At 37.1% G+C, this 66,085-nt stretch overlaps 2 protein-coding genes across 2 annotated transcripts in view; one reads left to right on the top strand and one right to left on the bottom strand.

The window, feature by feature from the left end:
- Nucleotides 1-7,856: 7,856 nt before the first annotated feature.
- LOC144972972 (eukaryotic translation initiation factor 4E-binding protein 1-like) lies at nt 7,857-32,733 on the top strand. The gene is made up of 3 exons (XM_078914863.1): nt 7,857-8,144; nt 19,484-19,660; nt 30,380-32,733. The coding sequence occupies exons 1-3, from the start codon at nt 8,009-8,011 to the stop codon at nt 30,427-30,429; spliced, it is 363 nt and encodes a 120-aa protein (XP_078770989.1). The 5' UTR covers nt 7,857-8,008; the 3' UTR covers nt 30,430-32,733.
- Nucleotides 32,734-54,502: 21,769 nt separating this feature from the next.
- LOC144972971 (uncharacterized) overlaps nt 54,503-66,085 on the bottom strand; it is a 31,454-nt gene continuing 19,871 nt past the window's right edge. Inside the window, exons 2-4 of the mRNA XM_078914862.1 lie at nt 63,156-63,380; nt 58,381-58,596; nt 54,503-55,884 (exon numbers count right to left, since the gene is read on the bottom strand). Coding sequence (XP_078770988.1) covers nt 54,508-55,884; nt 58,381-58,596; nt 63,156-63,353 — 1,791 coding nt within the window. The 5' untranslated portion in view covers nt 63,354-63,380 and the 3' untranslated portion in view covers nt 54,503-54,507. The remainder of the gene's footprint in view (nt 55,885-58,380; nt 58,597-63,155; nt 63,381-66,085) is intronic.

The raw sequence follows: 66,085 nt of genomic DNA, 5'->3' as shown, positions 1-66,085 counted from the left end.
AGCTGTGATTGGGTACCAAAAACCCAAAATTGAAAAATCCGACTTAATACCGTTTCGAGGCGGAGGGTCACAATTGAGAGTGGTTCATTTGATTGCCTAAAAGTGATTTTATCATTTATGGTTCCTTTCACCAATCTCAAAGTATGCTTTGCCATAGTCATGTAGTAAATATCAGGTTTAGACATGTGTTGGGATAATTTTGTTACAGTAAATGAAATATCAGGTCTAGTGCAAGTCATTAGGTAAATTAAACATCCAACAATTTGTCTGTATAGTTTTGCATTATTTTCATCAAGCAAAGTTTCATCAAGAACATTGGATCTGACCTCACATGGGGTATATCTCGGTTTACAATCCTCCATACCAAAGTTTTGTAAAAGTTTTGTTGCATATTAATTATATTATTATTATCCATATCAACATTAAATTCAATACCAAGGAATAAAGAGATTTGACCCAAGTCTTTCATTTCAAACTTTTCTGTGAATATCCTTTTGACAGATTCAATATTATTTGGTTTACTGGTAATAAGTAAATCATCAACCCATATTAAAATGAAAGTATTTTTGTTGAAATACAGGCATGGTTCATTCTTTGATCTTTTAAAGTAATTTTCAATAAGATAAGCATGAATAGTATTGTTCGAGTTTCTACCCCGGATGGATTGTTTTAGTCTATATAGGGATTTATTCAATTTCAACACTAATCCCTCTCCCCCCCCCCCCCTCATCATTTGAGTCTATTTCAAAACCTTCAGGTTGTTCGACGTAAATGTCGCAGTCAATTGGTGCGTTCAAGTAAGCAGATTTAAAATCCATGTGGTGTAAATCAAGATTGTTTTGGCAGGCAATTTGAGTAATCATTCTGATCGAGTTTATTCGAACTGTTGGTGAGAAGGTTTTGTGATAATCAATTCCTTCCACTTGCGAATATCCCTTTGCTACATATCGTGCTTTGTAAATAACATTATTTTCTCTATCAGATTTGATTGCGTAAACCCATCTTCTACCCACTACTTTTCTGCCTTTAAGAAGGGGTACAATATTATAGGTTTTATTTTCATCTAGGGCTTTCATTTAATTTTTCATAGCATTGTCCCATTGTTGGGCAAATGGACTTGACATAGCTTCATGATATTATGATTTTGGAACATCAATATTAACATTGTAACAGTAATGTATCATTGCATGGACATTTTCATCAACTTCATCACAATAATAGTCATCCAAGTATTTAGGTCTTTGCCTAGTTCTTGTGCTACGCCCATCAAGAGAGGAGGGTGCTGATGCAGGTTGTGAAAGTAAAGGGGTATTTGAATTAGAACTTCCCGCACAATTTGGCGAAGCGATTTCTGTCTCAGCATCATCCTCACAAGATGGGGGCGTCAATACATTTGGGAAAGCATGTTTAAAGTTATTATTCTTCTGATTAACAAAGGTCATGTCATTTTCATAATTGTTCTTGATATCTGAAGTTAGTACAAGAACTTGTTTCGAATTTGAATCATCATTGGCATTAAGGAAATTTATGCATCTGACTCGTTTTACACTTTCTTTGTCAGGGAAATAGATCAAGTTTGCAGGGCTTTCAGTGTCATAGCCGACAAATATACCCTTTTCTGTCCTTGGTTCAAGCTTTTTGGGATTATCAATTAAAGCAAAACATGTTTGACCAAATGTCTGCATATTGGAAATATTTGATCTTTTATTTGTCATTGCTTCAATTGGTTTTTTAGCTAACCTTCTGTTGAAGCACCTGTTTCGGATGTAAGACGACGCCTTAACAGCATAGGTCCAAAGGGATTTTGGGAGATTAGCATTAATCAACAGACATCTTGCCATTTCAAAAAGCGTTCGCAATTCCATTCTGGTGCGGGCTGTGGGGAGCGCTTTTTTTCGTGGCGAATAAGATTATCAATCAAAACAGTCTTGAAATCATTAGAAATAAATTCACCGCCATTATCAGATCTGACTCATTTAACTTGGCCATAGGGGCCCACATCTGCAAGAAACCTCTTGAATGCCTTAGTAGTGTCTGATTTGTGCTTAAAAAAATAAACTGCTGTTATATTGGAATAGTCATCCACACAGATTAAAGAGTATTTAAATCCATTGAGTGATGCAGGTTCTATTGGACCGGACAGGTCAAGGTGCACTAGTTCTAGGGGTTTTTCCGCCCTAGTATCAGGCTGTCGATTCCTTAGATTGACCATCTTTCCTAAAACATATATTTCACAGTTTATTTCTTGGTTTCTGTTGGTTATTTTCATACCTTCAACATGTTTTTCTAAACTTAAAATATCTTGCACATTGCAGTGGCCCAGGGTGTTATGCCATTCAGATAGGGACTTCCTTTGAATATTTGATTTGCGGGCCGAGTTCAAATAATACAAGTTTCTTGATTTTTGCACTTCAAAAGTGTATCCATTTATAATTATCGATCCCGAGTTTTCAGCGAAACTTACTGTTACCCCATCTTTAGTGGCAGCCGGACCGAGAATATATCCTGATCAAAAAACGGGATAAACAGCACATTCCTCAAGTTGATGCTTCGAGATTGTAGCGTTGCCTATTCCTTGAATTATGTTCTTCGGTTTTGATCCATCAGCTAACTGTACAACGTGTGACTGAGGATCAAATGATGTGTCGAAAGAATCAATTTTTTTTTATTAGTTAGAATGTGTGTGGTTGCACCACTGTCAATAAGGAAAGAATTGACGAAATCAATTTGGTTGGACTTTGTACAAGAACTAGAAGCAATGTGAAATGTGAAGTGGTGGTGTTTTGAATCTTCTGTTGTTAAATACCTTGGTGATTATGATTGTTGCCGTGGCCTTTTTAATCGTCTGCAGTGTTTTGTGTCATGCGAATTATTTTTGCAGACATTGCAATATCTTGAAGTGGTAAGCGATCGATGATGTTGATAATTTGAATCCGATTTGGCGTTTAAATTCGACGTTGATGGTTGCGGCTTCTTGTAGCATTGCATTGTGTTGTGTGTTTTGGTTTTACAAAATGAACACCATGTTGATGAAGACTTATGTTGATGAGAATCAATTGACATAATGGTAGATGATAAATCGCTTTTGTGAACTTTTTCCTGATCTTCATAATTACGGAGTAATATTTTGAATTCCGTGAATGTCAGTTTGTCTTCTTTTTGATTAATCACAGCGGTGAAGGCTTTGAATCCACTGTGCAATGCTTTTATTATCAATGCAATGAGCAGGCTGTCACTAATAATTTCTTTCGCATCTCGTAATTGAGAAGCGATTGTCTCGGCTCTGATAATGAAGTCTGTAATGGACTGCGCTCCTAGCTTCAAGCTAGTCAGTTCCATATATAGGGGCTTTCCTTTTGGTAAGTAATGTTCCCTTAGGATTTTAAGAGCGCTTTTGTCATCGTCTCTGGCGTCTCGCATGATTAGAGATAACGACCGGTCGTCCAGGCATTGGATTAGTTCTGCAAATGCTTCTGCGTTTTTGTCAGTATCGATTTCAGTTCCTTCCTTAAATATGAGCTGGAGGCCTTTGATCCTCATGAGACCTAAAAATTTCATCTCCCACATCTCATAGTTTCTTTCATCACCAGTAAATAGTGGAATTTTATAGGACGCCATTGTTGATCTATTTATTCACAATTCGAAGTTTATTTATTCACTTTTACTTTTATTAGGTTTATTTACCTTTAGTACATGAAATATCCTCATTGAGGTGTGATAAAATGATATAAAAATTTAAAACATCGGCTGATAAATAAAAGTTTCTAAAAAAAAAAAGCTAAAACAAACAAATGCATTTCTAAAAAAAAAATCAAATTTATTCGTAAAACAGTTGGTTTTCAACCGATTTTTCTGAAATAAAGACCAATGTTCTTATTTTTTCAAGCTGATTTCAGCAATGTGACTTTCAAATTCCTCACAATTATATTTTTTTTAACTTTTAGATTTTAGCTGTTAGGTCTACTCAAAAAGGTGTTAATTGTTTGCATAACAGAAGCGTAATACACTGAAAGGTAAACCGAGTAGAGAGCCTGTGATTGGTCAAAGACTTTGGGACTCTTGACTCACTATTTTATTCGAATAGATGGTTCCGGTAGATCAAAGCGGGTAACATTTTTATTTACCAAACATTTTTCTCGGTGCCAAATAATACAAAGTAATAATTTCGCATCATAAAAAATATCCCTGAAGTTCCTATCTCTCTATTACAATAACATTGATACCACGAATGACAAAATCGGCCCACAAATAAGGGAGTTATACCTTATTCATAATAATTTTTTAAGTTTACAATAATTGTCATCAAAGTCATTTTTCATCACCCAAGATGTAAATTTTGGCCAATTTTTACCAAACAGTGCAATGTTTTACACCCGCGAATAAAAATGATCAAATCGCTATTTCTACAACACATTTTATTTGTGTCGCAAATCGATACAAATCAAAACACAATTATTCCTAACCGTTTTCATCTTCCATCGTGAAAGGCAGGCTCCATCTTTGTTCTGAATTGTTGTGACGAGAGAACGGGAAAGAGAATTTGATCACGTGATCGTTCATCTCACCTGACGAGTGCAATCGTTGACATGGTATTGACTCTGAAACAAAGTCCAACTTTTCCATTTCAGTATAGTTTTTTTTTTTTTTAAAGGCCTGGCTGGTGCCTAGAGATTGCTTTACCAGCTATTTATAGCGCTGTTTGTTGTGGCGCCGTTCGCAAATTATGTGCATTTATGTCAGTAGGTTATCTTCAGCGTTCTTTCTTTATAACACCAATTACTAGAAATCACTACTATGTCCTCTGGGAAAAGAAACTACATGCAGTATGGATATGTATATTAGATATAAACGATATCTATTTATTTGATAAGTCTTATGCGCTTGTGAATAAATAGCGACAGATCATTGTATTGTTAGTTTGGTTCGGTTATGCCTATGTGTGTCTGTGTATGTGTGTGTGTGTGTGTGTGTGTGTGAGAGAGAGAGAGAGAGAGAGAGAGAGAGAGAGAGAGAGAGAGAGAGAGAGAGAGAGAGAGAGAGAGAGGGGAGGGGGGGGGGGGGGGGGAGAAAGAGGATGAAACATTTTTCTTTTTTACAGTTCATTTTCTTATTGATGCTATGCGTTTAGGTAAAATGCTCACAACATTTTCCCGCCAGATGAATCATACGGTCGCACAAAACTTTAAATAAATGTATAATATAGTCTGAATATTTTAGTGAGAACTATCACCCAAATAAAGAGCCGAATGACGTCATCGTTATTCATTCTGTAGCTAGTGTAAGTTGGGTTTTTTTTTAAAGCTCTGATCGTGGCCCACCATATACAGTGATGACGTCACGCCGCTGCGAACAAATATAAAACAGAGCAGTGGAATTTATAAATCAAAACAACAAAGATAAAAAACATGAAACTGATTTAAATCTGGAACCACCACAACAGAGAAGAAAGTGTGACAAAGTTACAATATTTTGCAAAGGACTAAACGATCAAGTTAAATTACCCCTCGGTGAAATTAAACAAAATGAGAGGAAGTCATCCAAGTTTATGGTTACCCACCCAAGAGTGGATGCTCACTTGTACTCGTTCATACCATCGACATTAAGACAGTGAATAGTCTCACATCTCCAATGAAAGAAAAATACTGTGGTCTGTGGAATATTCAAAATCTGAAGTTACAGACTTAAAAGGAAGAAGAAGAAGAAGAAGAAGGGAAAAAGAAGAAGAAGAAGAAAGAAGAAGAAGAAGAGAGAAGAGAAGAAGAAAGAAGAAGAAGAAGAGAGAAGAAAGAAGAAGAAGAAGAAGAAGAAGAAAGAAGAAGAAGAAGAAGAAGAAGAAGAAGAAAGAAGAAGAAAAGAAGAAGAAGAAGAAGAAGAAGAAGAAAGAAGAAGAAGAAAAAGAAGAAGAAGAAGAAGAAGAAGAAGAAGAAGAAAGAAGAAGAAGAAGAAGAAGAAGAAAAAGAAGAAGAGAGAAGAAGAAGAAGAAGAAGAAGAAGAAGAAAGAAGAAGAAGAAAGAAGAAGAAGAAGAAGAGAAGAAGAAGAAGAAGAAGAAGAAGAAGAGAAGAAGAAGAAGAAGAAGAAGAAGAAGAAGAAGAAGAAGAAGAAGAAGAAGAAGAAGAAGAAGAAGAAAGAAGAAGAAGAAGAAGAAGAAGAAGAAGAAGAAGAAGAAGAAGAAGAAGAAGAAGAAGAAGAAGAGAGAAGAAGAAGAAGAAGAGAAGAAGAAGAAGAAGAAGAAGAAGAAGAAGAAGAAGAAGAAGAAGAAGAAGAAGAAGAAGAAGAAGAAGAAGAAAAGAAGAAGAGAAGAAGAAGAAGAAGAAGAAGAAAGAAGAAGAAGAAGAAGAAGAAGAAGAAGAAGAAGAAGAAGAAAGAAGAAGAAGAAGAAGAAGAAGAAGAAGAAGAAGAAGAAGAAGAAGAAGAAGAAGAAAGAAGAAGAGAGAAGAAGAAGAAGAAGAAGAAGAAGAAGAAGAAGAAGAAGAAGAAGAAGAAGAAGAAGAAGAGAAGAAGAAGAAGAAGAAGAAGAGAAGAAGAAGAAAGAAGAAGAAAAGAAGAAGAAGAAGAAGAAGAAGAAGAAGAGAAGAAGAAGAAGAAGAGAAAAGAAGAAGAAAAGAAGAAGAAGAAGAAGAAGAAGAAGAAGAAGAAGAAAGAAGAAGAAGAAGAAGAGAAAGAAGAAGAAGAAAAGAAGAGAGAAGAAGAAAAGAAGAAGAAAGAAGAAGAAGAAGAAGAAGAAGAAGAAGAAGAAGAAGAAGAAGAAGAAGAAGAAGAAGAAGAAGAAGAAGAAGAAGAAGAATTCCCTGTAGATATGATAAAAGCCACCAAAATGCCCTATACGTTTGCTTTAAAAATAAAACTCTAAGCGGTTGGTAATGATATAAACCCACTGCGTTGGATAATTCACTCTTTTAATGGTGGAACGCAAGAGGCTGTTGTGAGTAGCGACAAATCCAGCATTGATCATGTGATATAGAAGCCAAGTATCAATGCTATATACCCTCAAAAAGATCTATCACAACTGAATATAAAGTTGACCTTCCATAAACCATTAAGCTCTCCAGACAGACGCGTGTACCATGTACTGAATGACATAGTGTATTTCCACGTCAAAATCAAACTCTTACATCGTGCTTTCATTCTCTGTTAGACTGTGCAATCGTCCACTCATCTGACAGACCCAATCCTTTCCATTGTTTAATATCAGTTTGTACCCAATAACATCTGCGAGCACTAAATCTCATTATATCATAATATAATCAACATCCGTCATGAAATTTATCATTTATCTTCAACTACTTTTAAAATCAAACACACATCTGTCCTATAAGTTCTAATTTCTACATAACGATGACGGCAAATAATAATAATAATAATAATAATAATAATAATAATAATAATAATAATAATAATAATAATAATAATAATAATAATAATAATGATGATGATGATGATGACGATGATGCTGATAATAATAATAATAATAAGAAGAAGACGAAGAGAGAGAGAGAGAGAGAGAGAGAGAGAGAGAGAGAGAGAGAGAGAGAGAGAGAGAGAGAGAGAGAGAGAGTGTGTTCAAAGTTTTCGAAATATCAAACCTCAAAATAGATCATATTGTTCAGTGTTATCCACGGGTATATTTACAACATTCATAAATAAAGCAGCGTGTTTATTTACATTTATTAACGACAATCGTTAGACGGCAACAAGTCATGTGATCGATGTCTTGGTTGGACGAAAATCTGAAATATTATTAGATCGCTGCGATTGATTTCCGCTGTACGAAATCCACACAGTGTGTATTTTCTACACTGGTGCAGGGTATGCACACCTCCAACCTCCAATTCATATTTTTGTTTTGCTTGCTGATTGAGGACTGGAAGGCGAGCAGCGAGTGCGAGGACAAGTAGACTTGAGTTGAGGAAAACCAACAAGGTGTTATTTGCACAAAAAGCAAATATCCAACAATTTTTATCATTTTTTCCCAAATTCTTGGTAATTTATCAGTCATTTTCATCAGTCATGTCCGGGGATAGCCTGTCACCGAAAGGGAGAGAGATTCCAGCCGTCAGACGTGTTATTTTGAACGATGTGTCTCAATTACCCACGGACTACAGCACGACTCCGGGTGGAACTATGTTCTCCACAACTCCGAACGGTATGGGGATCATATACTGTGCATCTTCCATCAATATGGTTTAGTTTTTCTCTTGTTGTTTCACATCACAATCTTGGTAACGCGTAAAGCTCTTTTTATATTTACTTGTACTTGTGATGTGAGCATAATAATAGAACAAACATGGCGGAGATTAGAACAATAACAACACCATGTGACATTCGTGACTGATGGCTACATTTGATTTGATTATAATTATATTGCATGACTTCCACTCCCAAATGTCCTCTCTCTTGGTCAGTTTATTCGACCTATGCCTCCACTGATAATTGCACATGTTTTTTACCAACGGTTACCTAGTTACTGGCCCTGAGTACTGAATTGTACGTGCTTGCTCTCTTATATACTCTATCTCAATCTCGAGTGCTCTTCTAGAAGTAAGAAGAGCGATTAGTCTTGCTTTACTCTTACCTCTTACTGTAAGTAAGGTCGTGCTAGGTATCGCTCAGAAATTTTCGTCAGTTATCTGTTGTAACCTCTTATATATTGGTTATTTGGCATTGGTAAAGGAGTCCTAGGCTAATTTCGGGAGGCCTTCCGAAAGCTCCTACATCCCCAGTATACTTGTTTTTTTATAATGTTCTAGCAGGGGGTTTGGGAGGGGGGGGGGAACTTTTTTTTTTTTAGTCTCCCCCCTCCCAAACCCCCTACTAGAATATTATATAAAAAAAGTTTCCCCACTCCAAAACCCCTTACTAACTAGCTACTAGAACAAGAATACTGGGGGTGTAGGAGCTTTCGGAAGGCCTCCGCTAATTTCAGTTCACAGAACAAGTTTTCTCAATGTGTCTTGTCTGTGCAACCCCCCCCCCCCCCCAAACAAAATAAAACATTAGGTACTCGGTCATGTCTCATTCCCAGATGGTTAAACCTCGGGAGAAGGCACTCCTTCATCGCCAATCATGGCAGGTAAAAGACCCCACACCATATTCTTCAATGCCAATGGTTAAAAGGCAGAAAACACACCGTTATTATGGTGAGGCATCTCACTCATATGTGCCAAGGTCAAAACTCAACAACCAAATAATATTGGTCAAGCCCAAGCCAGTCAAGCATCAAACTTTATTCAGTGAGATATATAGACAATCAAAATAAAACATTACTGACCCTCCAGGGAAATGCCATTTTCTACCCAAATTATGCCACCAATTATTTCATTAATGGCAAGTTATGTCCGTTCCCCCCCCCCCCCCCCCCCCCAACTAGACTTCTCCAAAGCGTTTGATACTGTGCCACACAAACAATTACTGTTAAAACTTGAGCAAAGTGGAATTTGGAATATTGGGGGTACTGAAACAAATCAGTCAGAGAATCTCATACCGAAAATTTTCAGACTTAATAATAATATGATCATAATATATAATATAATAATAATAATAATAATAATAATAATAATAACAATAATAATAATAATAACAGTAAATATAATAATAATAATAATTATAATTATAATCATAATAATAATCATAATCATAATAATAATAATAATGTAGGATAAATGATATATTGAACACAGTAGTTACTCAGAGTTCGTGTTGTTTATTTTCGAGTGAAAGTGGAAGTGAGTCAGACAAAGAGAGATACATTACAACGTTGCGTAATTCACATATAAAAGAGTTCATCAGTGTATGTCGATGCGATGATCGCCACACAACTCCCCCCAGCACAGACATACACACTGTCGTCCAGGTATTTGGGACGTCTCGTGCAATGTCCAGCCCGCGTAGTTGTTGTATCTGGTATTGGTCGGTTTGGGGCTTGAAAAACTTCTGGTTCATTCTCACTGGTTGGGTTTTGAGGTCGTCCACGCCTACGGTGGTCTGAAACAGGCACTGGTGTTGTCAGGTCAACATAAGCAGGTTTCAGACGATCGATAGATACATGCTCATGTCGTCCACCCACATTGATGAGAAATGTCTTTGAGTTTTTTTCGATGACCTGAAAGCGTCCCGTGTAAGGACGATCGAGTGGTCCACTGTGGGCGTCGTTCCGTAGAAACAAATATTTGGCCTTGGTTAGACAATGAGGTACAAACGAGCTGGATTTGCCGTGTTGAGATGCTGGGTGATTGTATGGAGCTTTATTGAAGGTTTCTGTTCTCTTTTGTGTCACGAATGTGTGCGCCGACCACGGGGAGGTGGTTTCCGAGACAAATTCCCCGGGAACGGTGAGTGGTTCACCATAAACGAGCTCTGCAACTGACACGCCAATGTCTTCTTTGGGAGCCGTTCGGAGACCAAGCAAAACCCTTGGCAGTTCGTCTAGCCAGTTTGGGTTTGTAAGGCGAGCTTTCAGGGATGTTTTCAATCATCCCATTGGATTGTGGATGATATACTGTCGTTCTATGGATGCGAGCGCCAAGGTGGAGTGATACTTCTGCCCAAAGATCGGAAGTAAATTGTGGTCCACAGTCTGATGTGATGTCTGGAGGTGTTCCAAACCTGGAGATCCAACCATGGACTAGAGTGGTACTCTGTAAAGGTACAATTTCGGGCCAACGGGTGTTCCGATCTATAATTGTGAAAAGATGAGTATACCCGTCGGATGGAGGCAAAGGGCCGACTAAATCGACATGAATGTGGCTAAAACGTTTAGCGGGAACTTCACATGTCTCAAGTGGGGCTTTGACATGTGTTTGCACCTTTGATTTCTGGCAAGGTAAACACTCGCTTGTCCATTTATTTATCTGTCTTCTCATGTCGGGCCATACAAATTTGTCGGCTATCAGCCTCCTGGTTGTGTTCCTTCCGGGATGATAAAGGTTATGTATGATGTCAAAAACAGATCTTCTGAAATTTTCGGGAACAATTGGCAGGGTTTTCCTGTCGCTGTATTGCATTTAAGTATAGGTCCGTCTTCTGTGATTCGGGGCTGAAAATCTTCCGCCTAAAGGCAGATTTCCTACTAAATGGTAGTTTATCTCCGCCCATCCCCATCACAATTCCTCCTTTTTCAAATTTTTTTTTTTTGATAAATAGTGATTTGGAGAATTTCTCAGAAATTTTCCACTGATTTTGCCATGTCAAGCATTTTCCTCAAAACCACAAAAATCACCATTATGTCTTATGTCATATTTTGACATCTTTGCTCAGTCTTGTGAAATTTGGTGACGGTCCCGTTTTTATGAAGTCGGGCCAGACAGAATGGCACCAGATGTCACAATTGACACAGAAGACCAGTGGTGTTCTTTGATTAGCTGGTTGATGGTTGAAGGGGAAGGGAGGGACAAATGGGTTGGATTTTTTTTCTCCGTTGCAGGTACCTATTGCCTTTTTAATATCCTCTCTTTCTCTCTCTCTCTCTCTCTCTCTCTCTCTCTCTCTCTCACACCCCCCCCCCCCCCTCCCCCCTCCTGGTTATACAGATAATATATTATTAGAATAAAGCAATGGTAATTGGCTTAGTTTAATTTGAGATTCTTGGTTTGTATTTAAGCTGAATAACCACTATGTTTAGGTAACAAAGATATTGAAGCCTGCTTTCTAAAGTAAAAATCAAAACAAAACAACACTTTCTGGCCTTTTATTTGAATAGCATTGTAGGCCTTTAACATGTGGAAAGGACAATTCATTAAATGTTTACAAAAAGTAAATTTATGTCTAATAATAAGAATGGATTTATACGACTTATTTTAATATATTAAATAATAATAATACTAATACAAATTTATGTTCCTGTTATTTTTACACTTTGCTTGTGTTTGATCGATAGACAGAGACTTTTTCCTCCTTTTTGACAAATTATCATCACTGAATAAAAAACACTCACCAAAACCACTACATCAACATCTCTACCACCACTACTATTACAACCACCACCACATCATCATCCCTACCACCACTACTACTACAAATAACACCACATCATCCCTACCACCACTACTACTACAACTACCACCACATCATCATTCCTACAACTACTACAACCACCACCACACAATAATCTCTAAGACCACAACTACTACAACCACCACCACATCAACCCTACTACAACCACCACCACAAACCATCCCTACCACCACTACTACTACAACCACCATCACATCATCATCTCTAAGACCACTAATACTACAATCACCACCACATCATCATCCCTACCACCACTACCACATCATCCCTACCACCACTCCTCCTACAACCACCACCACACCATCATCACTAGCACCACTACTACTACAAATAACACCACATCATCATTCCTACCACAACTACTACAACCACCACCACACAATAATCGCTAAGACCACAACTACTACAACCACCACCACATCATCAACCCTACTACATCCACCACCACAGCATCATCCCTAACACCACTACTACTACAACCACCATTACATCATCATCTCTAATACCACTACTACTACTACAATCACCACCACATCATCATCCCTACCACCACTCCTACTACAACCACCACCACACCATCATCACTAGCACCACTACTACTACAAATAACACCACATCATCCCTACCACCACTACTACTACAAATAACACCACATCATCCCTACCACCGCTACTACTACAACCACCACCACCACATCATCAACCCCACTACCACTTCTACAACCACCACAACATTATCCCTACCACCACTATTACTACAACTACCTCACATCATCATTCCTACCACAGCTACTACAACTACCACCACACAATCATACATTCGACCACTACGACCACAATCACGACCACCACATCATCCCTATCACCACTACTACTACAACCACCACATCATCATCCCTACTACAACCACCAAATGTTGAAATTACACTTTCAACTTTTGAAATTGCACCGAGTCGTATCAGAAATTGCTGCGAGACAAATTTTGGATCGCATCTCAGTAAATTTTAGTGAAATTCAAATTTATAGGTTATGGTCAAATGGATGGGTCATGATCTTCACGATGAAAAATTTCCTCCTTTTTTGTGACCAGTCATTCTCACCCCTGGTGATTGGCATAGGGACTATGTTGAGGCTTGGGTAGGCGGTATGGTGTGGAGTTTGGTTTTCCTCGCCCATTTGGTCCTTTGCCATGGCAGCGTAGTCTATTCCGAGGGTAATGCTACTGATCCCAGCTCTAGACAGACAATCAGCTACTGTATTCGACTTTCCGGATATGTGGCGAATGTCCGTGGTGAATTGAGAGATGAAAGCAAGCTGTCCTTGTTGTCGGGCTGTCCAAGGATCAGTTGCCTTTGCCATTGCATCGGCGAGTGGTTTGTGATCGGTATAGGCAGTGAACTTTCTGCATTCAAGGAGGAAACGGAAATGTCGGATGGCTAAATGTAAGGCAAGGAGTTCTCTGTCTTACATACTATATTTTTGCTCTGGTGGTCTTAGTTGGCGGCTGAAAAAACCTAGCGGTTGCCATTTACCGTCCACAAATTGTTGAAAAACTGCCCTCACAGCCAGGTTCGAGGCATCTGTTGACAGGGCAATAGGTGCTTCTACTTCGGGATGAGCCAAACATGGTGATTTGAGCGAGTGCTGTTTTGCTGTCTTCGAAGGCTTTTGTCATTTCTTCAGTCCAAACCAGTTTATGATTTCATGGCCTTCATCGATTGGTCGATGGGGTGTAATAATTCTGCCGCGTGGGGTACGAACCGGTGATAGAAATTTATCATTCTTAGAAATTCTTGCAGGCCTTTTATAGTTGTAGGTTTTTGGAAATTGGTAATTGCATCCACTTTGTCTGGATGGGGGATTGTTCCAGATTTCGTAACCTGATGTCCAGAAAATCTATGGTGGTTACACCAAAGGCACATTTCTCCAGGCGTATTACAAGGCCGAAATCGCTGAGTCATTTAAAAACTTCTTTGAGATGAAGTTTGTGTTCTTTTTCATTTTGGCTGGCTACAAGGATGTCGTCTAAATAGGCAAACGTGCAGCTCATATCCTGGAAGAGTGTATCCATCAGGCATTGAAAGGCTTGTTCTGAATTCTTTAACCCGAAAGGCATCCTTAGGAATTCAAAAAGACCGAAAGGGGTAATGACAGCAGTTTTGGGCACCGGACAAGATCGATCTTTGAAAAAATAGATTTTCCTGCCAATTGGGCGGTGAAATCGTGAATGTCGGGTATTGGGTAGCGATCTGGGGTTGGTTTTTCGTTGAGGTGACGGTAGTCTCCGCAGTGGCGCCAACTGCCATTTGATTTGGGTACCATGTGTAGTGGTGATGCCCTCGGGCTGCTTGATTTCCGAACAATGCCCATCTTTTCCATTTCACTAGATTCTTCTTTGGCTAGGAGTAGATTCTCTGGTGTAAGTCGTCGGGCTCTGGCAAGGACAGGAGCGCCAGTGGTTGGGATATGATGGCGTATGCCATGTTTGACTTATTCCGTGGAGAATGTTGGTTGTAGCTGCTCTGGAAATTCGTTCAGAATTCTTTGAAATGGATTAGACGTTGTTTCAATCATGGCTAATTCCTGTGTTTCAATCGTTTGGACTGAACATGGTGATGAAACATAAAAGTCTGCTTCGATGAGACAGCCCCGGCGTAAATCCACCAACAAGTTATGAGCACATAAGGAGTCGGCACAGGATGTTTAACTTCTGCAATGATCAAGCGCGCTTGGTACACACGATCGTTGATATTTAATGACACGTTGCACAAGCCATTTGTTTTAATAGTTGTTTCATTCGCTGCTTGAAGCAGTGGGTGTGGAGGGCAGGAATTTTTGTCACGCCAGGTCGCTGGGACGACGGACACTTGTGCACCGGTGTCAACAAGGAATTGTGAACCTGAATGTTTATCTGTCATGAAAAGTTGCTTGTTACTACCAGGGCCAATGCTCGTGACGTTTAAAGTTGTTGACCCTGTTGATCGTTTCCCTGTTCTTTATTGAGGCCAAATTTTTTACAAGGGGGCAAGCATTTCTTCGCATCTTTTCCATATTTCCTATGATACCAACAGAGTGCAGATTGGGGTTCTGTTGGGGTTTTCTTTGTATATTTATGTCTGATCTGGTGTACAAAATGTGTTGATATGGAGACAAAAAGCTGATCTGCCTCTTGGGCCAAAAGTCTAGGATTTGTTTTAGAACTTGAGTTTGCAAGAGGTGCGCGGATGTAGTCAGGGAGCTGTTTAAAAAAAAATCTGAGGAAATAGGACACAAGGTTCCTGGTTACCCAGGAAAGCAAGCATTTTTTCCATCAGCACCGACGGTTTGTTGTCACCTAGCCCTTGTTAATTAAAAAGGGGTGCTGCAAATTAAAAAGGGGTGTCGAGTGCCGCAACAACATGATAATACTTTGTTTCATCTGCGAGTATTCTGTGCCTCGGTTTGCACGAACCATGCTGCTGGGCTTGTTGGCCAGAAAGTGGGTAGTTTAACAGCTACTGCCGCTAATTCCATATTTAACTTGTTTGAAGTTAACAAATTATGGTTTGTGTGGAGGTGAAAAATACGTCTCACCTGTCGGGGTCACCAATGTAGCGGGTAAATGATAAATTGAACACAGTAGTTACTCAGAGTTCGTGTTGTTTATTTTCGAGTGAAAGTGGAAATGGAAGTGAGTCAGACAAAGAGAAAGATACATTACAACGTTACGTAATTCACATATAAAAGAGTTCATCAGTGTATGTCGATGCGATGATCGCCACAATAATAATGATCATAATAATGATAATAATAATAATAATAATAATAATAATAATAATAATAATAATAATAATAATAATAATAATAATAATAATAATAATAATAATAACAGTAAATAAAATATTAAGGTAAATTAATGAGATAATAACAATAATAGTAATAATAATAACAATAACAACAACAACAGTATTAAAATATGGTAAGTCTACTGATGATAATGACAATTGAAAGAAGGAAAAGAGAATAAAATATCTATTAAAAAGTTGCCCCCATTGGGATTTGAACCTGGGGCTGTCCAGTCGAGAGTCAAACAACTTAACAACTAATCTACAGAATCACCTGACTTGTGAATTTAATCATGTTTATTTATAAGAAATTTCTAGCTGTTTGGATGCCACTTTTTTTTTTCTTATTCTAAATGTCGGTTGCACATTTTCAAAAAAAAAGACAAACAGGTGTTTTCCTTTCTTATAGCATAATGGGGCTATTTTCGTGATTATTAAATTACTGGAAGCGATATATAGTCACTTCCCTCAATTTTGTATATGTAATGTAATGGGGGAGGGTAAAAATGTGAAGAACAATCCATGGATCACTGTGTCACAGTCAGTGGAGTTTGAGAGATAAACTTTATCATTAACAAAGGTAGCATAGACAAGTCAATATGTTGTGCGGTCAGAGTCGATGCACTGTTAACTCTCACAAAGTCAGCAAATGAGATGGAGCCTTTGTACACTTGTGGCTTGTGATGTTTCATCTAGTGTATTCAATATCCCTTGTCCAGTCAAAGTATTGAAAAATTCCAACTTGATTTGGACGCACCGTAAAAAAGGGTTATTTCCTTCCTAAAGTGGTCTGTCTCTAGCCGGCTAATTTTTCATTTTTACCCATTTTTAGACAGCAATAACACTGATCCATCTATAACTTAGAGCACTTTACACAGTTTGGATACAGAAACTCTTATGGAAACAATTCTTTTCAAATATTTTACATTTTGTTGAAAAGTGCTTATCGCAATATTGTTCAATAAAACATGCATTCGCCACCGGAGCTTGGTTTAAAAATCATTGTAGCTTTGTCATACTTTTACGAAACATCTTTATCTTTGGACAGAATACAGGGAAATGATTGCTGACACTTTTGGATGAATCTATTACAATGTAGCCATTCACTTTGTAGATACTTACAAACAAAATGTATCGGAAATTTACTCTTTATTATGCTATGGCCGAAATTTCTTCAGCTCTTATTAGACTGGCATCTTTCAGTTGGTTCGTAAAGAAGTGTATCAGATTCCCACCCCATTAATTTACTATACTATATGAATGACCCTCAAGCAAGTCGCAGGTGGGGATTTCTATATTTCACACAGTTTGATACGAGGGGAGTGAGAAATAAACAAAGACAAACCGTATAACATGTATACACACATATAAACATACACACACACATGGACAGAGAGAGAGAGAGCTGAAACAAAATACAGTAGAATTACTTTAAACCAAAATTTTTGGGACCCTCTAAACCATTTAGGTTTAAAGACATTTTGGTTTAAAGCAAGGTCCTGTTTTGCGATGTTTTTCAAGGAAGGTAATTATTTAAGGAATTTGCTCATTTAATCATATCATGGGTTGTTTCCCCTTAAATAAAGTTGTTGAATAAATGCAGTCTTGTTAACCATTGAGTAATATTTTGTTGTTGTTGATTTTGTTTTTATTTTGGTGTGTTTTAATAATATTTTGGGGGTTTTGTTTTTTACATATCTCCGTCTTGCTCAACATTTTTTCATCGACTTCACATAGTATTTTGATTTTAAACTCCAACGTGTAATCACAGTGCTTTCTTTCTTTCAGACATCTTTTAGTAAAATGTAAAAGAACATCTTTCCTGCGTGATTCTATACCCCCACCTCCCCCTCTTTTCTCCCTTTTCACCTGCCAATCACCCGTTGTCTTCCTTTTTCAGTCTGTGCGATTGTGGTGTTGGCCAAGCCCAAGTGCAGTGATTGAAGTGCCTACCCCTCACCCCCACCCCACCCCATCCTTCATCCTCATCTTATACTTACGCTCTTTGTTTAATATCGCCAGACATTATTACGTGTGGCCACCTTCCCGAATTTTTGAAGAAAAATAGAGAGAAAAAGGGGAGATGTTCTCAAGTTGTTTCGGTTTAAAGAAAGTCCTGCTTAGAAGTATTTTGGTTCATTGTAAGAATTAGTATAAAGATAATGAAGAAACTCGTACATTTATTAAAGGCTTAAAATCTTTGCGGTTCATGGTATTTTTCGGTTTAGCTTATTTCGGTTTAAAGTAATTTTAATGTAATGAAAAAAAGTGAACTGGTTTCACTCTTATTTTGGGCTGATTCTATGAATCTTTCAAGGAGATTTCCATGGGTGGACAGGCATTGCACAACTCGCTGTCTAGAGAATGGAATGGACAGCTATTTTAATGTCGCTATATCCTCTGTTTGTATTTAGGCATCACATTTGTTGACAGAACAGAGGACTTGGGCACTGATACCAAAACTCTGGTTTCACCAGAAAAAAACCTGGTTTGGACCAAAAAATTCCACGTTATTGCCCCCCCCCCCCCCCCCAATACCTCTATCACCACATCATCATCACTGCCACTACTACAACCATCCACATCATCATCACTACCACTACTATTACAACCACTACAATCACATCATCATCACTACCACATCTACTACAACCACCACAACCATATCACCATTACGAACACGACTACAACAACCATCACCACTGCTACAGCAACAACCACTCAACTACATCATCGCTACCTATTCAACAGTAACCAGTACCAGCACCACGTCATCACTACCACTACTACAACAACCACAATCACATCATCACTACCACTACTACAACAACAACAAGCACCACCACGACCACATCATCACTACCACTACTACTACAATCACCACCACCATATCATCACTACAACAGTAACAAGCACCACCATCACCACCACCACATCATCACTACCACTACTACTACAACCACCACCACCACCACATCATCACTACCACTAGTTTTCAAGTTTGGCAGTTACGTCTGTCCCAGCCAATTGCATCTTTCAGACCAACAACTGTTTTCTACCTGCTTATCTGGTAGGATGAGCCTCCTTAGCCTTTAGTCATACAAAACTTGTTCTTGTACTCAGTGAGGTTTTATTTCAGAGTTTCCTTATTCCTGTCTAGCTGTGGTCTTTATTCCGTGTCCTCTGAGATTGATTTCAGTCCCCTGTTGACAAGCTCGATCTAACCAAAGAATGGCGTAGGTTGGGAACTTTGGATGGTGTCATCCAAAATTGACCTGGTGGAGTCTGCCCCTATTATCTCCACCCACGTCATGAGCTGAAGCACATGCCTAAGTATGTGCTTATGGATACTGACCATGTAGATGTCTAATCTTTTGCCCCATCCTAAGTACATAAGTAGATCAAATTTATCTATCCTTTAACCTGTCTGGCATGTCTGACCTTGCGAGGAGATAAACCTCCTGCCAGCATAGTTCGCCAGATCATTGAGGTCCTGCATCAAAGGAGAGATTTTTGTTCCCAAACTTCCTTTCAACCAATATGCCAGATTGGCAGCTAATATATCTCTTGAATTATTTAAAAAGGGAGGGTTATCATTTGCATGGCATGTTTTTACAGAATGTATTTTTTAAACATATCTTCTTTTTCAGGAACCCGAATTGTCTATGACAGATCGAGACTGCTTCAACTGAGGAGTTCCCCCTTGGCAAGATCTCCTCCCCCAAATATGGCCAAGATTCCGGGCATCACAGAATTTGAATCAAAAGAGGCTGCAACGTCTCCCACTAAAGACAAGGAGAATGGGGAGATAGGGAAAACGGAAACTGGTAAATTCAGTGAACTTTTTGTGCTCTTGTATTTAATGTACTTAACTATTTTTGATGTTGTGAATTTCCATATTGAATATGGAGATAAATGAAGTATATTATCATGTACACACAAACAATGGAAATCACAGGGATCCGGGATTTGCTCATTGATTTATGGAGAAAAATGAATCTAATTCCGTTTGTTTCTTCTTCATGCTTAGGTCGAGAAAAATTTCTTCCACATTAACCAATATGCTATTCTTGTCTTTGCTCATAGCATAGTGTCATATTGTATTTATTGACTCAAGAACTTTCTTTGAAGATGGCTCTATAAATGACTCTTCTTCCTCCTCGTCATCATCGTTTTGATCCTCTCACCATTTGCCTCTTCACATCCTGAATTAAATCAAAGTCTGTTGGCATTTCTGATGTCTGTAAGTCTTGGTCGGAGGGGTGTCACCCAGTTGTTGACAGCGGATTGAGGGATGGAGGGTAGCAATGAACAAATAGATGACGGATTGAGAGAAGGCTAGCTGTGAGATGGGGGCAAGAGGGTGGGGTGCTTCATTGGCTCATGTTAGATAATCATTGCAGATTGGGAGGAGCAGACAATAGGACAACGTTGTTGACAGTGGATTAGGACTTCTGGGTGGAGAATTGTGATAAAACAAAGGCATGCTTGAATGTTGCTGTGTCAACCAACAGAAGTCGGGAGAGGGAGGGGAGGGGTCTCTTTTCTTTATATCAAACACAGCTGACAACATTGTGAAATTGTTTGGCAGTTGTAGGAGATTGAACATTTTTTTAAAAACAATGTGACTTTGTCAGAGCAGGCACTTAGACAGAATCCGTTTTCAGAAGCGGGCATTTAGTTGTGTTTTACAGAGCAAAAATTCTGTTTTGTTGAGAAAGCGGGGAAATAGGCAATACAGGCATTAAGATAGCGGGCAATTTGGCGATCACCACTGTATTACTGAAAACACCACCATATCATCCATACTGCCGCAACTACTATAACTACCACCACATCATCATCCCTACCACCACTACTACTACAACTTAGCACCACATCATCATCCCTACCACTACTTCTACTACAACTACCACCACATCAGCACACATCATCATCCCTACCACCACTACTACTACAAGCACCACCACATTATCATCATTACATCTCTTCACTACTGCTACAACTATAACCACCACTAAATCATCATTATCATTACCACAACTATTACTACCTCAACCACTACATAATCAACACTAACACCACTACTATTACAAACACCATGACCACATCATCATCGCTACTACCACTACAGCCACCACCAACAATCAACATTATTACCATAACTACTACAGCCACCACCACCAAATCATCTTTACGACTTCTTTTACGACATCCACCACCACATCTTTTGCTACTACTACTACTACTACTACTACTACTACTACTACTACTACTACTACTACTACTACTACTACTACTACTACTACTACTACTACTACTACAACTACTACTATTAGTACTACAGCTGCCTTTTGCTTGAATACGTCTCCAGGCAGAAGAGCGCCTTGGTTTAACTTATCACCCATCCACATAACTAAGGTGCTAGCCATTTTTCTGTCATTTACATCCCAGATTTGATCCATTACTCCCTTTGACTGCAACGTCATCCTTGTTTTTTTAGCAAACGAGACTCAGGTTCTTGATACACCTGTCACCATACTTTGTAGCTTGCTTGCCTTGCGTTTGCCTTGGAATTGATTCTACATCACAATCAATTGAAGTTTCTGTTTAAGAGTGAGATCTCTGCACTTTAGGGAAGCCATTGCTGTAATGCTGGTAAATTTTGATGACACAATCTTTTATAAATAGTGCAGTCTTTTGTTGTTTTTTTTCAAAGGCAAAGACTGTATAAGGCCAGTTATTGGTTAAATTTTGATTTCTTTAAATCTATGTGTCAGCTTTTTTCATGAACATGTGGGTTGACTATTCAAAAGACACATTTGGATAAAGAAATCTCTACTGTGAACACGGGTCCCCAGATTATGCAAGAAGAAGTAGAAGCTGCTTGCAAAGAGATGAAAAAGGGGAAAGCTGTAGGCCAAGATAGTTTATCAATAGACGATCTGGGAATATACATTCTGACAAAAGCCTATAATGTCATATACGAAAAGGGTGAACTGCCTAATGTTTTAAGACGATCAGTATTCATTAACATTCCCAAAAAACAAGGAACTATTGACTGTGACCAACACAGAACAATCAGCATAATGAGCCAGGCCACAAAAATTATATTAAGAAAACTTAAGAAAAGAATGAGGAGCAAGATCTCTACAGAGATCAGTGATGAGCAGTTTGGTTTTGTTAAAGAAAAGGGTACGGTAAATGCAATTTTTACATTGAAAACAATAATGCAACGGTCAATCGAAAAACAAAAATCACATTATCTATGCTTCATTGATTATTCCAAAGCTTTTGAATCCGTGTAGACAGTAAAGACCTTTGAATTGTGAAAATCTTAAACTGGAATCAAAGTGTGTCTCAAACTTGATAATGAAACATCAGACTTCTTTAACATTGAGAAGGGAGTAAGACAAAGTTGCGTCTTATCACTGGACCTTTTTAACATATATAGTGAAATAATATTCAAAGAAATTGAAGATATGAAAGGCGTCATCGTTGAGGGCAGAATATGAATAGCATAAGATACGCAGACAGTGGTACTGATGGCATACTCTCCAGAAAATGTGCAGAAAATTTTAGATACACTGGTGAGCAAAAGTGAAGAGATGGACCCGAAACTAAATGTTAAGAAAACTGAATGCATGGTGGTCTCAAAGAATGACAACAACACAATCTTCCACTTGTCAAGCAAAGGGGAGACCATCAATCACGTAAAGAAATTTAAATATTTAGGCACTATCATTACCCATGACGCACGTGACATAGAAGATATAAAACAAAGAATAGCAATAGCAAAAAACATGTTACATAAAATGCGACCAGTTGTGTCAGACAACAAGCTAAAGTTAAAGACCCGAATGAAAGTAGTGGAAACATCAGTTATAAGTACCCTTTTATACAGTTGTGAAACGTGGATGCTTGACAAAGAATGTACTAAGATGTGGATGTATACAAGAATGTTGAGGCAAGTATACAAATGAGGAAGTGTTGGAGAAGGTGAGAAAGGTGAGGTGATCAATACCATCAGAAAGAGGCAGTTACGGTTTCTAGGACATGTGGGGAGAAGAGACGGAATAGAACAGTTGGTAATGTCTGGGATGATTGAAGGAAAGAGAGCTAGTGGAAGACAAAGAATGACATATCTAAATAACCTTAGAATGGCCAAAAGTGATTTAAAAAGTAACACAGATTTCATGCGCACTTCAGAGGATCGTGATTCGTGGAGACAGCTGACAGGCAACGTGCTCAAGAGTACAAGCCACGATTGATGATGATGACCTCTCTATCATAAATGATTCTCAATTCATTTATGAGTTGTGGCTTGAGTTTTACTGCCCTTCCTGAGCAAACACACCCCATTTATCCGTGCTTGTGACCGACCTCACAAGGTGCTGGGTTGCACCCCATAAAGGGCTGGGTTGACTTGGAGAAAGCATATGATAGGATACCAGGAGAAGAAATGTGGTACTGTCTAAGAGCAAAGGGGGTAACAGAGAAATAAATCTAAGTTATCCAAGATACTTACGAAGGAAACAAGACAGTGGTAAGGACAGCTGTTCGCTCAACTGAGCTATTTAATGTAAGAGTTGGATTACACCAGGGATCTTCTCTCAGCCCACTGCTGTTGCAATAGTAATGGATGTTCTCACAGAACCCATTCGGCGTGAAGCACCATGGAACATGATGTATGCGAATGACGTAGTAATTTTGAATGATACAAAAGCTGAGGCGGAAAAGGAACTGGAGGGGTGTTGGAAAGGAGGGGATTAAGGGTAAGCAGGACCACCAGTAAAGATAGGAAAAGAGGATGTGCCAGATACAAACCAATTCAAATACTGAGGAACAACTGTACAAGGAGATGGGGGCAATGAAATGGAGGTAAGAAGCGGATACAGGCAGGCTGGAATAATTGGAGGAAGGTAATTTGAGTTCTACGTGACAAATGAATTTCTGCAAAGATGAAGTGAAAAGTATATACACAGGGTGGCCAGGGAAGTCGGAAATTGGTCGGAAATTTGAAATTGAGTCGGATATGTCGGAAATTGGTCGGAAGCGGTACTGGATGGTCTGAAATTTTCTTTTAAAAAAAATAAATTAAAAATTAAAAATTAAAAAAAAAAAATTAAAAATGCGAAAATTTACTTTCATTGCGTACGAAGCGGAAGTGTGCACTGCTATATTGCGCGATCTAGTGCGATAGTATCGGTTTTAATCACCGTAACTGTGTACTCGATACTTGTGTACTTCCTTACTAAGAATTTACACGGAACCGTTTACAGAAAATCTGCATCGTGTAGGTAGGTATCATATTCTTTTTTCGTTATCGATTACTAGCCCTACATTGATAGCCTATCCTCACCAGAGTGCCTAAATCAAATTCCATTTCATTTCATTCTGTACATTTATGCACATCGATTTCAAATCCAGTCTGTTTTTTTTGTGTGACTGAGCATCAGTGTGAATTGTATTTGGATTTCGTTTGAAAATTGATTGAATTAGAATATTCTGCCCTTATTTTTCATTGTTGCTTCACTATTATGGGATAAAAATTAATTTGGTGGACTGTGTCATTCGTATTCATCTTCAGTCGGAAATAAGTGAACCTCATCCAGATTGATAGATAAGTCATAAAACTACCATTACCATTTCATTTTTTCTTGCTCTCTCTGACTACTTTTCGTGTTAATTCTATTTGGATTTCGTTTGGAAATTGACTGAATTACAATATTTTACCCTTATTTTTATTGTTGATCCTCTATTATTATTATGGGATAGAATTTAATGTAACTATTTGGTGGATTGTATCAGTATCATTCGCGTTCGTCTTCAGTCGGAAATAAGTGAACTTCATCCAGATTGATAGATAAGTCAAAGAACTAAGACAATGGGGAAGTGTCAATTTAATCCAGATTGGCTCAGTGACAGCAGATTTTCACAATGGCTTGTTGCTGTTCCCAATGACAAGAATAAATTTTCCTGCAAATTTTGTAAACACAGTTTTTTAATCAGAACATCAGGAATTAAGGCATTGAACAGTCATATGTCCTCTCAAAAACATTATAAATCACGTGATTCTGTTTCTAACATTAATGCTACTGTTACAACTTCCTCGTCAGCTATTCAATCAACTTTGAAAGTCTCAGACAATGATGTACTTAAAGCTGAGATTCTGTGGACCCTTCATGTAATTTCTAGTCACAGTAGTGCTCGCGGTTCTGTAGACATGGGCCCTTTATTTAAAGTTATGTTTGCTGGCCACCCTGTTGCTGAGAAATTTAAGTGTTCGCGCACCAAGCTTGGTTATCTGTCAACTTTTGGAATTGCCCCTGCTATCAGAAGTCAGATATTATCTACGATTAAAAGTGTCGACAACTACGTCATTATGTTTGATGAAAGCATGAACCCTGACATGCAGAAAAAACAATTAGATGTTCATGTCCGTTTCATAGATGTCGATGGAACTGTGAAAACAAAGTATATTGATTCTTATCTCCTTGGACACGCCACAGCAGCCCATATTGTTTCAAAACTGAAGGAAACAATCTCAAACATTAATAATGATAACTTGCTGCAGCTCTCAATGGACGGCCCCAATGTCAACTGGAAGGTTTTTAAAGATGTTTCATCTTCAATGACTGAGGAAGGAGGAAAGTCTCTGTTGAACATTGGATCTTGTCCACTCCATGTACTTCACAACAGCATCAAAGCTGGACTCAAAGAATCTGGATGGGAGATTGACACTTTATTAAGATCTTTGTATTATTTATTTCAAGACTCTCCTGCAAGACGTGAGGATTTCTTGGTACACACTGGCAGTAAGATGCTACCACTGAAGTTTTGTGGCCATCGATGGCTGGAAAATATTCCTGCTGCAGAGAGAGCCATTGTAATCTGGCCTTTCGTCATGGATTATGTGACCAAAGCAAAAAAAGGTGAGGTCACTGAGCCCATGTGCAAGACTTTCAAAGTTTTGTTGGATATCCAAGGGGATAAATTGATCCTTGCCAAGCTACACAGCTTTGTTTTTATATGTAAAATTTTAAGGCCCTTCCTTTTGAAGTTCCAGCGTGACGAACCCCTTGTTCCCTTCCTTGCAAAGGAAATCAGTGCTGTTGTTAAACAGCTGTACAGCTTGATTTTAAAAGATGTAGAAGGAATGGACGAAATTGTGGCTCCTGCAAATGTGGACACTCAGTTGTTCAAGCCATATGGAAAAATCGAAGTAGGCTGTCATGCTGAGAAGATTTTGACAGCTGAGAAAAGGAAATTATCGGAATTAAATCTTATGGACTTCAGGCTGTCATTCCAAAAATTAATTAAGGCCTGCATTAAAAAAATTGTTGAAAAGAGTCCTCTAAACTTCCGTTTCACCAAGAATGTTGCTTGCTTTGACCCAGCTCTCATTGTCGGCAACAGTACAAAGGCCAAGGATCTTCTGAAGGCAACTGCCAATCACCTTCAGCTCTGTGGTTGGATTACACCTGAAGAAGTTGATCAATCACTTCTTCAGTTTTCAACCTTTAAGGAGGCAGTTTCCAGGCATCCATTCTCTGCAAGTGACCGCCTGGACAGTTATTTTACTCTGCATGGATGTCTGGAAAGTGTACCAGCTATAGGGAAGATACTGAAGATGGTGTTGGTATTAAGTCATGGCAATGCGGAGGTGGAACGAGGCTTCTCTATTAATAAAGAGGTAACAGTTGAAAATCTGTTAGAGGAGACTCTCATTGCAAGACGGTTACTGTGCCAGTTTGTTCACAATAAGAACATAGATGAGATTGTGATTAGCAAGGAGATGTTGTTGTCTTGTAGTAGAGCGTGGCAGAGGTACAGTGAGGCAATGGAATTGAAGAAGAAGGAGGCTGAAATGTCAGAGGAGAAGTTGAGGATGGAAGAGGAAGAATGATGAGATTAAGGACCTGGTCAGTAAGAGAAGGAAGATGGAACTTGACATGGAGATGCTGGTTGAGAAAGCAGATACCCTTAATGAGAGAGCAGAGGGAGCTGGTGCCAAAGTTGCCCATGACATGATCGTTCAGAGCAATGCATTGAGAAGGGAAGCAAGGACAAAAAAAGACAATATGAAAGAACTATCCTCTCTTATTGTTGAGAAAGAGGAGGAACTGAAGTTATTGTAGATGGTGGGTGACATTTGTACATATGTAGATAGGTTGTGAGGATGGTGAGGGGTTTGACTGACAATGAAAAAAAACTGTGTAAATAGGCCTAATTAATTGATTAATTTCAAGATTTTACTGATATATAGTGTGTGTCGAGATGTCTGATTTTAATGAACATGAAAAACAAAAACAATATTGAGTGGATTCTGCAGCAGGGCAAAACATCATTAAACTTGTATCGATCAAACGCAAGACGGGATAAAGGTAAGTTTCAGAGTACGTTATTTAGATAGGTTTATGATAGTAGGAAATTTCAGACCAAGGTAGGAAATTTTGATGAGAGATTTCCCTGGCCACCCTGATACATCTGTTGTAAGACCAGCAATGTTGTATGGACAGAGACAGTAGCTACAACAAAGAAATAAGATAAAGAAGTTGAGGTGGCAGAAGTGAGGATGTTGAGATGGTCACTTGGCTGAAGTGAAGAATGTATCAATAAAGATAGAGAAGATAGATTGAAATGGTTCAGACATGTTAAGAGACGAGAGTGGGAGTTACGTGGGAAGGAAAATATTGCATATACAATTAGTGGGAAAGAGGAAAAAGGGATGCCCAAAGACTAGATGGTTGGATAGGGTTAAGGACGATATGAAAGAACTGGGCCTGGAAGAGGATGATGCTATGAACCAAGATGCATGGAGATGGGGCATTCGTTATGGCAACCCTGCAACATAAATGATTCTCAACAACTTTTAAAACTTCAGTTGATTTTATGATGCCTGTTTTTCACTTAAACCATTCATAATGTTTTTGAGATTTGCATAAAAATATGCATATTAGCATTGAATATACTTTTAATGTTCTCAGGTATTATTCATACTTTCATTATTTGTTACAAATATTGTGTTAATTAAAAATTAAATAAAGTCATCTATGGATTGGAAGATATTCAATCACAACATTAAATGCTTATTATTTCCCTTTATCAATATATGAAATATAAAATTTTTTACATTTTTTTTTCAAGCAACCTTTTATAATGGTTTAGTTCAAGAGGAATAAGTAAATTCTATTTTTAGGTGTGTTTATCTTGTCAAAGTAAAGAGGTAGGAATTCTCCATATTTAGAGGTTCAATTTACTATAACTACTTTAACTTTAAGATCATTATATTGCATCAAAGAAAATAAATATGCAATCGCCTACATTTCAGCCAATCTCCCTAAGTTTTGTCCCAAAACTCCTTCTCAAGTTTTGATGTCATTGTGGAAAGTTTCATAATGATTCAAATTTGCTGGAACAAAACCTGATATTTTAACAACATTTGGACGAGCTTGTCATCATCAACTTTTATTAGTACAGTGGAACCTCCCGATAACGACATGCCACGGGACCGAGTTTTTATGTCGTTATCCGGAGGTGTCGTTATTTAGAGGTTTCCAAAATGGCGGACAAAGTGGGCGTGGTAAGGCCTGCGGGACCAGTTTTTATTAACATTGACAAAACAAACAAACATTGTAGTGTAGTCCTCTTAGAGCGTTCTTGTGCATGTGTCTGGATGAGACTTTTAGGTGATCTGAACTGAGTACACTGATAGTGTGCTCCTGGAATCTACATCTGTTCCCTATTTAAACCATTCCCCTTTGTCTTACTTTTTCTTATGTCATTTCAATTGTAAATCTAGAATGTTTTTTTACTATCCAATTTTCTTCCTTTTTACTGGCGCTGATATGACATAGATGTGTCACAGGCGCTGTAAAACCCTTTAAAACAAACAAAACTCCTCCTCCCACAAAAACACTACTACTACTACTGCTACTACTACTACTACTACTACTTTTATTATTATTATTACTACTACTACTACTACTTCTACTACTACTACTACTACTACTACTACTACTTCTATCACCACATAATATCACATTTTCCAAGATATTGTGTTTACTTGCTTACACTTACATTTATACCTTGGTTTTTATTAATGCATATAAGCCAAGATCCGTCAAAAAAAGCTGCGTTCTCATTGGTTCAAGCAGGAATCGTTTTTATAAACTTTTGAGTACTCATACTCGGTATTTTTAGTATCAGATATCTACGAAAATTGCCGAAAATCGCCAAAATGATGTCGTTATTCGGAGGTTTTATCAAAAAGTGCGTCGTTATTGGGAGGTCATTTTTACTGATCTTAAATAGAAAAAAAAATCGGGACCACGGGTCAATGTCGTTATCAGGAGGTTGTCGTTATTCGGAGGTGTCGTAATCGGGAGGTTCCACTGTATTAGTAGCAGTAATTAAAAATGTTGACTTTAATATGTTGCGATTCAATGAAAGTGACAATGATGATTTCCAAGTGGATGTGTAGGTGCGTTTTTCAGTTGACTTAATGCTTAAATTACTAGGTAGGATCTTTCTTCTAAAGGTAGGATTTTTCATATGTCGCCCCTCCATCCCCTGGCTAGATGGGTGTACCTTATTTTATTTTTGAAAAGTTGGCAGCTATGTACCACTACTACTACAGTTGTCACCACCACCACATCATCACCGCTACCAATACTACAACCACCATATTGTATATATTTAGATCTATACGAAATGTAAACACAATGCCAAATACCATCCCAATTCCCTTTTCTTTTATGCTGAAATTCTTTCAGCATTGAAATTCACAGAACAAAAATATATCTATCATCAATTTTATTCATTAATTTAAAACGCCTTTTCTCTCTCTCTAAAGATATTAATTTATATAAACAAGAGAAATTATGGAGAAATTGATTCAACCATCTCAAAGCATTATTAGTGAAAATCTATTTTCAAATTCTTGCAGATTTCATAAATTATGAAATAAAGAAAATGGGATAAAGATTTCTTTTTTTTTTTTTTTTAATGGTCTTATGATGTAGTGTTTGTTGTTTTACATTAGCAAGCATTGTTATCTATTTAAGTGGGTAATATCTCTAATGGTTTATCATAGATATACCTGGAAGTATGTTGATATTTAGAAGTATTTGGAATGAAATGGACCCTTTTGATCCAAACAAACAAAAATCAATGCTTAGAGTAGTTTTTAACACTATTGTTTGATATTTAAAATTTAATGCTGGTTTTCACAAAATTTGAGTAGTGTGTTTTCCTTCAATTGTGAGTCGATTGCTTTGACAGCTGAGCTATAAGGACTTATTAATTCTCCATAAGAACGACATTTGAGCAACTAACTGTGTGAGACTTAAACAACAACCCATCAGAATTAGACACTTTACATCAGCAATTTAAAAAAAAGCAAAACAAAGAAATGAACATTTAAAGTGATGAATGTGATGAGTTTTTATATTTTATCAGAAAAGTTGGCATTTAGACAGAAGAGACATTCTAGTTCTAGTGAAAACCGTTGTAATTTTATTTTGTATGTTTTATCTTCACAGATCCTAAAGTGGGGCATGATGAGCATCCTCAGTTTGAAATGGACATCTGAGCTCCTCAGAAACCTCTAGCTTAGCCCCCTTTAATTCAGTCACCTGTGTCACATCCTGATCTTCTTACTTACTGCAACTGCAACCCAATCAAAATTCTGCTGCTCATGGACTGATATAAATTGAGAGTTGCCAGTCAAATTGAATACATTGTCATCTACATTTGAATCTGCATCTCCTTAAAAAAAAATTATATATAATATATTCAATGTTCGCTACCCCGATTTATCTTTAACTTTAAGGATTATTGAGTGGAGTAAGAAATGAGAAACGATCATTTTGTTTTAGAAATGAATTTAAGAAAAGTTTTTATTTATGGTTGAAGAGAGGGTAGACAGACCATTTGCAGGTCTGCCTCGTGTAAAAACAAAATTTGAAAAATCTTCATAGAAAAAGAGTTTAAATTGTCAGTGATTATTTGTGACAGATTTTGAAAGTTGTTTATGAATTTACCACTTATCACTTTCTGAAATTGACAACCAACAGGTTTGTCACCATACTGCAGGTGGTCAGTTCCTTACCTGAAGACTTTCCATTTTAAACAGCTTTTTTGTAACATTAAGTTTGTATTTTCTTGTTGAACTTAAAGTAAAAAGCATTTTTGCTACTAGTAATAGGTTGAGAGTTCTCGATTATTCTATTAATACTTAATACATTATTTAGCATATATTATATTGTTATTTTTACTAAGTTAAGGTGTAGCTTTCCAATAAATATCCTTTGCCCTTTGAAAATGTGATTTGTAACTTCCATCTATTATAATGTTATTGAATATATATCAAAATTTTCATCCTTCAACACTTATGCATAAAAATCACGGGCATGTTAGCCAGCCACAAACTATATCTAAATTACTTACAATTCCTCTCTGCAGAACACTTGCTTTAATTTGATTGGTGACATATTATGGTCTTGATTTTCGCTATTTCAAGTCCTCTGCTATTTTCTTCGTCTTGGGCCCTCAGTAGTATCAATACATCTTCAAAAATCAGTGTAAACAGTCTGGATGAAAGGGACTTTTTATTAATACTTTCACAATTTTTTCCTTTTTATAGTATGCTTTGTATGCAAATAATTCTGTATTTTACCAGTTTGGTCATTAATATTGCATAGCATATTGCTCCACTTTATTTATGATAAAATGTGCGTTCCGTGTGATGTTTTATATTGAATTGTCATGATCATCTTTAAGATAATTTTTAAAAGTTTGTTTTGGGCTGTGGTATTCAAACTAAAGTTAAATTTTGAGTGTTGGTTAGTTGTGCATTTAGTATTCTTCACTTTTAGATGAGAGAAAAGAATGTTGATTTGTGCATTTAATACTGCTGATTTGTAATCTGGCTTGGTTAATTTGTTACCAGAGTTGGATTTGGAGAACTTAATTTTGCCTGAGAAATTTTTCTAAAAAACAAGTGCGAAGCATACAGTTTGACCCTCTTTGTTCAAGTTTTTGTGTTTACGAAAATATTGTCACTCACATGGTTAGAGAGAGAAAAGTGTTGTGCTGTTGATTTAAAACAATTGTATGAATTTGATTTGATTTGATTTTAACTTTTTTGCATAGATTGATGATCAGGGTGGTTAGTTTCATTTTTTTTTTTAGCCGTAATGCTAATTGTATATTCAGGAAATGAAATCAAGGCAATCTGCTTTTGCTCTTCTATGCTTGCCAATATGTTAGATGAAATCATAAATTTGAATTCAGGATTTACTAACAAGGAAGGAGAAATTAAAATAAGGATTCATTTGATTCACTTTCTTAATGAATTAGAATTTCTCAACATTGTAAGTACTGTCAGTCTTCATGTAAATTAGGTGATAAACAATGAGATCACATGTATGATAGAAGCTGTGACAAAACCTTGTTCTTGTGTGACATGAAAAGACATCAATAATAAATGCTCAGTAGTTGTCATCCATTTCTTTTGGTTTAATATTAATATTAAATAGTGCTGACGGTTTTACTGGGATCTGTGAAAATCAGTGATTTTGGAGTCAGAGGAGGAATTTCCTTCTATTTAGAATTACATTTCCACCAAACTATGTAATGGCAGTGGAAGAGTTGATATATTCTGGAATACAAATGTGCAGTTTCTCTCTTTCCAGATGTTAGCTAGAGCCTGTCTGTCCATATTTCATGGCCCACCAGTTGAGGTTTCTTTCTACAGAATGAAGGATATCATGTGATGACCACTAGCTTTGCTCTAAAAATGGGAGATAAGGCAGTGAAAATAGGGCTCAAAGGCAATTGTTCAATATTTTCCTTCACCATCATCACCGATTAAAAAGAATTAAATCTAAAAAAATGAGGGTCTGGCTTTAAAAAATTGCAGGAATACTTTGTTAAAGTGTATCAACGTTTTCCACACTGTTTCAACAGTTTGAAAAGTTGTTTCTACAGATCATCTCAATGCGTGTCTCTCTTTTTAATTTCGATCTTTTGTTATCCAGTATAGAGAAAGTGTTGAAAGTCAGATCCTATAGAATAAAAGATTAAATGAATTATATATTTTTGTCTTCCTGTAGTGGTTGTTACAAAAATACCCATTGTTCCTAGCCTCTAATAGATATTCTACTACCGTTATTTATTTTGCATCTAGTAGCTAGTCAATAGGGTGATTTGATAGTTTTGGAATGAGGGTCTCAGTTAATTTCGTATGCAATCTGCGTTGAAAGAGTGATATACTATTGTAATTATTATTATTATTATTATTATTATTACTATTATTATTATTGTTGTTGTTGTTGTTGTTGTTATTATTATTATTATTGCTTTGTTTAAATGAACTCTTGAAATTGAATATCTAAAACAATTTGTGCCTTTATGGATGCATTGTGTTGAGTTTTGTATGATGGGCTTAGATAGCTATAATGACTAATTTCAACCAAAATGGCAAGCCAATGATGTATTAGTGTATCATTCTTTAGATTGTGAGTTGTATTTTTAAAAGAATCCTTTTGGAGACTGTAATTTATTGTTATGACCTCAGAGTTGATTATATTAAACAAATTGACTCTGATGTCAAGATGGTATTATGTTTTAATTTCAAATTCAAATTCTGAAAGGATTTGATTATGAAAAATAATTTTGAAAACCACCACATTTTAATTAATAATTTAATTTGTCCAAGACATGAGCTGAGAAAGTTATTTGGCCTTATTATCAATCTATCAAGTGTAGGATAGGAAAATCTCTCAAGTTGTCATATTTCAACGTCCCCTAGCACGTTTTTATAAGATGTTTTTTTTTTTTTTTTGGTATAAGACCGTAACCATATCATGCATAGTTTTGTAGTGAATGAAAAAGTTAATGAATAATGGTAAGTCTGCTTGGGCACCTAGTTGAAGCTCACATTTTGACTTGATTATTTTGTTGATTAATACTGGTTTTCATCGTAATTGTCCTGTTTGTAGGTTAACCTTCATATGAATGAAAATGTCGTTTTTTTTCCTGAATGTAAAAGCCTAATGATTGAAGCAAATTTTGTATTAATGATTTGTATGAATCTTTATTTTAAAAAAAAATGTTTTTTTGCTTAAATTTTTTTTTAATATTTTTTTTTTTTTTGCTTAATGTTTTTTTTTTTTTTGGTTTAGGTATAGTGACTGTAATTTGTCATATGGGGGTGTTTATTAAAGATGAATAAAAGGGACAACTGCTAGTCTTTTAACCCTACTTTCTTACTGCATTTTGCCGTCTTTATGTGAAATGGCTTAGTTTTGTCCAGAGTTGGCTGTGGTCATGTGAGAGAAGTGTTGTGTTTATCTGAAGGAGACGATATCTTATTTTTCCATGACTAAATTTGTATTAGAACTCTAATTAGAAAGAATTGTCATTTTTGTTTTGGTTTATCAAGTATTTTGTTTTTAATTTTGAAATAAAAAAATCATCGCTTAAATTAGATATGCTATTTATATGGTGAAATATATTTTATAACTCAAAATGATTATGTTGTTGGTTGTTGGAGCCAAATGGCTATTGACCATTCTTTTGCATACTGACAAAGCTATTTCTTGAAATATTTAGGCCAGGGAACTTCACATATCAATGGATTAAGATGACCCTGACAATATGGACGTTATCTTAGACTTATTGATATATACGATAAATGCGTCCAGGTCAAAATTAACAATAACGTGTTTGTATCTGTACGCCAGAGTCGAGCTTTGTAAGCATTTGAGTATATTCTTCACAGGAGGAACCTTTCCTTTTGCCTTGCTGGGACTTTAAGGTGATGTCAAACTAGGCACATTGATAAGACTGCTCATGGAATCTACTGCTATCTCCTGTGAGTCAGATCCCTTTGTCTTACTTCTTCTTTGGAGGTTATCTTACCTTATTGATATAATATGAAATAAATGCGTCGATGCCAAAATGAAAAATAATGTGTTTGTCTCTGTAGAACAGAATATACCCATTCTATTTTTCTCTCTTGTGTGCGATAAATTGATTTTCAGGCCAAGTGGACTACCAGCTTTACAAAAGGTTTAAACAAAGTTGCTTGGTTGACAGGCATCTAGCATTTAAAGATCATACAATTTAAAAAGATTAGTTTAATATGAAACACGGACATCTCATACGATTGAATCTTGGCTTGGACGAAAAGGGAGACAAAATGAACATTTGAGCTATGAAAAATTATGAGATAGTCTATTTGAATTTGTCCTTGTCCAAAAACAGTTGTGAACCAGAGAAAAGAATTACAGATCCCAAGAGCCAGAATTGAAAATCAGCCCTTTTAGACTGATCCATTAGGATTTCACTAACCTTTGGCAGCTGGTGATAGGGTCAAATGTATAACAGTTGGAGATGGGTAAATTTATGCTAGTAAGATTTTTTTTTTTTTAATATCTGTTTTGTCTGGTATTGCATCCAATGCCATTTTCCTCCTTGTTTATCGTCCAATACCAGTTTCTCATTTTATTTTCTCCTTTATCTTATTTTTATTTTAACTTTAAGATGTTTGACACCTTAAAAGAAATGTCGTTATGATTTATTCTACTTATTTATATATTTAATCAGAAAACAGAGAAAAGGGCGGGGTTCCTGACCTCCCTTAATGAGCAGGGAGGCACTTACTGTGTCTTCTATCCCCCTATTTCTGTTTTCCAACATGCTTTCTGTCTTTGTCTTGGAGTGAGATCACTTGGTTTTGTCCTGGGCCTGGTCGGATACCCTGGCTGGGAGAGAAACAGTCAAATCTATTGTTAGAGTTTTGGGAGATGATATTTTTTCCCTGTAAATCATCTCTCTGTTGTTTTAAATATATATTGGTATGTAAATATTTGAGTGGGGACTGTGCTTGTGTCCGGATGAGACTTTTAGGTGATCTCAAACATAAGTACACTGAAAGTGTACTTTTGGATTCTTCATTTGTTCCCTATTTGAACAAATTCCCCTTTGTCTTACTTATTCCTGGTGCTTTAATTGTAATTCTATAACTTTTTACTATCCCATTTTCTTCCTTTTTACTGACGCTGATATGACCTATATGTGTTGCAAGTTCTGTTAAATCCTTAAAAACATAAAAACAAAAAAGAATACAGAGATGTGTTGATGCATAAACCTCAAACCTGAAAAGCTTTTGATTTTGAAATCATGTCACCATTTGTCTACCTCAAAAACCACTCATCTGGCAGGACTGCCAATGTTATGCCAATGTCAGTTGTGGTGCAACAGCCCTTTCATAAATACAATATTTAATGGGAAATATATATATATATATATATATATATATATATATATATATATATATATATATATATATATATATATATATATATATATATATATATATATAATGGTTTTTTTTCATTAAAAAAAAAAAAGAATAAGTGTTGATATTGAGCCAACAAGGCTTGTATGGATAAGAAAAAGTGTGCGTGAATGTCGTGAAAGTATTTGCAGACTTGTAATTTAACTAGATAGTTATTTATCTCTCAGAATAAGAGGGTGTAAGAAAAGGTAATTACTGTAACTTACTCATGGAAAGACTTGAGTATTAAGCAATGCAAAGAACTACATATAAAGGTGATCAAGCTTACATCTTTTCATGTGAGCTGGGGAGGGGACTCTTGCTGTATCGCCCTATGTCTGTTTTGCCTATCCGCATTACTCTTGTCTTTGTTCTGGATTGAGTTTATTTCGTGTTTTTCCCGGCTCTGGTTGGGAATCTTTACTCAGAGGGAAGTGGTCAAAATGTTATAGCTCCTTTTTACATTTATAATTATAGTTACATATTACGATTTGAATATATTATGCTTTGCTGCAAGTATTGGAGTGTATCATTCACACAGGGTCATTTCCTTTACCTTGATGGGACTTTAGGTGATGTTAAGTTAGGCTCGTGGAATTTACTGCTATTCCCTGTACGAGTCAGTTCCTGTTGTCTTACTTTTTCTTTGGTGCTTTTAAGTTCATATCTATAAGTTTTTCCTTATCCTTTTCCTCTTAACAGGAGCTAAAATGAATTAAAAAGTGTCACACGCAGTGCCTCTCGGCCAAAAACAAAACAAAAATAAAAGCTTGCATCATTTCCTCTGAATTGAATGATAATGACAATAGGTGATCCAAAATCTGAGACTGGCACCTAAAAGATAGCAGAAATAACTTCTCAAAGTATGGACAAAATTACTACTTTTATTACCAAAATTACCTTATGTCACAGCCTCATAAACACAAGCCAAAACTTGTTTGACATTATCTAACATTACAATAGTCTGCTCGTTATAATTTATGTCGAGAAAGATAAAGGGAGTAAATGTAACTCATAAATAAGGGAACAACACAAAACGAACAATGTTTCGGCCTTTGGCCAAAGGCCGAAACTTCGTTAATTTTGTGTTGTTCCCTTATATATGAGTCACATTTACTCCCTTTATCTTTCTCTCCATTTTATTGACTCATTTAGGCACCTCTAGTTATTTGTAAAACATGTCTCTGTGAAATGACTTGGTTTAGTGGACAAAGAATTGTATTGCAATTAAAATCCAGAGGACCTGGAATTGAGCTATGCTTTAGACCCTTTTTTGCTTCCTTTTTTTTTTTTTGTCGAATGTGGCCAGTCTGATGTAATTATTTCTTTTGTGACAGTGTTAAGAAGTTAAAGAAATGTCATTGTACATCTCTGGCGAAATAACACAAACTTTGCTGTTTCCTATAACTGCAGAGTTTACAAGCTGAGGCAACAGTGTACATTCTTCAACTCTGTATTCTTAGATAAAAGTTTTGCCTGGATTTTGTTTTAGTCCTGAGTTTATGTATGTTTCTTCTTCGTAAAAGTGAAACAAGATGACAGTGACCACCTCCCGTGTAGCTCATTGTGAAACAAATTTCGGGTACTTGCTATCTTGATGGTCTGAGTACTTTTGTTCACAAAGAGTAATAGAAAATCCTGAGTTGGGATCACAGCATGTCATTGGAGTATGGTCACTGTTATCAAGCATTATTTTTACAAGGGGTGATTTTTTTTTTCCCTTGTAAATCATCTCTCTGTAATATGTCTTATGTATATATTATGATTATATTATGTATGGCTCAGCTTTAGTATTATTCAAGTGAGATGCATTCAATATCATTTGTAATAGTACAAATATATCTTCATTTTAGACACTATTCCAGGTGAATCAATGATTTTTGTCTCAGACTAGACTAGATGCAGAGGTACATTTCTTCTATTATCTTCTTCTGTTTCGCCCTTTTATCTAAACCTGTTGTCTTACTTTTCATGACATTTAATGACTCATGTGCGTTGCAAGTGCTGTTAAACCTAAAAACAAAAAAAACCCAATAATAGTCATTGCTTCACTCAAATTTCAGTAGTTAAAAAAGAAAGAGAAACAAAATGTCTTGGGAGCCTTTATTTAAGCCATGATGTGAATTGATTTCCATTTACCAGTTAACCACTGTACTCTGGAAAGACAAGTAATAAAAAATTTGGCCAGAAAAGTCGTCCTTCAATGTCGATAAATTTAGATAACCCTCATCTTGGCAAAAACTATCAAACCTGGGACTTCACGAAATTCCAGGTTTGAGAGGTTTGCCAAGATGAGGGAATTTAAGTAGATAATTGAATCATGAGTTTTCCGGCCAAATTTTTAAATGAGTGTTTTTCCAGAGTTTGGCAGTTAACTGGTTAAATCAAACCTGAATATTGTACTTATCGTAGTTGATGATATTTAAATTTTCAATGATAACAGCTGAGAATGATACTATTTATGAGTGTTAACTAAGAGTGAAAATATAAATGTCCTTTAAAAATTAAGCAATTTGAAATGTTGTCTTTTGTTTGTTCACTTTTATTTTATATTTTTGTGGTCCACAGCCTCAAGGTAGCTTTGTTGTTAATTTCAAACTGGAAAGATGTGTATTGTACTTGTGTTATTTGAATAATAATGTTCACTTTGCTTTTGATTGTAAGATTTTTTTGGAATTGTAAGTTTATGGATTAATGAGGTAAATGTTTCTTAGAGATGTTAAGTGAGGTGGGACGAGGTGAAACGTTCTATTTATGAAGTGAATCTGTCACCTTTAGTTCTGAGAAACAGCCACAATGTAATGCCGCATTGCCTTTTGCTACCCTCTGGTCCATGTGTAGTGTTGCAGGCAATTTTTTTCTTCAAAGTAGAACCAAAAGGTTAAGAACTGGGGACATGTTATTAAAACAGGAATGGGCAGGGAGGAACTTACTGTGTCTTCTCTCCTCCTATATCTGTTTTCCTCCTGACCTATAGTGAGCAGGGTGGTAATAACTGTCTTCTATCCCCTTATATTATCTTTTTTCCAATTTGCTTTCTGTCTTTCATTGGAATGAGATTACTTGGTTTTGCCCTGGCCGTAGTGCTTGGCTGGGAGGGAAACAGTCAAATGCATAGTTATTGTTATGGGAGATCATATTTTTGTCCTTGTAAATCATTTCTCTGTTATCTATTGTTATATATTTGTTATTTTGAATGCATAATGTAAGCATTTGAGTGTATTCCTCTTAGTGGGATCTTGTGCTGGTGTCTTGGTAAAACATTTAGGTGATCTCAAACTAGTACATTGATGGTGTGCTTTTGGAATCTACATCTATTCTCTTTTTAAACCACTCCTCTTTGTTTTGATTTTTTCTTCTTTTAAAACGTCAAACTGAAAATATTCCGATGCAGATGTGACCTGAGAAAATTGGACGGCTTGATGGTGATGCAATCGTGTAAAAGTAGGAGAGCCCCCTCCCCATGTTCTTTCTTCTCTTTTCTATTCTTTTTTTATTTTGTTTGTTTGTTTTTGCATAATATGAGATATTGCAATTAATAATTCCTGTCTGTATGATAGGTGGTTATTAAAATACAAAAGGTCTTTGGATGTAGATGGACTATCGCTGTCTGTGAAAACCATTTTGTATCTCGCTCTTGTTCTCAACAATGGAATTTTTTTTTCCCAATCGTTTCTAAGTTCCATTTTTTGTTTGTTTCTGAAAGTATTTTGTTGACAATAGTAGCCGATGGCAAATTTAGGATATTATTATTATTATTATTATTATTATTATTATTATTATTATTATTATTATTATTATTATTATTATTATTATTATTATTAATGTTGTTGTGATAAAGATAATCCAATATTACTGGCATTTTAAAAATTTTGATTATGTATATTTTTGTGTTTACTATTGAATTTTTGTTATGTCAATATATGTTGAAATATGTTGAAGATTGAAATCCGAATTCTGCAATGAATAAAAATAGATTACTTAATACTTAAGCACAATGACAAAAGAAAGAGCAACAGTTTTTCTTTAATATTGGACTTTTTAAATCAATAGTTTTAGATATCCCTAACTTGTTTGAAAAAGTCCTCGTTGGGTTGGGATTTTTTGGTTTTCCCGGACAGGGAAATCACTAGCTGAGTCTTCTATCCACTTTTGTGTGTTTTCCAATCCACAGTCTGCCAGTGTCTTGGAATGAGATTACTTAATTTTGGCTCGGGTCCTTTGCTGGGAGAGAAACAGTCAAATGCTTAGTTATAGTTTTCAGAGATGATTTATTTTTTCCTTGTAAATCATCTCTCTGTTGTCTACCACGATATTTTTTGTTTTGAATATATATGATCTGTAAGCACTTGAATGTGTTCCTCTTAAGTGGTACCTGCTCATATGGGATAGTGTGGGTCAGCGGTGTAGTCTTTGTTTCGTACCCGAAAGATACACCAAGTTCGACTATCCACTGCTCTGTGTGGCCTTGAGCAAGTCACCTTAGCCTTAGCTCACCTTGCGGTTCTGTCCTGTGGCTGACTCCTGGGTTATTCCAGTCTTCCCTTGGAATTGATCCTAAAGAAAAATTTACCCTTAGGGATGAATAAAGGGAATTTAATATTTATTATAATAATTATATATAGCTGGGTGAGACTTAGGTGATCTCAAACTTAAGTACATTGATGGTATGCTCTGGGAATATACATCTGTCCCCATATTTTAGCCAATTCCCATTTAACTTACTTTTTCTCGCCTACTCGTGGTTTTAAAACTAGAATATTTGACTATTCCATATTCTTCCTTTTTACTGGCGCTGAAATGACAAATATATTGCTAGAGTCCTAAAACCCTTAAAAACAACAAAAAGTCCTCAAATGCAATAGAATGTTGATTTTTTAAATCTTAATCATTGGCAGATGAAGTAAAAAATGAAAATATTTGTTTTGCTTTAGAGCAAAAAATAGCAAAGAGAATTCTTTTGTTTTGTTTTTTTTTAAAGCTGATGTTCATGTATATCTAATATTTTTGTTGCTACTGTTGTTGCTTTGTCTTTGTTACTCCCAAAGCTAGGCTGTGTGCCATTTTTTATTGTGACGTATTTTGATACCGGTTTTGTTGACAAAAATTACAGATGACATTGTGATGATAATTTTTGAACACTTAGAATTGTTGTTTCGTTTCATTCTCTATACTTTTGACTATCCCTAATTTATTTTATATATCACCACTCCATATAAAGAATCATGTGGAACACTTTTAAAAAGTTAAAAAGGTATATTCTCTCAAATTGATATAAATTAATAGGAAGAAAGGTAATAAATCATGTAAAAAAAAATTGAAATAAATTTTAAAGACTATTTCTTGCATCTTTATCATGTTCAAATGGTTATTTCATTCACTTCAAAATGATGTTGTTGACGGGAAGGGCTAAAAAAGAAAGAAGGTATACAAAATAAATCAAACCCCAAAGCTTTAAATATAAATTTGTTGAGTCCCATTTATACTATTCAATGTGTCTGTTGAAGATAGACAATTGACATGTTTGGCTTCGATCCAAAAAGTTTATTTGATACGAATGGGCTTAGGGCATTTGGGAATCGAAAGTATGTATTTCTCTGTGGGGGTTTTTTTTTGACTCCCCATAGCGGACAGGAGGTCACTTGCTGTATCTTCTACCCCCCTATATCTGTTTTATGAGTTTACTTTTTAGTATTTGTCTTGGAATGGGAGGGAAACAGTTTTTTCCCCGTTTTAAATCATATCTCTGTTGTGTACTGTTACATTTTTGCTTTGTATTGAATATATTATAATGATTTGTAAACATTTGAGTGTTTTCCTCTTCCTAGGATCCTGTGCTTGTTTCTGGATGAGACTTTATGTGATCTCAGACAAGTAGCCTATACTGATAGTGTTCTCTTGGAATCTGCATCTGTTCTCTATTTAAAACATACCCTTTTTTTGTTTTGCGTGCTTTCTTTCCATTGTAAACCTATATTCTTTTACTATCCCATTTTCTTCCATTTTACTAGGGCTGAAATGACCTAAATGTGCTGCAAGCGCAGTAAAATCCTTAAAAACAAACAGTCAAAAGTGTTCATCAAAACGTCATATAGCATGAATCTCTCCCAATGGAATTTTGAATTCTTGCGACCTCGCTTTAAATGTAAAATTTGCCACATTCTGCAATGCAAGGCAACTTTATGATTTTTAAAAAAAAATGTAAAATTGGCATTTTTGAGTCGGTTTTTGATTTATTTCTGGAAGTGAATATGAATGCTCTGCTCGCCTACAAACATAATAATGACGTACTATCAAATAAGCTTTTGTAATACTGAATTACACTCCAGCATGGATTCCTCGAACTGCTCGGGACATGCAAAAAAGTTCGAGGAAACCGTGCCTTGCCATAATGACGATTGGGGAGGTGACGATGGGCGGGGACAATGTGACTTAGCAGTAGCAGTAGCAGTATGGACTTTGCTACGCAACCCGAAAGATACCTAGTTCGAACATCCACCGGGTTATATGGCCTTCAGCAAACCACCTCTCCCCAGCTTAAACGCTGCGGTTAACACATGGGCTGTTCCAGTCTTCCCTTGGTATAGATAGTTTGAAGATGACGTCACTCAGGTCTTTGTTATTGTTTTTTGCCATCCGCGTGTATGAGTAAAGCTCACTGAACTGTATTACCCTGACTATAAAAGTTCATACACAGTTTTGTGTGTTGATCCGTTATACTTCCGGATGGCAATGTTATGAGCTTCTTGGCCAAGCGCATACTATCTATAGACCCTGAGACAAATTTCCGCTCCAATTTTAATAAAGGACACTTCAATATTTATTTACTCTTTATTGATATGTTGAGAGAGGCATGTGCGTGGCATGTTTACAAGGGGTTCGTGTCTCTGTGTGTGTGTTTGTGTGTGTGTGTGTGGGGGGGGGGGGGGTTGCTGTATCGCAACAGTCATTTACCTAGGAATCCAACCATTATCAAATGGCGCGTGACATTGAAATTAGAACGAATGACGAAGTGATAAAAATAACTAGAGAGGTGTCGGTTATGCGAATCGGCGTTGGAGTGTGATTGGCTGTTTGTATTTGCGTATATATCATACTGTATACACACATCTGCAATGTAGAGAGATACACAGGATACACACCTACATATCACAGTAAATTATCAGTGATTGAAATCACCGGGCGCAATAAAAACCAATTTAATTAATTTATTTCAAAAAAGAAAAAAATACGTTTGTTCCGTGAAATTAGTTCGAGGAAGGAATGGAATGATAACAAAGAATAATAAGGAAAAAATTCGGGACATTCGAATGAGTTCGAGGAAACCGTGCTGGTGTTTATTATTATTTTTTCCCCCTTTTTGCTCTGTAATACGGGGGAGGGATGTCGGCGAAGAAGCATTTTTATTTAGCTTTAAATATTTGCATTTTCATTGTAAAACTGAACTAGTATATATATATTTTTTTTTTTGGGAAGGGGGGAGGGGGGGGGGGGGTTGTTTTTTAACCTCCAATGGTGGACGGGGAATTCACAGTTCAGTTGCTGTGATTTCTATTACCCTTTATGTCCTTTTCCATCTATCTTGCTTTGTATGTCTTGGAATTACTTGGTTTTGTCCTGGCCTTGGGGAGAAATAGCCAAAAGTACAGTATTGTATTAGTTTTGGGAGATGTTTTTTAATTTTCTTATTAATAATCTCTGTTGTGTACTGGTATACGTTTGTTTTAAATATATTTTATACAAAAATGGAGTATTCCTCTCAGTGGGATTCTTTTGGGTCTGGATGACCGTTTTAGTTCAGGATGGGGTTCCTGACGCCCTTCGGTCAGGATGAACGTTTTAGTTCAGTATGGGGTTCCTGACGCGTCATATTGGGCAGGGTGGTCGCTTATTGTGTTCTCTATACCCCTATCTCTCTCTCTCTCTCTCTCTCTCTCTCTCTCTCTCTCTCTCTCTCTCTCTCTCTCTCTCTCTCTCTCTCTCTCTCTCTCTCTTTATCTTTGAATGAGATTGCTTGGTTTTGCCCTGGCCCTTGGCTGAGAAGATGCAACCGTTAAATGTATTGTGTCATTTTTGGGAGGTGATATTTTTGTTTTCATAGTATGCTCTTGGAATCTAGACATCTGTTCCCTATTTTAATCATTCCCCTTCGTCTTACTTTTTCTTTGGTGCTTTAATTGTAAATCTAGAATATTTTTACTATTCCAATCTTCCTTTGTACTGGCGCTGATATAACCTACTAAATGCATTGCAAGTGCCGTAAACCCACAATGTTTTTAGTTGACCTCAAACTAAGTACGCTGATAGTATACTCTTAGAACCTAAATCTGTTCCCTATTTGAAACAACTCCCTTGTGTGCTTTTAATTGTAAATTGACAATCTAACTTTCTTTTTAGTGGCGCTGATATTACCTACAGCAAGCGCTGTAAAACTCATGGTAAGGTTTTCTTGACCTCCCATGGTAAGCAAGGAGGTCACTTGGTGTGCCTTCTGGGTGGGGTTCCTTACCTCCCATAGTGGGCAGGGAGGTACTTGCTGTGTCTTCTATCCCCCTGTATCTGTTTTCCAATTGCTTTCTGTCTTTATCTTGGAATGAGATTACTAAGTTTTGTCATGGCTTTGGCCGGAGTCCTTGGCTGGGAGGGAAACAGTCGAATGTATAGTTTTTGTTTTGGGAGATGATATTTTTTTCATTGTAAATCATCTCTCAGTTAAGTACTGTTATGTTTTTTTTTTATTTTTAACATATGATTTGTAAACATTTGGTTGTATTCTCTTAGTGGGATCTTGTGCTAGTGTCTGGGTGAAACATTTAGGTAATCTCAAAGTACACTGATAGTGTGCTCTTGGAATCTACATCTGTTCCCTATTTGAACCATTTCCCCTATGTCTTACTTTTTTCCCCCTGCCCTTTTAATTGTACATCTAAAATGTCCTTACTATCCCATTTTCTTCCTTTTTACTGGCGCTGATATGACCTTAATGTGTTGCAAGCGACGTAAAACCCTTAAAAACAAACAAAGCAATCACTTGGTGTGCCTTCTACGCCGCCCCCCCCCCCCCCCCCCCCCCCCCCCATTTCTGTTTTCAGTTTTCCCCTTTCCACATTGCTCCATGTCGTAGTTATCGATTGAGATTGCTCGATTTTTCCCCCCTCTGGTCCTGGCTGGGAGGGAGACAATCATATGTGTAGTATCTTTTCTTGAAAATATTTTTCTTTGTAAATGTTATCCTTGTTATTTACTGTTATTGTTATTCGTTTTAAGTCCTAATTTTTAATGTGTTGTATTTTGTAAACACTTGAGTGTATTGGGATTCTTCGCCTGTGTCTATCCTCGAGGAATCTTGTGTTTCTGGGTGGGGTCTTTGACCTCACATGGTGGACAGGAGGTCACGCTTTGTCTTCTATCCCCTGTATCTGTTTTCCTAGCTGCTTTCTGTCTTTGTCTTGGAATGGGATTACTTGGTTTTGTCATAGCCCTGGCTGGAGTCCTTGACTGGGAGAGAAACAGTCAAATTCATAGTTATCGTTTTGGGAGATTTTTTTTTCCCCCTTGTAAATCATCTCTCTGTGAAGCAATTGCACACACACTAACACACACACACACACACACACACAGACACACACACATATATATTATATATATATATATATATATATATATATATATATATATATATATATATATATGCGTGTGTGTGTGTGTGTGTTTTCCTCTTAGTGGGGACCTGTGCTTGCGTCTGGATGAGATTTTTAGGTGATCTCAGATTAAGTACCTACACTGATAGTGCTCTTGGAATTTACATGTTTCCAATTTGAACCCTTCCCCTGACTTACGTTTTCTCGTATGCTTTCAATTGTAAAACGACAACTTTTTTGACTAGTCCATTTCTGCCTTTTTACTGGCGCTGAAATGACCTAAATATGTCACAAGCGCCGTAAAACCATAAAAACAAGCTGTAAAACCGTAAACAAAAGTATTAGCTCTCACTAGCATCAATTATAAAAACGTTCAAAGTTACACATCGTTTTGCATGTATGGTACGTTTTCATATGGCGGGCAGATGTGGTAATTTACTTAAACGCATAGCATCGACTTTTTTTGTTTACAGGGACCCATTTCTCCTCAATTTCATTCTTCATATTATGCCACAGCTTTCAACTCGAGAAAAACTAAACATTATTTTATTTTTGCATTTGGAATCAAAACTTCATGTGGATTCGTTCAGAGGAAATTCAGTGGACTAAGTGATTTTTTTATGATGGGGGAGGTAATATTTTTCATTTGTCAATCATCTCCGTTATATTAATCTGTTGTTGTTAGTTCTTTATGTGATATAGCAATAAACCCGATATATAAACCTGTTGTCGTCGAAGATATGATCTTATCTGTACACCTCCCATAGTGGGCAGGGAGGTACATGCTCTGTCTTCTATCCCCCCATACCCGTTTCCCAATTGTTTCCTGTCATTGTCTTGGAATGAGATTACTTAGTTTGGTCCTGATCCTTGCCGGAGCTCCTTGGCTGGGAGGGAAACAGTCGAATGTATAGTTATAGTTTTGGGAGATGATATTTTTTTTCCTTGTAAATCATCTCTCTGTTATGCATTGTATTATGTTTAGTTTACATATTATATTATATGATTGGTAAACATTTGAGTGTATTCCTCTTAGTTGGGACCTGTGCTTGTGTCTGGATGAGACTTTTAGGTGATCTCAAACTAAGTACATTGGTGGTATGCTCTTGGAATCTACATCTGATCCCTATTTGTTCCCAGTTCCCCTATGTCTTACTTTTTCTTGTGTTCTTTAATTGTAATTCTATAACTTTTTACTATCCCATTTTCTTCCTTTTTACTGGCGCTGATATAACCTAAATGTGTTGCAAGCGCCGTAAAACCCTTAAAAAAACAAAAAACATTATCTGTACCCGAGATGTCATTTTGAGCTGTCTCTGACAAAAGACGCAGACGAAGTGTGCTCTTGGTACCCACCTCTGTCCATGCTTTGAAACAATTATTTAATTTTGTCTTGTTCCCGACCTCCTATAGTGGGCAGGGAGGTACTTGCTGTGTCTTCTATCTCCCCCTGTATCTGTTTTCCAAGTGCTTTATGTCTTTGTCTTTGAATGAGATTACTTGTTTTGCCCTGGATCTGGCCGGAGTCCTTGCATGGGAGGGAAACAGTCAAATGTGTAGTTATTGTTTTGGGAGATTATTTTTTTCATTGTAAATCATCTCTCTGTTATGTATATTTATATTTGTTGTTTTCAATTTATAATGTAAGCATTTGAATGTGTTCCTCTTGCATGCTGTGCTCGTGTCTGGACTTTTAGGTGATCTCTTAGTACATTGATGGTATGCTATATATCTACATCTGTTTCCTATTAGAACCAATTCCCCTTTGCCTTACTTTTTCTCGGGTGCCTTAATTGTAATTCTAGAACTTTTATACTATCCAATTTTCTTCCTTTTTACTGGCGCTGATATGTACTAAATGAGTCGCAAGCGCTGTAATGGGGATCCTGACTTCCCATAGTGGACAGGGAGGTACATGCTGTGTCTTCTATCCCCCCATACCCGTTTTCCAATTGTTTCCTGTCATTTTCTTGGAATGAGATTACTTAGTTTTGTCCTGACCCTTGCCGGAGTTCCTTGGCTGAGAGGGAAACAGTCGAATGTCTAGTTATAGTTTTGGGAGATGATATTTTTTTTCCTTGTAAATCATCTCTCTGTTATGCATTGTTTTATGTTTAGTTTATTATATGATTGGTAAACATTTGAGTGTATTCCTCTTAGTTGGGACCTGTGCTTGTGTCTGGATGAGACTTTTAGGTGATCTCAAACTAAGCACTTTGACGGTGTGCTTTTGGAATCTAAATCTGTTCCCTATTTCAACCAATTCCCCTTTGTCTTACCTTTTCTTTTGTGCTTTAATTGTAACTCTAGAACTTTTTACTGTCCCATTTTCTTCCTTTTTACTGGCGCTGATATGACCTTAATGTGTTGCAAACGCCGTAAAACCCTTAAAAACAAAAACAACAAACAAGCGCTGTAAAAACATTAAAAACAAAAACAAAACCAAAGAAACACACCAAAAAAACCCCAACAAATCTCTCCAATTTATTGGCTCATTTAGGCACCTCTAGCTTTTAACTTGAAAGTGTGACGAGCGCCCAATAGCATAATATATGTAATTTATCTCATACAAACAAGAACATTAGGAAAGCTTCAAACAAAATCATTTAGAGTTGGCCTTAGACGAGTATCTTCACTGATATAGACATGGGTAAGCGACCCTCAATGTAAATGTGGACACCACTTGTAACATCAAATAGGGCAGATACGCGCAGCTTCTTCTTCTTCTTCTTGAAAGCCAAAACTTCAAATTGAAGATTTAATGGCCTGTCTGTTGTCTCACGAGCCAGCAATTCTGGTGACGGACTGTGTGAAGATACAGTATATTATTGTAAGTACGTGTCAAGCCAAGCTCGATATGAGGTCAATCTCAGGTGCTTTGTTCTACTTTCATTTTTGCCAAACTTGTGTAAATATGATAATTGTTTTCCTTCGAATTTGTAAGATTTTAAAAGTTATAATAATTATCATTATGTTAATAAATAAACAAATAAATAAATTTACTGATTTATCTGTCAATCAATCTTACTTTATTTTTTGTATTCATTCATTTATTCGTCGCTTTATCCATTTTGTTCTTTCTTTCTTTGTTTTTCAAAAGTAAATTTCTAAATAACTCGAAAGTACATTCTGATTGATAACGTAAAAGCGAAAATAAGGGTATGCACTACTGGTCGGTCACTGTTTAAGGCGTTCCAGTTGGACCTGCATCACTCCCCAAAAAATTGAAGATGTGATGATTGAACATATGTGAATGTGTCTGTATCTTGCATAATATTGCATGGAATATTGATATCACTTCTATTTAAAGATTAATGTATTTACATCTTAGTATTTCTTTGTGTGCCTGAGTTGAACTGTATTATTTTATTTTAAGATGTAAAACTTGTTAAACTGGATTAAACTAAAATATATAGAATGCAGTCCATTACCTGGGTTTGTTTTGTTTGTTTTTACTGTTACTAATGTTTTTTTTTCTCTTTTACTCCAAAAATGTTATTGAAAAAAACATTAAAAGTGGGTGGGCTTTTCTAACCCGCCATATGGGGCATCAGCAGCCTTTTGTGGTTCTCACACAACTATGTTATGACGATCGACCCAATCAGCAAAGTCCGGTCCGCACTCGTACACCGTCGCGAACCCGCCCGGTAGCATCGTCAGAACACACCGTTCAACTAAATGCTCTGCCGTTTCGGGTTCTTGCCCACATCGAGTACATGTTGGACAGATGGAAAGTCCCCACTGATGAAGCGCACTTGCTGTTAGGCGGCTCCTCGGCCGAAGCCGATTCGCAGCCACCCAGTGTCTCCTCTTACTGGTATCAAAGCCTGGTAACTTCTCACCAAGCTTAGAGGAGTGTACGCCCCCGCCCCCACGAGGGATTGAATTCGTCCAAACCGACTTCGTCTCGTATATGCATCTCTGTCCGTAGTCAGGGAAGCTGCTTACAAGGGTTGCCGGGACTTATTTCGGCTCGAAACCGGGGCGCCGTCCATAATGCGCTTCAGAGGGGTATCCGCAGTCCCTCTCTCTCGGATATTTTTTAGCCAGTTTACCGTAATCGTCTCCCTCCGGACATCGGGCCCCATTCTATAGGAGTTATTGCCAGCGTTCCTGACACTATGTGCATTGACTTGCGAAGTTTTACATCTGCCTTCTCAACGTTTCTGCTTCTACCCCACAATGGAGCGCAATCCTCCGCGGTGGAATAGCATAGTGCCAGGGCTGACGTTCTCAGGAGTGCTTGGTTAGCGCTCCAAGTCGATTCCGCCAGCTTCCTCAGAAGACTGTTGCGTTTCTCTATCTTCCGGGCAACTCCTTCGAGATACACCCGATAGGTAAGGCTGCCCAGTCGTCCTCGTATCTCAGCCTCAGAGGGGAAGTAGTCGGCATATCACTAATGTAAACGTTAAACAACATTGGCACAAGTACCGAACTCTGAGGGACCCCATTCTTCAACTTCCTTACTTTACTCGTAGCGTCTCCCAGCACGACGTCGAATTGTCTTTCCCCTATGATCGAAGAGAACAACTTCAAAGTCTTTTTGCACCTTATGATCTTTGCAAGTTTGAGCATTAATCCTTCGCACCAGACCGTATCGTACGCCGCTGATAGGTCTATAAATACAGCACCTGTTTGCTGTTTCCTTATCGTACCCTTGCTCAGTATGCTCTGTAAGGGCAATACCTGTTCCGTGGTGCACCTCCCTTCCCTGAAGCCCGCCTGCTCGGGTGGCAGGGCAGCGTCTAGGACCGCCCCCCATCGGTTTAATAGAACACGCTCCAACAATTTGTAAAGACAGCTCAGTAGAGATATGGGTCTGTAACTGTCGGCCTCCTTCGCCGGTTTCCTGGGCTTCAGGATGGCAACTATATTCGAATGCTTCGACACTTGTGGGAGCTTTCCTTTTGCAAGGACGTCAGACATTGCCTCTGCCAGCCAGGCCCGTGCCCTGGGGCTCATATGCATCACCATATCGGGATATACGCCGTCTATCCCTGCTGCTTTGCCGTTCTTTACATCGCTAATGGCTGCACCCACTTCTCGGGGACTGAACGGGGACGTCCAGTCCGACTCCTCCGCAGGTAGCGAGTCCAAAACCGTATGGTACGCCTTGCGGACACCGCGCTCAAAAGCATGATTAGGGACCCGTTTGCTACGGTTCTTTATATTCTTTGCAATTGTTTCTGCCTTACATTCCGGTGCAGCCTTCGCGTAATTCCGGTCTGTATCCAATTTCTTTATCAAACGCCAAGCGTGGCGGCTGGAGTGTGTAAAGCCGAGACTTTCCACGGTCTCCTGCCACCGTTGCTTCCTTCCCTCTGCCAGAGACTGAAGTAGTCTATCGGCTACGTCCTGGGACTGGGTCTGCTGGTACTCCTTGTACAGCTTTTCCGACTCTTCCTTTCAGCAAGGGATGTAGAATTTCCGTTTGCCCGTGGAATGGAGCGTTGAGCGCTCTTAACCAGTAGCTGTTAAATCTGGTTATATTCTCGGACTTTGGAGGAATACCAGGGCAAACCAGCGCGATATAGGTACTGAATTCCTCCCAGTTAGCCTTCCTGAAGTTCCATCTGCAAAGTGGGAGAGACTGCACCCTCGGTATTGTCACCCCTGCTGTGACAAGAACCGGTCTGTGCTGGCTGTGCGGAAAGCCCCCGAGGACTGTTCGCTTCACCGTTACCTGCTTCACCCTTGATTGTAGGATCGTACACTAGGTGTAGATCGTTACAGTCCATCCATGTGCGAAGTTGTCTTCCTGCCTCGTTGCAGTCTCGGTAGCCCCATTCGTGATGGTGGCTATTAAAGTCTCTCAGACAGATGGAAGGATGGCTAACCACCGGTACCGGTGGTGTAGTCCAAGTCGCTCTAGGTGTTTTGTAGATATTATGCAAACACAGTCCACCTCCTTCCACGGCAATTCGATTCACCCATGACGTAACTGGATTCACCCCATTAGAAGGATTAGAATTCAGCATAAACACTTCATAAAATATATAAAAAGACAGAAATAAACAAGTGTCTGACATACAATGATTTATATTGTATATATATATATATATATATATATATATATATATATATATATATATATATATATATATATATATATATATATACACCATGCTGTTTGCTGCAGAGAGCAAGAGACTAAAAACATACCGATTTTTGTATATTTCAAATGTTTTAATTTTATATCAATATGTAAATATGTTTTCATTGCCCTTTCAATATTTTCACTATTCAGAATTACAATTAAATCCAAATTACTGGCTCATTTTTACCATTGCTCTAAGTGAAAACATTCGGGTTGTTTTTGTTTCGTTCCTCCATAATATAACAGCAAAGAGGCCAAAATAATTTGGGTAAGCAGCCTCTTGAATAAACGAGATACGTTTAGTTATATAAGTCTGGTATTCACAGAAGGCACTAATACATTTTTCGTTTTCATAATTTAGCCAATTAACTCTTTAAAAAACACGTATTCAAAAATGTTGGCCAGAGAATTCGTCCTTCAAATATCGATCGATTAAAATGACCCTCGAGTCGATCCAGGTTTGCGAGTTTTTGCAAAGATGAGGACCATTCACATTGATCGATACTTGAAGGGCGAGTTTTTTTGGCCATTAAAAAAAAAACCAACAAAAAACCGTTTTTTTTTCAAAGTACGGTAGTTAGCCAATTAAATACAATTTAATATCATACTGATATGATAATGCTGTTGTGTATTAAGTCTTTTGTACACAAGGTGTTATTTTTTCTATTCAATAACATTTCAACAAGAAAAACTATCAACAAATGAACAGTAAATTATGTGGCCAATCGTCTCAAAGCGGTATTATGTCGGCTTGAACTAGATGAGGAAAATGAATTAAGTTCATATGACATTTTACGTTTTAGCTCTTTTAAGAATCTACGTTGTCTTCTAAGTAAAATGAAGAAAAAAAATGTTGACACGTCTTATATTATTTCCGGCTTTAAATCCAACTTTCACCACATAAATTGTCCCGACAATGTTTACAAATATCCTCGAATTTTCGAATCTTCAATCTTTACATATGTGTGCTTATCCGATGCGTGTGTATGTGTATGTGTGTGTGTGTATGTGTGTGTGTGTGTGAGTTTGTGTGTGAGAGAGAGTGTGTGTTGGGGCAATGTCTTCTATTGGGACCTACCTCTCTCTCTCTCTCTCTCTCTCTCTCTCTCTCTCTCTCTCTCTCTCTCTCTCTCTCTCTCTCTCTCTTTTTTTTTTTTTTTTTTTTCCTCTCTTTCTCTCCTATTTATATCTCCATATTCTCTATTTCCTATTATGAATCCAAATATATTTTGATCACCCCCACCCCGCGTCCTCTATCCCTTTCTCTCTTTGTCGCCCACTCGCTATTTTTTATTCTTTCTATCTATATATCTATCTATCTATCCATCCATCCATTTATCTATCTATCTTTCTATTTATCTATCTATCTATTTATCTATCTATCTATCTATCTATCTATCTATCTATCTATCTATCTATCTATCTATCTATCTATCTATCTATCTATCTATCTATCTATCTATATTTCTATTTATCTATTTATCTATCTATTTATCTATCTATCTATCTATCTACTCGTATATATATATATATATATATATAAAATATATATATATAATATATATATATATATATATATATATATATAACATTCAAAGTGTTATTTAAAAAAAAAACAACCCTTCTACACTACTGTTCCATGCTTTCGCAATCTTCAGTACTTAAGAAGTTGATGAAAATTATCTTTGAAAGTTAAATTAATAACTCCTTTTATATAAATGTGAAGTACTGTTATATCATGGTTTTTGTTTATATATCGAATGTCGGACAAATGGTCTTAATAATCTTAATCTTATCATCTTAATCCAACTTTTGAACAAACAATGAGAAACTACTTGATGAATTTGAAAAGCTGAATTCAAGAAATGAATCAAGTGTAGTTTCGATTTATTCTTTGATATTCAATTTTTGACAGCCATCAATTATACATTTTTATGAATATCCCTATTGGATTTTAAAACTCGATGTATTAGAGAATTCTTGAAATAAATTGTGATCTACGACCAACATATTTTGAAAGGAAAATTATAATATAGACGCCAGAGGAATCATTACCATCGAGGTCTCTAAAGTTACTATTCACATAACATCTCAAATGCTTTCGAGCATCCTCTGTGGAAAAACTGGCTATTTTCTTTTGCTCGTGAGTATAAATCGACCACTTTACGGACACCCATCACACCAATCGTACAAATGACGTCTTAAAATTTCATCATCAGTTTGCGCATATATTTTAGATCCATTCTACATTTCATTCCAAGGGAGCCCACTGTGTATATCAGTGTGTTGTTATTGTTTGTTTGTTTGTGTGTGTGTGTGTGTGTGTGTGTGTATGTGTTTTATATGCATAATAATTAAAGGTAATAATCCCTTTTGAGGTCTATGAAACGTTGGTGGACTTGTGAGACCTTGCGATAAATTGCTTCGTTCATTTAATTTTTTTTTTGTGCTTGATGTGTCAATAAACTAAATCGAATCTAAAACTGACAAAATCATAATCCATCCACAATTGAAGTCTGCATTATGTATTGTTTTTAGTAACACAACAAGTCAATTATAATATATTATTGCAAAGAATTAGTTAAATCAGTTAATCTTTATTGTAGGAACAGGCAAACGATTAGCAGTCTCTGCGGCTGGTTTCTGTTGAGAATTCCCTTCACTCTTTTTATTTTGTTTTGCTGATTTTCCTCTTTTACCCTTTCCACCTTTGTTCCCTTTTCCATCCGATAAATTTGACGGCGATGCAGCTTTCTTTTTCCGACCGCTTTTTCTTCTTCCATCACTCCCAAAGATTATTGCCAATGTTGAAACTTTATTCTTCTTCTTGATCTTTGGAGGCGTTTCTGGTTTTTTAACTTCAACGGACTTCCGGAAAGACTTCGTTTTCTGCTGAGCGAGTACGTCCATGATGCTGTTGAGATTTCCAAGCATCTGTTTGTACTCGGACTCTTTCGTTTTGTCAAATTCACTGTGATGGAAATGATTGGCCACCCTGCCTTTGGTCTGCTGTTGTAAGAGATCCAATGCAGCCATCTTAGAGTCGCTTCTGACAGGTCGTCCTCTATACATGTCCCTAGATTTTGAGTTTGAAACGGAGTCAGCAAAAGCTTGGGAGTGTGTCGTGCTGGTTATGCCCGTAGGGATTGTCACATAACTAGCGGTCGTTTCGGAATTAACCTTTGTCGTTGACATGCTTTTGACGCGGCTACTATTATTGTTTTGAGTTGTTGGGTTGCTAGTCGATAAGGATTTGAAAGACGAGTCTGAATTAAGCGCTTGCTTGTCACCAAACGCCACAATAGGTGGGCCTGGCCGGTGGCTATCATCGTCACCTCCGGTTTTGAGTTTATTCTGCCTTGACGCCGATAGAGGCCGATTTGTTTCTGCTTCATTACTCTCCAACCCAACAGCTTGTGACAGCGAGGGGAGAGAACTGGATAAATGATGAGGTGGTTTTCTATTAGAAAGTGGCACGTGTTGATAACCCCTATCTTCGGGGCGATAGCTGGGCACAGCTATGCCAGGTATGGCCATTCTTGGTGAGTTGAAGAAATTATTCTCCATCGTTGGAATCATATTCACTCTACCCATGATTTTAAATGCGTTTATTCTATCTTGATTTTCTAAAACTATTGCCTTTTTCCGCTCAAACTTTCCAATCTGCGACCACTCCCTGGGCGACCTAAATAAATGATCGCCGTGCCCAGTGGATGCCAAGCCTTTCGTCTTGAGGACCGCAGCGACGTCCTTGTAACCGAGTCGCCTGGCGTGCCCATACGGGGTGATGCCCATGCTGTCTACAGCGTCCACCGTCACCCCAAACCGGACATGATAGTCCACCAGCAAATCAACGATGGTAAGATTTCCAATCTTGACAGCGTGATGAAGAGCTGTCAGTCCATCGGTGTCTTTGTCGTTGAGGTCAATGTCTCCAGCGGTCTCTTCGAGGAGGCAGGACACCTGCAAGATTGAGAAAATAAATAAACAAAATCGATATTCATATTTGGAGTTGCAACACACATTTCATATAATTTGTATATTTCCCCGCCGCGAGACATGGAAGTAAATTCCATTCATATGTTTCAGATCGCCTGTTAGGCGCCCTTTTTTCTAAATAGCATCAAACGTCAGAGACGATAGTTATGGACATACCACAGTAGAGTAGATCGGTAAAGTGTCCGTTGCGTGATGTAACAAGCGGCCATATCAATAACCGAAATCTTCCATAAACCTTTTTTTAAGTCAGCACAGCTGTTTTGAGTGAATATCTGTCAATAAATTGATTCATATCAAGTACAAAATGGAATGAATTAACACGTTCTTTGCCTATGAATTGATCGTGTGGCCGTGAGTTCCTGCAATGCGTTGTTATGTTGTTAAAATCAACAAATCAGCCAAGTGAAAAATATTCCAAATGATTGACTATAATAATCGCTACCTCTACGATATCCTGCCATACAACCAGATCGCCCAATTTACCAGTTTCTCAACCAGGATTTAACACAATGATGCGTGAAATTAAACGTCAATGTTGTTTTTTCCTTTTGATTGCCAGTTTGCTTGTTTTATCTCTGAGATTAAAGAAGCTTTGAACACTGTCAAATCAGGATACATGCGTTAGAAAAATCAATTTTAAAAAATCTCTATGTTAAGACATTATAACAATGTCCCACTTAATCTGAGGGGGGTTCCGATGGCTCAGTTGGTAGAGCGCTCGCTTTGTATGCAAAGGGACTGAGATCGTTCTCGGGTGAAGAGGTTTTTTTCTGACCTCCCTGTCCACCTAGCAATGATTGGGTAGCTAAACTTATTCGATGTGGTGGAAAGTACTGTGCAATAAACGCGTGTCATATCGAAGGGTAACTAGAAATTGCTATAGTTTCACGCTATAGAAACCGGGATAAACACCGGCTACATGGATCTGAAGGACAACTAAAAATAATTAGAAGGTATATTTTTTGTGTGTGCTTGGCTTAAATGATAATGGCAGAATGCGTTTAAGTGAAATGTTAGCCAGTTCTTGTATCAACACATACATTTTTTCTTAAAACCCCAAACGTTTTATGGCCCGATCGGGAGAATTTAGTGAGAACTATCACCCATTTGGCGGCCGACTACATTCATTCAATAGGAATACACCAATCGCGTCCTCTTGCCAATATTGTAAGTGCTCAATTGACGCCTTGCAATATGAGTCAGTCGTCTCAAAATGGTATTTTGATTCTATAAACTGATACAAAGCTTAACTGTGAGTATTGTTTCCAACCCCTCCCCCCCCCCCCCCCCCCCCTTCCCGCAAAAAAAGAAAATCAAAAAAAAAAAAACAAAACAAAAAAAACAACAACAAAACAAAAAACAACCAACAAAAACGAAAACAAACAAACAAATCAACAACGAACAAAAGACAACACTGAACAATCAAACAAAAAAAACAAACAAACAAAAACATCCAAAATTTCGTAATTCTAATCATTTTACTTTAAATTCAGTTTTGTTCACCTCGTCCATTCCAACATAATAACCAGATTGACGTGCTCGGTCACATTAAAAAAAAATTACAACTGATAAAGATTATGGAAGAATATAAGTTGAGTACTAATGGTAATGTTATCAGTTTTGATAAACCATTCTGTTTCCATTGATTTATAAAGAACTTTGTTCCCTTTCCTGTAAAGATATATGTTTTTAGTTTTAATGGCAAGAATCAATCATAAAAACCTGGCATGATTTACTCGAATTATTGTGTTTCCTTGCAAACACTCGTACATCCTATTATTCAATAAATATTTGCCCAATCAAAACTTGGGAAATCTGACAACCTCAAACACGCTCAGACAAACATAGATGGTTGTTATAATAAGATGAATGAAGTCGATATAACACTGCTCTTTATAAATTATTTTAGGCCTCCAGTTTGGTGATTAGTTCTCAATAGATCTTATCAATCAGACCATAAACGTTAAATGTTACACAGTTTTGTGCATTGGTACCATTAATCAGGCTAGTAGAACAGGTGAATATTTTACTACAATGCTTACCAATGTGTAATACCTGTGTAGTTCCCATGATTTAGCAACTACTTCCATTGTTTGCTGAATAGTGACTGTTCGGACAGTCCGAATCATTGGGCGTTAAAAGTCAACGGTTGTTTCTTTCTACTCAAAGTTTCTTGAAATCATAAGGGGGGGGGGGGGTGCGAAGTGGCCTAGTGGTTAAGGCATTGCACTGTGACCCGGAAGGTCCCGGGTTCAAGCCCCGCTTCAGGCACTTTCGTTTTCTTTTTCTATGAGCAAGATTATTAACCCTCAATTTGCTCACTTGGACAACAAGGGTTATTCCTGCTGACATCAGACATCTTGTTTGATCCATATTCCTTTGTGGAATGCCGACATTTAAGATGTCATGGCGGAAGGGCATTAAAAAAAATAATTCTAAAATAAAAAAAAATGCTCTTACTTGATCGACTTGACCTAGAACACATGCCCACTGCAACACGTTCCTCTTGGTTTTTGTCATGTCCTTCACCTTGGTCGAGGCTCCTTTCTGAATGAGTAGCTGGAACATTCGACCTCTTTTCTGACTGTCCTCAATGTGCAGTGCCGCCACAAGAGGACTGAATCCGTAGTCATTCTTCACATTGACGTTTATCCCTCGTGCCAAAAGATGGCGGACCTGATAGAGATAGAGAGAGAGAGAGAGAGAGAGAGAGAGAGAGAGAGAGAGAGAGAGAGAGAGAGAGAGAGAGAAAGAGAGAGAGAGAGCAGAGAGAGAGAGAGTAGAGAGAGAGAGAGAGAGAGAGAGAGAGAGAGAGAGAGAGAGAGAGAGAGAGAGAGAGAGAGAGAGAGAGAGAGAGAGAGAGAGAGAGAGAGAATAATGTTACAATCCAAAAATTTGACTTGATTTTTATCTTCTCCCTCCTCTCTCCATAGACTTCCCTATTTCCAATCCACTCCTCCTCCTCTTCCTTCTCCTCCTCCTCCTTCCTCCCCTGCTCCTCTTTCTCCCTCGTCCTCCTCTTCATCCTCATCATCATCATCATCATCATCATCATCATCATCATCATCATCATCATCATCATCGTCATCATCACCATCATCATCATCCTGTGTACCTTTATTTGCCATATATATAAATGAAATTTGTGATATTATATATATATATATAATATATATATATATATATATATATATATATATAATATTAATATATATATCATATATATATATTTATATATTATAATATATTTGTGTGTATGTGCGTGTGTGTGTTTGTGCGTGTGCACTTGGCAAATTGGATTTTTTTGGGTATCACTAACGCTCATCATCATCATCATCATCATCATCATCATCATCATCATCATCATCGTCACCATCATCATCGTCATCATTACCATCATCATCATCCTGTGTACCTTTATTTGCCATATACAGTAGAATTACTTTAAACCGAAATTTTGGGGACCTTCTAAACAATTTCGGTTTAAAGACATTTTGGTTTAAAGCAAGTTCCCGTTTTGCGATGTTTTTCAAGGGTAGTAACTATTTAAGAAATTTGCTCATTTAATCGTATCATGGGTTTCCCCTTAAATGTAGTTGTTGAATAAATGCCGTCTTCGTAACCATTTTAAAAATTATTATTTTTCAATTTTATTATTCTATAATTTTTTTATTTTTTTTGGTGTGTTTTAAAAATATTTTTGGGGTTTTCGTTTTCAATTCAAAATTGTTGAAAGAGTTGAGTTCGGGATGCCGCGTATTTTACACATCTCCGTCTTGATCAACCTTTTTTTTTTCATCGACTTCACGTTTAAGCACAGTGCTTTCTTTTAGTAAAATGTAAAGCTAAAATAAGATCGAAAGTTCCTGTGCGATAATTGATAATGAATGATGCGCAGCTACTCAGAGGTGAAGTGAAATGGAAATGAAAAGACGTGTCAATGCTAAGCTGTCTACTACACACCCCTCTTTTGTTGAAAAGCCATTAGGTTCAAATGCCTAATTACATAGAACCCCCCCCCCCCCCCCTTTCACACACACATTTAATCAAAGTGGAAATGAAATGGCATGTCAATGGTAAGTTGTCTACCACCCCTACCCCCTCCTTATTGTCGTGTTGAAAATCCAGTCAGTTCCAAAGCATCAACACACGAGCGAGAACATCTCGCTTGCGTGATTCTACACCCCAACTCCCCCTCTTTCCTCATTTTTCGCCTGCCAGTCACCTGTTGTCTTCCTTTTCCAGTCTTCGATAGTGGTGCTGGCCAAACCCAAGTGCAGTGATTGAAGTGTTTGCCTACCCCCCACCCCACCCATCACCCTCATTATATACTTACGCTCTTTGTTTTGATATCGCCGGGCATTATTACGTGTGGCCACCTTCCCGAATTTTTTGAGAAAAATAGAGAAAGAAAAAGGGAAGGTACTCTCAAGTTGTTTCGGTTTAAAGAAAGTCCTTCTTAGTGTATTTCGGTTCATCGTAAGAATTAGTAGAAAGATAATGAAGAAACTAGTACAATTTATTAAATTCTTTTCGGTTTAAGGTATTTTTCGGTTTAGCTTCTTTCGGTTTAAAGTAATTTTACTGTATATAAATGAAATTTGTGATATAATATATATATATATATATATATATATATATATAATATATATAATAATAATATATTTGTGTGTATGTGCGTGTGTGTGTTTGTGTGTGTGCACTTGGCAAATTGGATTTTTTTGGGTATCACTAACGCTCCGAAACCACTAGATCAACGGCCACTATATTTGCATGGTGTTTACAATTGCCATGGAAGATGGTTTGCGTGTAATATTGGATTGATTAGACACCATGTAACATCGTGAATTTGATTCGTCAAATCCCAACGAGCGGGTGGTTGGATGGGAGCATCACCCTTGAATCGTATACCTATGATGTTCGCATGGGTGTACGATCCGATAGTGATGTCGTTTCTTCTTCTCTTTACTAGCCTATCCTGCTTCTTTGGTTTGTGATTGTATTTTTGACAGGGGATATTTTTTTTTCTGTAAATCTTCTGCTTGTTTGTTCTTGGTTATTTATAATTTAGCTTATGATATCTTTAGGTTATGATTTTGATTTACATTTGTACTATTTTTGTTGTGTTAGATTGCTTGCTTTTTTGTTTCAGCGGTCTCTCATATAACCTCAATTGTGTTGGAAGAGACCTAAAGCAACAAACAAACAAACAAAAAAAAATCCCAACGAAAATAGACGCCATCGTTATTTGCACGTGGGTTGTGCGAGTATGACAATAAGGTGGGAGTACTTTTCATTGAATCGGTGGGTTATTCTTCTCTTTATTAATTTTGAATACAAACAATTTCTTATATCAACCATTTTACACTCTTAACATTGGGAAATAATTTTATGATAAGTGAGCGAAAGATGTAAGATATTAAATGCAGAACATTTCTCTCCGTGCCCATATAAAAGAGCTCCATGAAGTTCTCTTACGAATTCGAATAATGTATTGTCTATTAAGACAATAGAAATTGAGTTCAAATTTTATTCACCCCTTGGATCATAAATTTTGAGTTTATCGACTTATCATTACGTTTATTCACAGCTATACTAGTATAAAGATTGTAAACCGTCAGAAAATCTCATCTTGACATCTTATCTATGCATGGCATAGCATTGGCAGGCTAGATTATGATGTTAAGAGCCGAGTTTAATTATTATCCATGGTCCTTGGACAAGTGGGCCCTTTGGCTTAATCCCAACATTTGTAAACGGTTTACATTGGCGAGATGCCTGTCAATATTAATCGTTTCTTAATCGGTCTCATACGACCTTAATCAGGATTAACTTGGTATGACACTAATCCATTGTCCTCTAACTATGGTAAGTACTTATATAATTTTAATAATTGTGTTATGCTTTTTATATTCTTTTGATCTCCATGCACTTATTTACGAGTCTGACAAAACACATTCTTGTGTTATTGCTACAACAGAAAAATTGTGTGAAACAGTGCCAGACAAAGCAAGACAGAAAAATAAAAGCCCCCCCCCCCAACACAAACAATTTTTTAAAAACATCAGCCTGACATAAAAACCATATGGCAGCCGTATAAGCTCCCATCAAACTCGTTGGTCACGAAGCACAGTTGTCAATCCCAAAACAACTCATTGTCTACATGTTGTAAAAACTATACCCAGCCCCCTTGCCTCCTATTTAATGGCCACAGATGACATCACAAACCATACTGCAAAGCCCCGCCCTCTTTGTCTCTGATAAAGTGGTGACACAACTGTAGCATTAAATCCCGCTCACTCTCGATTTTTCAGCCTGTTACGATTTCTCCCATGATGAATTTCAATCTTGATATTTAGTTTGATTGATTCCTTGAATTTACCACTTGTTGAGGGCGAAAACGTGTTGCGATTAACCGAAGTTTGTTGCAATTAACAAGTGACTTTTATATAGAATTAATTCTGTTTCTTGGGAAATGTTGCGATTAACCGAAAGATGCGATTAACCGAGTTGCGATTATCCGGAGTGAACTGTACTTCTCCGACGAGCATAAAAGTGTATCCAGAGGAGAAAACATTATAAATCTGATCATGTTTTGACTTTTATACATTCTGATCACATGACATGTGAAAAAGTTCTAGCCAGCATGAAGAATAAATAGTACCGATTTTCTTTGTTAAGAATCAAGCTGATCGTTGCTGGGCGGACGTGACATCAGACAATTGAATCCTATTTAGGAATTTTACAGTTTCACACCTGAATCTTATGAAGTAGACCTTTTTCAAAAACCTCATATAGAGGTAAATGTTTACATTGTTACGTAGTGTTACCTGGGGATTAAAGCATTTTGTATCAGTATCTCGAATGCTTTATTATGATAGTAAATGGTGCGTGTAATATACCTTCCCCATCATCATCATCATCATCATCATCATCATCATCATCATCATCATCATCATCATCATCATCATCATCATCATTCACAAAACTCCCCCCCCCCTTTTAACCAGCAATATGTATTCTAAATATTGACGAATTGATATGACCAACTTCTCAAATTAATATTTTTAGATTTGATACTTCTATGACCTTCAACATGTCAAAAATTTAAGAATTTGTGACTTCTTTGATTTTTTATATTTTTTTTTTAGAATCATCTTGATTTTTCAACTAATTCTTGCCAAATGGCTTTTCGGTGTACAGCAAAATTGACGTAATTGCACTCGTTCACTTACTTTATTAATATTTCCTTTGATGACAGTCTGGAAGAGACTGTTAGCTACGGTCATTTTTTGATTGTCGTGTTGAAATTCGACTCCGCTTACACAAGAAGTGGGCGGGGCCTGTTGCTGTTTCTTAGCAACGAGCTGTTTGGCCATAATGTCCTGTCTTGATATGCTCAGGTCGGGCATAATGGCAACTGTGGTAGTCATAGACGCAGCCTTATTGCATTTGAAATTCTATGGGGGGAAAAAAAGAAAAGAAAAACAGATGAAAAAGAAATATCTCCGATCAATCACAATGTACCATGGCGACACCCATGTCATTCACAGCAATGAGACCCGTGAGGATGTATGGGCTAGTTAATTCTGGCCTCTCCAGTAGCACGAATCGTACAGGAACAAAAATTGCTCACTTCCCTCTGAAAAAAAATGATGACCGTTTGGAGAGTACTTTCAGCTATGTGATCTAGTGGTCTTCGGACCGGAAGGTCCAGAGTTCAAGTCCCGCTCTGAGCGCGCATAGTTGAGTCCTTGGAAAAGACTTTTTACTCACATTAATTATCTCACCGTAATTTGGTGTAAAATGAGTACTTGGCCGTAAATAGCGTTGTCTCTGTCTGAAAAAAAAGTGATATCACTCAACAGGCGATTTGAAGGGAGTGGTTCAGCAGGTATATACAATTCAAGAAGCCATGAGAGATAAGAAGGCGCTATATCATTGAGGCATTTGAACGTCACTGTGGCAATTTTGAACCTCCCTCTCCTTATCCGAAACTCAACGGAGAGACTTAAGGCTGGGCCCGATGTGCTCCGACAGCCTTGGAGAGGGTCACTTATAGCAGCCTAACACAAGCTCAAAACAATTTTGATATCCTCTTAAAATTCTTAATATTAAATGGATGAAAATATTCAAAAGGTTGAATTGAGATAGGGGAAGATGAAACGCTTAAAGTATCGATATAGTGTTAGGCAGATAAGATAAGGGAAAAGCTAAAGAGCCAGAATTTTTTTTTTTTATTGAAGATAAAGAACGCAGATAAGTTTATTATTGCCAGTTATAAGAATGAAAATCCTTTAAAATACATTTTAGTGTTTGACATACTGCTGCACTTTAATAATTAAAACATAAAAACAACCCAACATTTCCCTTCAAATTTACCCGAAAACTACGACTTCATTCATATCAAGCTTTGTCAAAACAATTTTTAAACACTAAATTCCAAAGATGACTCAGGTATAAGACATTTTGTCAAGTTCGGGGTCATCTTAATCGATCAATATTAACGATTAGCTCTCTGGTTAGAATTTTTTTTTTAAAGGGTGCTTTTCCAGAGTATGGTAGATTACAATGTTTAACATAGCAGCCCTCATCCCGGTAGTTCGGACCAAGTATTACTTGAAAACCCATTAGAACGGCTAGGACTGTAACTTTAGGCACGGATTTAATTGCCGATTAAGTGTTGTATTATGGGTATATTGATGTTCCTACGCTTCGACAAGTATTCATTTTATTTCTGTGCTTTCGCTATAGAAATTCCATGGGGCATGTCCGATCGACCGGTTTCTGCTTCTCCTTAGGGAATGTTTTTCCTTGCCATTTTGTTTTGTAGTATCATCGATGAAATAAGGTGTGGATGAATCATTTTATCATTGTAACCTGAGAAAAAAATGTTACACCCGGTACACATTTGGAGTTCAAATCAGCGGCTTTACTCGAAGTGACCGACCCGTTGGTAGACTGGAAGGTGAATATATGACTGCATGCGACACTGGGAATTTGATCAGGTTTAATATTTCACATGCTAGATATTTTTTGGCCATGCCACCTTTGTGATATTTCTCTTTTAGCAAGACAGAAATCTTTTAAACGATCAACAATACAAAGAGGTACTACTCCGATCACCATAATCTTTATATATAATAATATAATAATAAATTAAAATAATATAATTAATTTATATAGCGCCTAGTTCCAATTAAGAATTGCTCACTGGCGTTTTACACCAACACATCATGTATCATACATAAATATAGAACTGACATGTTAAAAACCACATAAACACCATGATAAAATAATATATTATAATAAAAAACACACGAAGAGTCCAAATTATATGCCCTACAGAAAAGTTTTTAACCGTTTTCTAAAAATAAGTGGATTTTCACTATTTTTAGTTTCAATACTGATGGAGTTCCACAATCGGGAGACATGGTGGTCAAAGGATTTCTCATGAAAAACTAACGATTTTGGGGGTTCCCATAGGGGATTTAAATTAGCAGATCTTAAATTTCGACTGGGTTCATAAAGGTGGATAAGTTCTTGAAGGTAAACAGGAGCAAAATTGTTTAAGCAATTGAAAACGTGGGTAAATATTTTAAATTCAATTCTAAACTTTACAGGTAGCCAGTGTAGGTCCTCCAAAATGAGAGTAATATGCTTGCGCTTTTTAGATTACGTTACTAATCGAGCTACTTTGTTCTGTATCTTTTGGAGTCGATAAACATTGTTATCACAACCATAGAGCAAGCTATTGCAATGATGCAGGCGGCTAAAAATAATAGAGACAACAAGAAGTTTAGTAGGATTAATATCAAGAAGCCTTCTAATACCACTAATAGATCTAAGATAAAGATTGCAGGATCTAGTTACATTAGTGACATGAACAGACATGTTTAATTTTGTATCAAATAAAACTCCCGAGTTTCTCACAGGCTCCTTAGTGATGGGAATTACACAATCAGAAAGATTCAGGTTAAGCGTGGAAAGATCCACGAGGCGCCGTCTTGTAATTTGCGACACCTCTGTTTTGTTTTCATTTAATCTGAATTTATTACAACACATCCGGTCACTAATCTCAGAGAAACAAGTTATATCCGTTATAACATTGAGATAATTGTTGGTATTAATGAAACTAATGGGAAACAGTAGTCTGCATAAAAAT

This window comes from Berghia stephanieae, chromosome 5 (assembly GCF_034508935.2).
Source record: "Berghia stephanieae isolate SIO BIC M18660-M18661 chromosome 5, UCSD_Bste_1.3, whole genome shotgun sequence".
In the NCBI taxonomy this organism is placed as follows: Eukaryota; Metazoa; Mollusca; class Gastropoda; order Nudibranchia; family Aeolidiidae; genus Berghia; species Berghia stephanieae.
Note: the sequence above shows the minus strand (reverse complement) of the source record. Positions and strands in the feature narration are given on the sequence as shown.

Bases quoted from the DNA above. Each gene is read 5' to 3' on its own strand.
- LOC144972972 (XM_078914863.1), top strand. From the start codon at position 8,009: ATGTCCGGGGATAGCCTGTCACCGAAAGGGAGAGAGATTCCAGCCGTC. The intron at 8,145-19,483 runs GTATGGGGATCA...CTTCTTTTTCAG, and splicing joins GTTCTCCACAACTCCGAACG to GAACCCGAATTGTCTATGAC. The intron at 19,661-30,379 runs GTAAATTCAGTG...TTATCTTCACAG, and splicing joins GATAGGGAAAACGGAAACTG to ATCCTAAAGTGGGGCATGAT.